This window comes from Parus major, chromosome 2 (assembly GCF_001522545.3).
Source record: "Parus major isolate Abel chromosome 2, Parus_major1.1, whole genome shotgun sequence".
In the NCBI taxonomy this organism is placed as follows: Eukaryota; Metazoa; Chordata; class Aves; order Passeriformes; family Paridae; genus Parus; species Parus major.
The window spans coordinates 4,447,873-4,518,434 of NC_031769.1; the positions used below are offsets into that span (position 1 = coordinate 4,447,873).

The 70,562-nt window shown below is 47.4% G+C and overlaps 2 protein-coding genes across 5 annotated transcripts in view; both read right to left on the bottom strand.

Moving 5' to 3' along the window:
* The window catches only part of LOC107214455 (solute carrier family 22 member 13-like), a 9,285-nt gene extending 6,519 nt beyond the window's left edge, over positions 1 to 2,766 (bottom strand). Inside the window, exon 1 of one of the 2 annotated variants that reach the window (XM_015649899.1) lies at positions 1 to 2,766. This exon is cut by the window's left edge and continues 332 nt beyond it. In XM_015649899.1, coding sequence (XP_015505385.1) covers positions 1 to 40 — 40 coding nt within the window. In that variant the 5' untranslated portion in view covers positions 41 to 2,766. The other variant, XM_015649908.2, reaches the window with a different exon arrangement.
* Positions 2,767 to 12,944: 10,178 nt separating this feature from the next.
* Positions 12,945 to 46,024, bottom strand: XIRP1 (xin actin binding repeat containing 1). 3 transcript variants are annotated; one of them, XM_015619655.3, is made up of 8 exons: positions 45,893 to 46,024; positions 44,359 to 44,495; positions 43,086 to 43,140; positions 41,792 to 42,208; positions 40,246 to 40,327; positions 24,496 to 24,650; positions 23,193 to 23,246; positions 12,945 to 21,614 (listed from the first exon to the last, which is right to left on the bottom strand). In XM_015619655.3, the coding sequence occupies exons 2-8, from the start codon at positions 44,484 to 44,486 to the stop codon at positions 13,920 to 13,922; spliced, it is 8,586 nt and encodes a 2,861-aa protein (XP_015475141.1). In that variant the 5' UTR covers positions 44,487 to 44,495; positions 45,893 to 46,024; the 3' UTR covers positions 12,945 to 13,919. The 3 variants fall into 3 exon arrangements, with proteins under 3 accessions (XP_015475141.1, XP_015475140.1, XP_015475142.1); XM_015619654.3 differs by having other exon boundaries at positions 44,359 to 44,498; XM_015619656.1 differs by lacking the exons at positions 23,193 to 23,246; positions 24,496 to 24,650; positions 40,246 to 40,327; ... (2 more) ...; positions 44,359 to 44,495; positions 45,893 to 46,024 and adding an exon at positions 21,739 to 23,183.
* Between the last annotated feature and the right edge of the window lie 24,538 nt (positions 46,025 to 70,562).

Genomic DNA, 70,562 nt, shown 5'->3' on the forward strand with positions numbered 1-70,562 from the left:
ACTCCCCCAGAGCACATAAAAGATCTCCAAACTCAGCCATGGTGAGCACTTCTGTGAGCAGGATGAGCTGGTGCCTGTGGCTTAAATAGGCAAATATTAATGTTTAAACTGTGTGAGCACTAAAGCCCTAATCCAGTGTGATAAAATGAGCACCTGTACTGGCACAGCAGTCCATTATGATGATACAGTGCAGCCCTCCAGCATGCACTTTGTCACCAGCCATTCCCTCCCTGCTCTTGGGAATAGAACAAAGGTGCCAGAGCACTGCCACTCTTGGAGACACTATAGTGACATCTTGTCCTTTTCCAGCCTGAGATGTGTAACAAGGCCACCTGAAGGCAACTCTGCTGCAACACAAGGTTTTTGTCTGAGGCATGAATTTGGGATTCTACAAATGAAGGTTAATTTTACTGGGTGTGCGGATGCAAACAGAGTAAATTTGCTGCTCCCTTTAATGGTTTAATGACTATATAATGCATCCTGAAGACTATATGTGAGAAGCAGAAGAACACTTCTCTGGATCAGGAAATATGGCTGGTAGTCCAAGTAGACTTGGTCTTGACAGCTGTGTCCCAAGCTCTCTGTTTTCATTTGTAGAAACCTTTGTTAGTCATAAAACTAGATCTAAACTGCAGTTTCTTGGGGATAATCCTAAAAAAGACCTGGCTTAGAGAGTACCCTAGGGGAAAGCAGCACGTTACACACACTGACATTCAGAACACACAGGATTTGGGAAATGACACCAGCTTGGCTTGGCCTAAGGTTCTGATGTCACTTGAAAAGCAGATTAACCTGATTTCTGCTGAATATCTGAGCTGCTTCCTGGGTAGAATCCCTGAGTGGTTTGTATCTTTATTCCTGGTAAACTGGGTAGCTGCATTGCCCTCAGTGTGTGAAATTTTGTGTGTAATTTGGCAAAGGTTGGTTTTACCAGACCTCCTGGCTGCTTTTACCAGAGATAAGAAGACATCACTAATCTGCTCTTTCAAATCTCCTCTCAATGCCCATAGCATATCTGAGCCTCCAACAAAAGTCACTCCTGGGTCACACAAGCCTGGACTGGTGTTTCATGAGTAGGAATAGCTCTGTTGTGCTTATGAAAATCAGTAAAGGAGAAGAATATTGGATTTTAAAGCATCAGCCCCTAAGCTGGAGAGGGAGAGTGAGATCATACTGGCTAGTGCTGTTCAGGGTAAAGGAAAAGAGGAGTAAATGTTACTTAGAGTTGTGTAAATTCACACCAGTGCTGTGCATTTATCATCACACACCACACAGCCAAACATCACTCAGCTCTGCATCCACATCCTTGTGTGAGAGGACTTGCTGTTATTCAGAGACATTCCCTGAGCAGGAGGCTGAGCTACATGACTTCCAGAGATTCCTTTTACCCTAAATCCATGTCTGGCCTTTTGGTGGGATGACTTGGCTGAGGAGATCTGCTCTGGCAGAGACATTGTGTCCCTGTCCTTCCTTCCCTATCAGTGTGCAACAAGCTCAAGTCTTCAGGCTCACCCTGTTGTGTGTGGCTCATGGTATTCCCTCCCATTCCTCAACCCCCAGCGTTTTCTGTGGCAGTGGTCCAATTTACGACTATAAAATCTCCCTGGGGGTGACTCAGGTCTGAGTTCCATGTACTAATACAGATGTGACTCCTTCCTTAAAGCTGTTCTTCCAGCCATGACCAGACAGGCTCTTCTGAAGCCCTGGGGAAGCTTCAGTCCTTTGTCACCCTCAAATGACATTTCTCATGGAAAGGTGTTTTCAGAACTGTCTCCATCATTTGAGTGGGTCAGTCCTACATGGTGGAGATCTCTCAGGGAGAAAGACTGTTTCCTGGAGCCCCACTTGTAGGGATCCTGGGCTTATTTCTCACTGTCCAGCAGCTCTGCTCAGGCAGGTTACTGAGGCTTGCAAAGCCTCTTAAAAATGGAGAAGCCTCTGTCAAGGGGCATCAGAAACCAGCAGGTCCCAGGGAAGGCCTGGGATGGACAGCTGGAAACCTGTACATCCTTGTCAAGGACAAGGGAGGTGGAGCACCCTAGAAAAGTTCAGAAGGAGAAACCACTGTCTGGGAATGAGACCTCATGCAGAAAATAGAGCATTGACACATTAATTCATGGACTTGGCTTTTCTCTGTACATCAGGAGTGACAGTGGCTGGAGACCCCTTTGGACACCTCTGTGCTGGGGTGAATTGTGGGGAAATGGATTCATACCCACTGACTGTGGTGCTCCTGCCTTCTCCCTCTTCCTCTCAGAGATGGCAGGGAGAGATCAGGTTTATGGGTGTTATCTGCTGGGGGCAACTCATCTGGGGCATCACTCTGAGCACCTCTTGCCCAGCTGACAGGACCACTTCCCACTGCTCCAGTGAGAGGTGTTTGATCTCTGCAAGCCTCCTCTCCACCTCCAAACACAGCCTGGCCAGGTTTCAGACACAGCTCTGAGACAGCAGCTGCTTTACACTGGGCCCCTTGGCCCACCCCAAGCTGAGACTGACTTCAGCATTTGATGAGTCATATAAATTTCGAGGATATCCCTTTTTTCCCTGATTTATGCTGATTGAGCAGTTTCCCTGCACAGAGCACTGACACTGTTTTGCAGCAGATGCAGTCATTAAGCAGCTTTATTCCTCCAGCAGATCTGACAGAGCCAGGGTTATTTTGGCACAGGTGAGGCAGGGAGATAGTTGGGGTATTTTATATTTTATTTTATTTTATTTTATTTTATTTTATTTTATTTTATTTTATTTTATTTTATTTTATTTTATTTTATTTTATTTNTATTTTATTTTATTTTATTTTATTTTATTTTATTTTATTTTATTTTATTTTATTTTATTTTATTTTATTTTATTTTGTTTTTCTTAATTTAATTTAATTTTATTTTGTTCTATTTTAAAAATATTTTTTAAAAATAATCATTTTAATACCTTTATTTTTATTTGTTTTTTACAGACAGCAGATTAAAACATGTGTATTGATATGCTCTATGACCCATTTCATAGTGCACATGTTTATGCTTTGACCCTCTGGGGTTTTTCTTGATCTCGTTTATCATTAGTATAATTGTTAACTTCTATAACATTTATGTTATGCAATATTTATGCAAAGGGCAGTCAAGGAGAAGCAGAGTGCAATGGCACAGGGAAATCAGATTTAGCAATGTCCCCACACCCCAAGACTTCAAGACACCGGGGTTCATGTTCCTCCTCTGCCCTTCTGACCTTTGCAAGGTAATTTCACTTTTCTTTGCTTATCATTGTACAGCTGATTTCAAGAATCACTTTTGGTCCCCTTTCAGCTAAGTTGTGCTGCAGGGGAGGCTGTGTGGTCTTTTTAACCTATTTTTTTTTTTCTACCTATATAAAGAACTCCTTTTCTGAAAGGTCATACTTTAACATCTCCAAGTCTTCAGAAGACAGACTGTCATAATCTTCTTTGCTTCCTGATGTTTTTCTGCTCCTGTTCATTTTTTCAGAAGCCTCCTGGCCCACTTTGGTTGAATCAACATCAAAATGATCAAAGACACCTTGATTAGAGGTTTCAGCAGCACAGGTGCTGAACATGTATGTTAAGGGAAAATTGTCATCCTGTGTAGGGAGATATTTTTTTGTGGAGCCTTCAGCACTGACACCCGTTCCAAACATTTCTTCTGCTGCCTTTGGAGCCTGGCGCTGTGGATCCACCTGCAGCAGGAGTTCACAGCTCTGAATCCCTTCCAGGTCTCCAATATTAATCTCATCCTGCCCATCAAGAAGTGAGAGGCTGGAGGTGTCCCAGAGCTCTAGTGAAGCATTTGTTTCTGATGAGATTTCCTGGAATAAATCTGAAGCATCTGGATCAAAGTAAGGTGGAGTTTCTGCCTCTGAGTTTTGCAAATCTGAATTTGGAGTTTTATTTGCTATACTGGGGAAATCTTGTTCTCTAGAAAAGAAAAAGTTACTGCTCCCCAGAAAATCCATGCTGCCAAACTGAAGCTCAGCATCCTTGGAAAACTTTTCTGAATTGCCTGGTGAAAAAAATATCCCATCCTGTTCCACTGTGTCCTGAACATCCAAACTCCATCCCAGGTTCTGGGATCCTGGCAGGTGAGCATCATGATGATTCCCTTCTCTGGTGAGATTTTTGCTGTTGTCAGCTGCAGGCACAAGCTCTGGAGGAAGCTGTAGAGGGTTTGTTCCATGATTTGAGATTCCTGCAGATTCTTTCTGAATTTTCTGTTCTGGCATGAGAGGGGGCTGACAGCTGTCCTGTTGCTGCCAAACCTGACTATCTAGAGACACTTGATCATGAATGTCAAGTTCAGCTCTCTCACATTTGTCCTCATGTGACATGGCTGTGCTGGGAGCTGACAACAGGACATCAGTCTCCCTCCCCTCAGTAGAACCAGAGAATCCTCCAGAGCTCTCCTGGATATGTTTAGGGAACACCTCTGTCTTTCCAGGCTGTGGCAGCTGATCATTCTTGGAGGCATTTTGCTTGGCTTGGCTGGAGGAGCTGAGGAGGCCCTGGGCCTTTTCTGTCCTGCCATCAGTATTTGCTTCTTCTGAGGATCCTGCAGGTTTTTCTCGTGGACTCTGCTTCTTCTCTGAGGAGTGACCAAACAAAGTGGCAAGGGCTGATTGGGGTTTTGTGGGTTTCCTCTGGATTGTTTCTTTCCTGGGAGTTCTGCCTTTGTCTTCAGAGCCAAAAAGGGTAATGAAGGGGTTTTTCCCAAGCCTGAAACCTTTACCTGATGTCTCTCTACAGCCTTGGCTGCTTCTGGCCTCCTTGCTGTGGGGACCAGACTGTGACACACTGCTTTCACCTGGAAGTTTCAGATCCACTTTTTCTTCACCTACTGGATGGCCTCTGGATTTATCCAAGGATGTATTTGGTTTGGAATATTCTGATGTCTTGGCTGGTTGCTCAGAAATGTGCAAGGTGTTTTCACTAAGAACTTCCCTGGAATCCTCTGATTTGGGGTTGTTGACTTCATCTTGTGAGGGGCAAGTGGCACAATTTCCTTGCAGAGTTGTGTCTATTGATACTAGAAAATCCCTGCCAAATGATTTAGTATCATGTCTCCAAATACCCTCATTGGTGTTACTTTTCAGTGGGCCACATGTGTCCTGAGGTTCTGTTTCTTGTAAAGAAGACATATTGTGATCATCTGTCCTGTATGGACAACCAGGTGAAGAGGCTCTGCTCTTCTCAGCTTCATTTTCCTGAGGTGTATGCTCAGGACTGGGCTCTTCCAGAGACTCTGACATAGTTACTGGTTTCTCTTCCTTTGTCATCTCAAATTCTGCCCCTTTGCTGTCAGTTCCAGGCATTTCACTTCTGCTGGATGGCTGCACAGCTCCCCCCAGAGTTAATGGCATCTGTTTCCCAGGGAATTCTCTGGTGTTTGCCTTTGATTTCTCATTCAATATTTCAGTGATCTCAGGTGACACACCCAGCCCTTCTGCTTCCCGGGAACCAGAAGATACAGAAGAGGTCTTCAACATACCAGAGGGGGAATGGGCTTGTTCTGATGCATTTTCAGGGGGATCTACATCCTCAGCTATATATTTTAGCTCTTTATTTGTGGTGTTTCTGGTTTTGGGCTCTCCTGGCACGTGAATGGTCTGTGTGCTGTTCACTCCCTCTCCGAGGTGATGTTTGGTCCCTGCAGTATCTGGGGTGGCTACAATCAGTTCAGGCTTGTCATCTGTGATTGTGCCTCCCTCTCTGGGTGTGCTCAGTGACCCACAGACCTTGTTTTGTGTCCCTGGGGCCTCTGTGGCAGTGAGAGTGCAGCCCCCTGTACTCCCCAGGTACATCCTCGGGGTGGGTTTAGTGTTTTGGTGTGTGGGGTGGGGAGCAGGTGAGACACGAGGCAGGGGTTTCACAGGCTCCAGGACAGGAGGGAGGGAGGCACAGGCAGGTCCTCTCTTCAGCTGGCCCTGCTGGATTGCAGCCACTCGCTGGGACACCTTCCCACCCCACTTCCCTTCAGTCACACCCCCACCCCCAAGCTCCTCATGGGCTCTCTGCTCTCTGTTCTTGGGCCAGGAACACACCTGCTCTCTTTCCTTGGTGTAGGTGATTCCAGGTAAGAATCTCCCCTTCTCCACTGCTCCCTCCTGACCCCTCAGCACCATCCTGCCTGCCCTGCTGCCTGCAGCCTGGTAGGTTGGCAGGCTCAGTGCAGGCTTTTTCCAGGAACACAGTCCATTTCCACCTTTCCCATTGACAGCCAAGGCTGCTTCTGAAGGTGGCCAGACTGTTCTGAGCTTGTTCCCTAAGAGGGCAGCCCTGCTGTTCCTGTGCTCAGCCAGCTGCAGATCACACTGTGCATTGAAGAATGAGCCTTTCTCTCTTGTTTCAGCCTTTTTGTCCCTGTTACACCAGTCCTGGGGCTGTGGTCCATGCTGAATGTGGAGGTGCTCCAGCCTTTCCATCTCACTTCTGCTTCCAGCCCCAGCCATCAGCTTGTAGTGGACTTGGCAGTAAAACACCCCGTGGAGGGCAGCATAGTTCTGCAAGCTGGAAACACATTGGCACAGCTGTCAGTGTCTGTGTGGGAGGAGAGCTGCAGCACTGATGGACAGGCTTTCAGCAAAATCATTTTTCAGTAGGGAAGGGGGGAGGGGGTTGAAGAATGAAACCTTTCAAAAGTAGTCTTGGCTTTCTCAGAAAATATTTGATTTTTCTTTCAAACACCAAAACAACATGAAAAATTAAACATTTCCTTGCAATACCTCTGGGGGCTGCAGCCCAGGGTATGTGCAATCCCTTTCTCATTTACAGGCCAGGCTACATACCAGTGCTTCATCTCTGCCCCTGTATGCACAGCATGGACCTTGTGGGTAAAAGTGCCCAGGGCTCCCAGGATACAGCAACTGCAGGATGGGAGGAAGTGTCTGCAGAGCTGGGGACAGCATTGCAAGCAGCTTCACAGGGGGTGGCTGTGTCAGCCACTGACAAGTGAAAAACAAGTTAGCATTGTGCCCTGGTGACAGGGCAGCCAACTACAGGCTGAGCTGCATGGCCAAGAGAAGTGAACTTTTCTCTGTATTGGATTTCTGTAGGATTCCATGTGGAGTACTTTGTCCAGTTTTGGGCTCTTCACAGCAAACAAAAAAAAAACTCCATTGCTGTCCTGGAAGGAATCCAGCAAAAAGCCACTAAAGTGGGGAGGGACCTGTGTCATCTGAGGAGAGGCTGAGGGCTGGCTTAGCCAGGACCTGCCAGGAGAAGGCTGGGAGGAAGAAACTCATGGCTGTGTGTGTCTGTTCTATGGGATGTTATAGAGAAGACAGGGCTGGAGTGCTCCTGGAGAGGGGCAGTGACAGGATGAGAGGCAGTGAGAACAAGTTGTAACACAGAGAATTATGATGAGATGCAAGAAGAACCATTTCCACTGGTGGTCAGATGTTCAGAGGGCCCCAGCTGAGACTGTGTTACCTCCACAATGGTCATTCACACCTCTCCTGGGCTTTTCCTGAACTCCTGCCCTCCTTGGGCCTGAGAAGGCTGAGTGGAGGTTTCCAGAGGTGCCTTCCAACATACCTGGCTTGATGTGATGCTTGGGAACATGATTTGGTGGTGGACAGAGTGGGGTAAATGGTTGGACTCAATGATCTTAGAGGCCTTTTCCAACCTTAATGATTCTGTGAACATAGGAGGCACCCAAATGACTCCTCCAACTACATCTCCTATCAGTATTCCCAAACTGTAAATGTTTATTGTAGCTCACCCTCCCACCACCATCCATGCAGACTCCTGATCCAGAGGCATCTGCAGACTTGAGGCAGGCAGTTTTCATCCTCCAGTGATGGAGAGACAGATGGGATCAAATTGCCTGCCCTTTTTCTCATTTCCTGAGTCCTGCTCTGTCAGAATTACCTTTGGACAAATTTGGTGGAAACTACTTGGGCATTCCTTAAAAATAAATACACCAGGGTCCAACGACTCACCTCAGCTTCCTCCCACAGACCTGGCAGCAGAAACACGAGTGGTGCACACACACCTTGTCAGTGACCACACGCTCCATGGGGTAGACTGGCTTCAGGCAGGAGGCACACATTTCTTTCAACATGGGCTGAAGAAGGAGAGACTGAGGTTAAATAACTGAATCATCATCACCTGGAAGTGCATGTGCAAGGAGATTTACTGAATCTCCTGCTTGTGTTGTGTTTTCTTGTTGTTCTCTTGCAGATCTATTGTGAGAGCTCAGATTCCTGTCTGACTCAGTCTTGGATGGGTCGGTGTTAATTTTTAATCAGAACAGAGAGACAGAGCACCCTTGGATGTCTGATGAGAAAAAATACGTTCATTTGATTGAGAGTAAATGATTCATTCAGTTGAATAATTTAAAAACCTTGAGTGAGGTGAGAAATGTTGCTTTGACTCAAAAACTCTGTGCAACTCCTGGAATCACTGGTATCTTATGGCTACTCACACAGACATAGTTCAAACCCTGCAAAGGCAGCTGATATCAGCATACAGCTTCCACAGCTCCATGGACCTGGTGGTTTACTCCACTGTGTTTACTCTCTGGATTGTGTTGTGTGCCGTGACCTGATTCCCCAGACACCTCTTTATGTGAAAAGCCCAGAGAATCTCTCTGGGATGCATTGCCAGCACCAGCCACATTAGTGGAGAGGGAGAGGGGAAAAAGAATCTTGGCTATCAGCCCAGCTGTAGAGAGAGCTCCAGGTATTCTGCATGGTCAAGTGACCCCGAGGATGCAGGTGGCAGTGAGGATGTCTGTGCACTCCTCACTGTGGTGCAAAAGCAGAGGCTCAGCTTAGCTGGTGAGTTAATCTGAAAACGCAGGGCTTTCCAAAGGCCCAGAAGGAGCAGAGCTGGGCTCAGCCTAACTCTGGCAGGTCAGTGTTCTGACACTCCTTCATATCAGGGTTACTGCCTCTTTGGCAACCACCTCTTTGGTCCTTTCCAACCCAAAACATTCTCTGACTCTGTGTTTCAAGGAAACAGGAAAGATGTTTCTGTCTCTCAAGAGATGAGTTGACACGAAGAAGCATGGGAACAAAACCTTGTCTTTTTACTTTCCAAAGATGCCTGGGGAACCAATTTTTAAGTTTTTAACTTTTAACTTCCATTTGTCTGAACATTAAGGTCAAGTCATCTTTGCTTCCCTGTGACAACACTTTCAAGAAGATAAGTTTAACATCTTGAGGTTTCTTTCTTCCTTCTAGAGGGAAGCATGCAAACAAAATCCCTGCATTTCCTTCAGTCTGAAATGACCCCAGCACCCCTCTGCTCTTCCAGTCCTCTGCGGAGACCACACCATAGGTCTGTAAGTGAATTCAGAAGTAATGGGTGTCTAAGCTCCCATTATTCTCAGTGGAGGTCCAGCTGAGGGAATCTAAATATTCTGAAGAATCTGAAACATCTACCCTGAAGCAGGCCCATGTACTTGTACAAAATTTGATCTGCTTGCAAGGTGAATTTCACCAACATGACTGCAGAGCTTCCTCTGATGGTGATGAGCTCTCACCCAGCACAAGGGTCTGGGTCCTGGCAGAGAAGAGAGTAACTCAACATCTGTGTTATATAAGAAAAAAAATGCTTTCCTTTAATCATGAGCAAAGAAGGAAGCAGAGCTGTTTAGCAAACAAACAGGATCTCTCTCCTCTGAACTGGGAATGAATGTCTGAATGCCTGGAGTGTGTTTCCAAGGTGGGATAATCTTTTATAGGGGATACTGGTCTTTTTCACAGGGGGATTTATTTTTAATGCTCCTTGTCTGACACATGACAAGCACTCCTGCTCTTCAGGGGTGTATTTGTCAGCCCAGGAATAAGTCTTCCTAATGGTCTGGAAGATAGAGAGGTGATTAGAAGCAATTGAATGGCACTATGGACAAGGAAATTATCCTAAGGCTTCTGTGAAATGCAGTTACAGGGTGTTCCTGGAAGGCTTTTCCAGCACACTGCTGATTACTGCAGTGCTGAACGTTGCAGCTGGATTATGGCTTATCAGTTGTTGCCTTTTTTTCCTTGTGTGAATTAAAACCTTTATATAGCAGTAGAGGTCATCCTGAAAACGCCTGTGTTATTGATAAGCAGAGAAGCTTATCAATAGGGGAAGGGTCTGGAATACAGGGCTTGTGAGGAGCAGCTGAGGGAACTGGGGAGGCTCAAGGGGCACCTTCTCACTCTCTACAACTCCCTGATAGGAGGGTAGTTGTGGGAGCCTGGTGTGGGTTGTCTCTTCTCCCAAGTAGAAAGTGATAGGACCAAAGGAAATGGGCTCAGGTTGTGCCAGGGGAGGTTTAGATCAGGTGTTAGATAATATTTCTTCACAGAAAGGCTTGTCAGGCATTGGAGCAGGCTGCCCAGGGCAGTGGTGGAGTCACCATGCCTGAAGGAATTTAAAAGACATATAGATGTGGCACTTGGGGACAGGATTTAGTGGCGTGTTGGTAGCGCTGGGTTAATGGCTGGACTCAATGGTCTTAGACAGCTTTCCCAACCTTAACGATTCTGTGATTCCATGGTGAGCACAAATCTTTCAGACTGAAGACTGAGTGTGCCCAGGGAGGCCAGTGACTGACAGAGCTGGGAAGGGCAGCACTTTTTGTGGGCACTTCACATGAAGCCTATTTCCTGTCCTCTGCTGCAAAAGAACTAAACCTGGAGCTGAACTTGTCCTTTGGCCCCTCAAGGAGATACAGTTCTGACATTACCAATTGTCCTCTGTCTCCTGGTCCAGATAACTCTCCCATCCTGCTCACTTTTGAAAATATCTACTGTGTGAGAAAGCAGAGCCACCAGGGCAAGGAACAGTGAACAATATCATGTCTTGTACCCCAAAATCACAGAAAATCTGTGACAACTCATTTGGGATCTGAAAGTTGGTATGTGCTCTGATGGTTTATTATTGCAAAGTCTGAAGTGCAGTGAATGTGAACTGATCCTTCAGCTTGTGTTTGGGTTTCAAATCTGCATTTGTTTTTTCTCTCCAGCTCTTTCAGTGTCTCAAGGAGCCATGTATGGTGCTGAAATAATGCAGGATCTGTCTCCTCATCATATTTCAGTTCCTAGCTGATGGAAATCCATGAAAGAAACACATCTTAAATGATCTTAGCCTCATAAATGGCTCTTTGAGACATTTAGAAATCCTGTAAAACCAGAAACACAAACAATAAGATTGGTATTTTTAAGCAGTGGCAGTGCAGGATATTTGGGTTTATTTGAGTTTATGTGGAGTAATTTTCATTGCCCAAATAACCTGTTTGCAGCTTACTAAATTTGCTCCACAGCTGTCCTTCAAGAGAAATGAAACAAATGTGTGATGGAAGCTGAGATGGAAACAAAGAGGGAGAAGAAAGGAGTGTTGAAAAAATTTTGAAGATGATCTCCAGATAGCCAACTCTCCCTTATTTTTGCAACTGGTCCTACTAAAGGAATTGGGAAGGTCTAAGCAGTAATTTTTTTCTGATTGTCTGTAAAGAGATTTGCTCAGTTTATTATGATCTACTCTTCCAGCTCAGCCTTCAGTGTGGAGCTAAAAATTATGTCCCTATTCTTCTTTTGGCATGTCTTTCAAATTCACAGGGTTCTAGATGTAAATCAATGCATTCTGGTTATGTACCTCCTTTCTGGAGAAGAAGCAGAACTCTCACGTGGTCTAGAACACCTCAAACAAAGTATTCAAAATGCAAGATGACAACTGCTGTTTAAAACCTAACTATGGGCTTAGGGATATGGAGTGTTAGGTTCTGAGCTGTCCCTTCCTCTCCAGAGTCCTGCTCCTAATTCATTAGTGTTGGCTCTTTTTCCTCAGAGGAAAAAAGGCAAACATTAACTGTACCAACTTATTTTTTTTTACTGAAGTTCCCATTCCCAGACAAACTGAGTGATGAGGTGTCTTGCCTGTAGAACAATCAGAAGAGCTACAGTCAGACCCAGAGATTGGCAGTCTAAGTCTGAGGCAGGCTGCAGGACACAGCTCCACAGCCTCACCTCAAGTCCTGTGCACAGTTTTGGTCACCACAATACAAGAAGGACATTAAACTATTAGAGTGTCCAAGAGAGGGTAACAAAGATGGTGAAGGGCCATGAGGAGAAGCCATGTGAGGCACAGCTGAGGACACTCAGTCTGTTCAGTCTGGAGGAGAGTGAAGGGGAGACCTCACTGCAGTTCCAACTTCCTCGTGAGGAGGTGGGGCAGACACTGATCTCCTCTCTGTGTGACCAGTGGCAGGAACTGGGGGAATGGCCTGAAATTGTGTTAGGGGAGGTTGGATGTCAGGAAAATGTTCTTTCCCCAGAGAGTGGCTGGGCACTGAAACAGGTGCCCAGAGAAGTGGTCACAGCTCCAGCCTGAGCTCAAGAAGTGTTTGGACAGTGCTGTCAGCAACATGGTGGGATTTTTGGGGATTTCTTGTGCAGGGCCTGGACCTGGACTCAATGGTCCTTGAGGATCCCCTCCAGCTCAGGATATGCTGTGATTCTTTGAGAAACCATCTGGTCCCTCTGTGGGCTCCTCACATTCCCCCACACCTGGAGAGAACTCCTTCCCACCCAGCCAGCCCTGAGCTCAGGGTGAGGTAGGTTGAGGCACAGCAGTGAGTAAGGGCTGGGTCATCAGCTGCTCCTCCTTGTAAGGCTTGTGGCAGCCCAGCACCTCAGCTGCTTTCTCCCATGGAGGAAAGGGATACACACAGGTGTCCAGACCTTTCCTGGTGTACCCATCTTACCCAGGCTCCACACACCTTCACAGAGTCCTGGACTGGGGGGTCTGTGTCACCCTGGACTCATTTTTCAGATAAGACTATGAACACTCTTTGCTGCAGGGCTGATGATCCACCCACACCACAAAGCAGATGTAGACCAAATCCCTCAGAGTGCTCTCAATGTGTGATTCAACCAGTACATCAAGAGATGATTTCTAGGTATTTTCAGAGGAAAAAGGCACTGAACAAAATAAACTCAACCAGACCAAAGTATTTTCAGAGGTAAAGTTTACCGTCAGAACGCAGCAATAGAAGTTAAAATAAAAAAAAAAAAAGCCACAAAATATCTAAAATCTTGAGGTGAGAATGTACAAAACAAAGTCATAATAATAAGAAAAAATGCTTTACAAAGTTTCAAAATGAATTTAAACAGTAAACATGTAGGAAAGCATGGAAAATCTAAAATAAGGGGTTTGTGTATACTGAATAATAAATTACAATTCTAGAAATAAAGAAAAGAAAGCAGTAACCATTCTGACTCAAGAATCTTTCACAGCATCTTTCTTTGGGGGAATGGCATTGATTGTAGCTGTAGGTCTTGGCTTTAAAATTTCCAGTATCATCAAACACTTTCCAGGAACTGAAAAACAAACTGATAAATAACTCCCCCAAGTCCAAGAGTGACAAAAACTCAAGATATTTTTTTTTTCCTTTTCTTTTCTTAAAGGCTAAGAGAAAACTTATCCAACCCACCCATCAATATGAGCTTGTGTATATATATGTGTGTGTGTGTAGGATGCCCTTCTTAGAAAAAGAAGGTACCATAAAGGTGTTTGTTTGCCAGTGACGACATTGATCGGTTCTTTAATTGATCCTACCTATCCTTCCTTCTGTAGTAGTTCAGAGAAGCCTGATCCAACACCTCCAACCACTCCCACCAAACATTCTAGGGGGAAGTAACCTAAGGTGCCCATGGATGGATTTTTCCCTTGTGCTTCTAACAGTGCCAGGACTCTGGGTTGTGGTGCAGCACCAATTCTGTTGGGTTGGCCAGCTGAGGGCTGTTCTCCACTGTCAAGGCAGGCTGCACTTGTCCTGTCTGTGTGCAAACACCAAAATGATGACCCTGAGAAGTCCTTATGGCATAGGTAAATCCCTGTGTGTAATGTGGATAAAACAGGAGAAATGTTTATCGTGGCCTTTCTCTTTTGTCTTACACAGTCCTTTCTTGTTCTCCAGAATCTCTTATTTCTTTGGCTTGGAGTTGCCAAAGGTGACAAAGACCACTCCTGGCTCCTGAAAACTCCCATTGGTGTGGAAGTCTTCACCTGGGCTCTTCAAGTACCTCCGAAACACAGGTGAGGCAGATACCTCATACTGGGGATGAGAAACCACATCGCACGTGGAAGATGTTTGTGTCTCGGATTGCTTGGTGACTGTGGTGGACGAAGTGATGATTTTGTTTCCAAACTGGTCCATTTCCTCATACTGCTCCATGACAGTCCGGGTGGCTCCATAAAGCTTGGACCCGTCAGGCCCTGTCTGCAGCTCCAAGATGCTTTTCTGCCTCCGTGGATTTTGTGGGCTGGGGACATTCAGGGAGCGGTATTCTGAAAAGCTGCCTTTCATCCCACAGGGGCAGCTGTCTTTGGAGGCATCCAGAGAACATTTGTCTTTGTCACTTGTTGGATGGTTGGCATTGCCAAGTGTGTGCTGTTTCATAGAGCTCAGCCCAGCTTTTGTTTGGACCGGGTCTGGCCTCTTCTCTAAGGGTTTTGTGTCGTGCCCAGCAGTCCCTGCTGAGGGGTGGTTATAGGAGCTAAAGCTGTTCTGAGCAAAAGCATCCCTCTTTCCTGGAGAGTCAAGACAGTCTGGTGAAGGGCCATCCTGGGGGGAATGTGCTGTCCTGGGTGATTCTGTTGGTTTCCTGGCAGCAGACTCAATGGAGATGTAGGAAGGTGAGGAGGGAGAGCTGACACGGGACTGAATGAGGCGGGGGACCTCTAGCTCTGCCTTGGCTGCCTCCATCTTTTCTGCCACCTTTGCGCTTTCCACAGATGCTGCTTCTCCTGCCTCCAGCATGACTTCCTCTTGCCTGGCTTTGCTTGAAACAATGCTGATTTTGCGGATGTTGCTACTGCTGACAGAGCTCTGAGCGCTCCCCAGAGACTCCTTGAACAGCCCTGAGAGCCCAGCAATGTCTGACTCAGACTTGAGATTAGAAACAGAATAAATAGCTTTCTTGATGGCCTCCTCGATGTCCTGGATGCGGGCAAGTGTCTGCTCCTTCAGGTGAAGAATCTCAGCACTTGCTCTCTCCAGGTCCTCAAAAGCCAGGTCCACTGAGGAGAGACTTTCAGCGTCCTCCTTTGCCTCAGCCTTGTCCTGTTGCTTGGCCTTCTGGCGCACAACCCACTCAGGGACCTTCTCAAAGAAGCTCTTGAGAGCTTTCACATCCACTTTGCTTGTCTCCTCCTCAAACTCCCTCACTCTGGTCAAGATCTCTTGCAGCTGCTCCTGTCTCCTGAGGTTCTCAAAGATCTCCATAGTCTCCTTGACATTGCCTTTCATGATCTCCTCTTTGTGTACCGACAACCTCTTCCGACGCTCATCTTCCGTTTCTCTCTTTTTTTTCTCTCTCATAACAACCGCTGGCTTCTCCTGGGCAGGTGTCTCTGCCTCCCTCTCAGGACATTTCAGTTGCCTGCTGTTTCCCTGCTGGTGCTCCTCAAAGGAGTTCACTGACTGCTGATGGAAGGACATTGACTGAGACATTTGCCTCCTCTCATGCACCTGCTGCACAACTCTCTGACTATCCCACAGTCCATAAGAATTGGATGCACTTTCCCTTTCCACCTTGGATGAGGCATTTTGTGCCATGCCATCTCCTCTTTTTGGAGGGCTGTTGTGACCCACAGGGGAGGTGCTTGGCTCAGTATGTCCTGGCACATCTTGTGTCTGTGCTCTGCCAGGACAGGCTGGAGGTGACAATAAAGAGCACCCATTCTCCTCTCGGCACAGCTCTATCTGCCTTTGAGCCACCTCTCCTGGGCATCTCCTTGGAGCAGCTGCTTTATCACTCATCATTCCCTGCTTGACTTCAAAACCAACCACTCCATTTTTCACTGGCTTTGAGGTCTTAGCACTGTCTGGTTCTACCTTTCCTTGTCCTCCTTTGCTGGCCTTGTACCTTTCTTCTGCTATTTGAAGAGGGGTTTTGGCAGTGTATTTTGGCAGCTTTCTCTCAGGGTTTATACCCTGAACTGTGACAGACTTCTTCACAGATGTCTCTAAATTGCAACATTTTGCTTGAACCTCCTCATAGCCTGATTGTTCATGAACTTCCATGCAGCTTAATCCTGGCTCTAAGGGAGAAGACCTTGTCTTGCTGAACTCCCTCAGCCCTGAAGGTTTAGGGGGAAGGGGTGGAGGGATGGGTTTTGTCAATCTGTTTGTGCTGTAATTTGCAGAGGCAGAATGTGCCTCGTGTAAGAGGCGCTCAGGTTTTGGAGGGGGAACAGGTTTTTTCCTGGGTGGGGCAGTAGTGTCTGGTTTTGGAGGAGTCCTGGGCTTCTCTGCAGGGCTCTGGTCACTGGGTTTGCAGGACAGAGAAGAGAGAGCAGGAAGAGGGGTCTGGAGTAGTGCAGAACATCCTGGGACTTCATCTTTGCTGGCTGGTAATGGAAGGGCACCTTCTCTTGCTGCTTTAGTTGAGGGTGGGCAATGCTCTGCTTTCATCACAGCAACTGAAGGAGGAGGAGGAGGAAAGTCATTATCAGCCTGTGACCCTGAAGCCACTACAGCAGCCTCGTTACTAGCGAGTTGAGTCTCATTTTTCTTTTTACACACAGAATAGGACTGCCCTGCATTTCTGTATATCATAGCAGCTTTAAAATCCCCTCTGGAGACATTAACGTTAGACTTTTCCAGCGACTGAAGTGTGGCTTTTAAATTACCTCGGACAACGTCCTCCTTTTCTACCAGGCGCTGTTCTGTGGCGGCACTTTGCAGTGCTCTGATAGCTGTCTGCACATCCCCTCTGACACCAACATCTCTTTCTTCTTGCACTGATTGCTCTTTGTAATCAGACTCAACACAAGGGTTTATATAGGTTTTCACGGGTGTGGCAGTATAAAGGCCATCCTTAATGCTAAAATCTCTACTGGGCACAACTTGGATTTCCTGGCTCAATAGTTGTCCTCCCTGTACTTCCTCAGAAGCACTGACCTTTTTGTGTGACGCTATGCTCTTCTGAGACATGCTTGCATGGGTCTTGGATGCCTCCTGGACTCTAGTGGTGGTGGTCCTGGTGGCAGTGCTGGTGCTCTCCTGCTTGGTGGATGAAGAGTCCTGTTGGTGTACAGTCGATTGAAGGGTCATGGTCCCCTGTGAGCTGACTGTCTGCTGCCTGCAGGCTGTGTGGACCTCCTCCCTGTTCCTCTGGAACTTGCTCTGAACATGGTGTTGAATGTTTTTTGCTTCTGCTGTTGCCAGCCTCAGGCTTTGCATTGCAGCCTGAAGATCAGTCCCCAGGGCCTTTTCTTCTGTCTGAGCCTGGCTGGCTTCCCCAGGCACCACACTCTGCTGTTTCCCATCCACTTCTGCCCTCTGAGCTGGGTTGGCTCTCACTTGGGTTGGAAATGGGTCTTGTATCATAGTTTTTGGTTCCCTCAAATGGGCAGTGCTGGCTTCTTCTTGCTCTGCCTTCTTGCTGGCATCTGCAACCCTTTGGATTGACTTTGTAGTCACCTTAAGCCCTCCAGACAGAACTTCTTCCTTTCCCATTGCTGTGGGCAGGGGCTTCCCAAGACATTGCACAGTGGTGCCTGTCACACCTGCTGCATGCACAGCCTCTCTCTCTAACACACCCTCTCTGCCCCTGCTTTCACATACAAATCCCTTTTTGTCTCCCTCCATAGCCCCTGGCTCACTTCCTGCAATTACTTTCTCTATTTGTTCCTTATTTGGCAAGACATGTATGTTAGCCCCGGGCACAACCCGTGGGCCGCTCTCATCTGCCCCCTCCTCCTCTGCTTGGGAAGAGATGAGGGATTGTATCTCTGACTCCTGCTGGAGATTCTTCAGATAGCTGAGGTCTCCCTTCTCAATGCAGCTCGCAAAAAGTTGGACATTTCCCTTCTCATTATCTTCACGCTTGATGGTGGCTGCTGCTTTCTGCTCCTGAGAAGAAGCCAACAAGTTCCCAATCGTTGACTTCACATCCCCCTTGACAACTTTCTGCTGAACAGAATGGAAAAGGAGGGAGTAGAGAGTCATCTTCACTGATCCTGACTTTGTCTCTTGTAGGACCATCCCCTTTTTGATGGAAGCATCTTGACTGAGGAGACCCTGTAAGGCCTTGGCTACATCTCCACTCAAGTCCTCTTTGCCTTTAATGGCTTCACTCTGGTCCAGCAGCTGCAATGGGCTTACTTTGATCTTGCCCTCTCTGTCTTCCTCCACCAGCACGCTCTGAGCTTCCACATTGGTCCTGTGCAGGAGCTGCAGCATAATCCTCTGCAAGTGGCCTCCTACAATCTCCTCTTTCAGGATCTCTGGAGCTCCTGGGCTGCTGAGCTGGTACTTCACCATCTTCACACTCTCCGTATCATTAGCTTCAATGAGGATCCCATCATGCTGGATAGCCTGGCAAGTGCAGAGAGTCTCTAAGGTCTCCTTCATGGTTCTTTCTTTCAGTTCTATTTCTATGCTACCTTCAGAAGCACTAAATTTATCCAGGGGCGTGCTCTCAAAGAGCCACGTTGTGCTTTTCACATCTGCGTGAGGAATCTCTTCTTGGGCCCCAGCGCTGGCCGTCACCTCTGTGTCCTTTAGGGTGTCCATGGGCTGGGTTTCAAACAACCAGGTGCAGCGTTTTACGTCCCCTTTCTGGCTGTCCTCTCTCTGCACTGTGCTCATGGATGAGCTTCTCTCTGCGTCCCCATACAGGGAGTCCACAGGATGGTTCTCAAAGAGCCAAGTGGATGTCCTCACGTCACCCCGCTGCACGTCACTGACACTGACCATCCTCACATACTTCTTCTGGCCCACTTGCTGGGACTCAAAGAGCTGCTTGTTGGACTGAACATCACCCTTCTGCACATCATCCACTGTTCTGGGCACAGACAACTTTCCTCCTGGGAAGGAGTCAAGAGGCTCTGTCTCAAACCTCCACCGAGCAGTCTGAACATCTCCTTTCTTGATGTCTTCTTGGGTGACAGCCCTAATCACAAACACCTCTTCTTCCTTCTTGATCTGATCCAGGGGCTTCGTTTCAAACAACCACCGGGCACCTTTCATGTCACCTTTCATGATCTCTTCTTTCTGCACTGAGGTGACCTCATGGTATCGGCCCTCTTTGTCCTGGATAGCGTATAAGGGCTGGCTTTCAAAGAGCATTGTGCAGGACTTGACATTAGCTTTGCTCATGGTGTCTTTCTGGATCTTCTGGAGTTCTGTCTCATCCACTTTGTCATGGATTTGATCAAGGGAATAGGTCTCAAATACAAACCTTTTCCCTCCAACATCTTCCCCCTTGACATTCTTTTCAGGAGGTATTTCCTGGATGCCCTCAGAGCTGTCCTTCAGGGTGTCCATAGGGTAGTTCTCAAAGAGCCATGTGAACTTGTGCACAGACCCAGCTTCAATTGTTCCAGCATCCTTCTGGGATTTTGGCTTGGTGGTTGTGTCCAAGGGTTTGGCTTCAAAGAACTCTTTCACCCTGGACACTTCCCCAGACTGGAACTCCACACGACTGGAATACCGCATGGTTTTTTTCCGGTCAGCTTCACTGACAGTGCTGCTGCCCAAGGGTTCAGTCTCAAACAGGTGCCGGACAGTTTTGACGTCCACTCCCTGTAATTCCTCCTGACTGTAGGCCTTACTGACTTGCAAATACTGCTCCTCCTGGCCTTTCAGGGAGTCCAGGGGCTGAGTCTCAAACATCCATGTGTAGGACTTCACATCAGCTTGGGGCACGCTGCCATCCTCCTCCTGCTTCTTCTCAGCCTTCTCGTACAGGGTGTGCATGGGCTGGGTCTCAAACAGCCACCGGCAGGTCTTCACATCCCCCTTCTGGGAGATCTCCCGCTTCACTGAGGGATGCTTCTCCCCTTCCATGGCTTGGAGATGAATGACATCCATGGGCTGTGTTTCAAAGAGCCACTTGGCTGTCCTGACATCACCAGCCACCACCTCTTGTTTTGTGATCCCCCGTATTATATCCACTTTCTTGATGCTTTCATCAAACTGGTCCAAAGGCCTGGTTTCAAACATCCACTTGTAGTTCTTGACATCACCACTGATGATCTGCTCTCTGCTTACAGAGGTGACTTCATGGAAATTGCCAAAGCTATCCTTGATGGCATACAGGGGTGTTGTCTCAAACAGGATTTGGTTGGCTTTGACATTGCCAGCTGGAATCTTCTCCTCCTCTTTGGCCGCAGGCTCAGCATCAGCCTGCTTAATGCTGTCTAAGGGGAGAGTCTCAAACAGGGTCTTGAAAGATTTCACATCCCCTTTCACTACCTCTTCCATGCTGGTGGCTGGAATTTCTTCCTCAAATACCTTGGAGATACTGCCAAGAGGACAGGTCTCAAAGACATGCTTTCTTTGTTTCACATCTCCCTTCTCCTCTGCTGAAAGCTCTACTTTCTTCAAACGTCCCACCTCAAAATTGTCTTTCAGGGTTTCCATTGGCTGCGTTTCAAAGAGCCAGAGGGTAGATTTCACATCACCTCCAATGACTTGTTCTTTGGCTACAACACTTTCTGAAGCTTCTCCTTTCAGGGAGTCAAGAGTTTGGGTCTCAAAGAGCAATCTTTGTTTAGTGACATCTGCCCCTGTGACAAAATCTGTGGAAGCCTTGAAGTCCTGTTCTTCAACTGTGATTTCTCTGATGGCATCCAGAGGCTGAGTTTCAAATATCCACCTCGCTCCACTGACATCTGGCCTTCCAATTTCTTCCAGTGAAATCCCACGGATTATTTGCACTTTGGAAGTGTCCTTATTGATGGTATCCAAGGGCTGAGTCTCAAAGAGCCAGCGAGCCGTCCTGACTGCATTGGTCTGAATTTCTTCTCGGCAGACAGACTTGATTTCATGGATAGTCCCACTTTTGTCTCTGATGGCACAGAGTGGCTCAGTTTGGAAGAGCCTGACAGTCTTCTTAACATCACCTTTAAGCTCCTGGATTTCTGACTTGAGTTGTAGGATGCTCTTCTCCTCCACTGAGGAGCAGCGTCCTATGGCATCCAAAGACTGTGCTTCAAAGAGCTGTGTGGCCCCTTTCACATCACCTCCCTGGACAGGCTCCTTGAGAACTGCCTCCTGCACCTCAGTTTCATCCGAATACAGTTTGTTTAGTGTGTCCAGTGGTTGGGTTTCAAAGAGCCACCGGGCAGTGCGAACATCCCCTCTGGCAAGGTCTGTTTCTGACACCTTGGCTGATGTTGACAGATTGTATCCATTTATGGACTGGCTTTCAAACCTCAGAGAAGTGCTTTTCACATCCCCACTGGGAATTATCTCTTCTTCTGTCAGCTTCTTTGTGGCTTGATGGTCCCCAATGGAGTCAAGTGCCCAATTCTCAAAAATCCAGCGCATGGACTGAACCTCTCCTGGGAGAACTTTATCCAGGTTCACAGAAGCCTGTGCATTGGGATCCTCGGTGTTAAGCATTTCTGCCAGGTCCTCAGTCACAGCTTCTTCCAGATTTTTCCTGAGCTCGGGGTGCATGTGCCTGTAGAGCCTCTTCAGCTCGTTCACCTGGCGCTGCTGGTAGAACTTGGAGAAGGCTTGCTTTGGAGGAGGCACCGGGAGTGCATTGAGATCCTGACCCCCTGGAGCGATGACCTGGACTGAGCCCATGGCTGGAGGAGGTGGCAAGTCCTCTTCCATTTTCTTCATGGCAACTTTAGATGTTTTCTGAGCTTCTGACATCTTTGGGGAAACAGTTTTAAACGTCAGCATCACCTTTCACCCCCCATCCCCTTGGCCGTTAGTGGAGTGAACGGCAAAGGGAAAAGCCAGCAGGGGAAATCCATGCACCCAGTAAGCTCCATACCTTTGGTTCAGTAGCACACAGCACTCCAAAACATCACACCACAGCACATGCTCCAGGCTTGGTGTTAGCCCTGGTTCCACAGCAAAGTGAGGTCTCTAATCCAGGTGAGATGGTTAGTCTAAAATTCCCAGGATTCTGTCCAGCAAGAGCACAACAGAGGTGCCCGATTTGGACTATGTGACTGAGAGAGAGAGAGAGACCCCAAGAGGGATATGGCTGACTTAGAAAAGTCAGCAGAAAGTTAGAAAGTGTCCAGACCTCTTGTGTCCCCAACTGAGGACCTGCAGAGAGTCTGGGAACAAAAGATCTGGGTGCAGGAGAAAGCCAATGAGCTATTTGTGAAGTGGTCTTGAGAAGAAAATGGGGAGAAGGAATTAAGTGTCAAACTGAGATGGTGAGGCTGACTGGTGAGGTAACATGATGAGATTTTGGTAGGGTGCCCACTCACTGCCCAGGAGGGAGGGCTTGGGGAAGGATGTTGATCTGATTAATGATTTCTTCTGTTGCACTCAGAAGTGTGCCCCATGTCACCCCTTGCACAAGAATAGTTGCACATTTACACTGTTGGAGACTTAAATAAAGCTCTTCTGACTTGCAAACTTGTACAGGCACGAGGCTAGATAAGGTTTGCAAACTGCTGGAATCAGCAGCCTGATGATCTGCGCTGCTTGAGGAGGAAAAGCAAGGCTGAGGGACTAGAGGTTGGGGTAACACCTATAGGTGGAGGCCAGGAAAGTTAGACCTGTTTATACTCAGTCAGACTGAGCTCATCTCAGATTCATAGCAGTGTTGGTATAGAAGTGAACAGGGTGGGCTGTGGTTGTCCAGTCTCTCTCTGAGCCTCTATTTCTGCAATTTTCTCCTCAGTTTGTGCATCCTGGGCACCAAACATTGAACTGAATACCTGCAACCTGCACTGCCTGGGCATTTATCCACAGGAAAGGTAGCTGAAGCCTTTAATCATTGTTTAAAAGAGACCACAATCCTGGTGGCTTTCCTTTCAGTGAGCAGATCTGCTGACCCTTGGCATGCTTGTGCAGTTACGTCTGCAGAGTTATGCCTGGAATATTATTAGTTGTTGCTCAAAGCAGTGGTGCACGGTGTTATTTCACTCTGTTACACACAGATTGTTCTGGCTAAAAATAAGTTTTGAACATTAGTAAAAGAAACCCACACTCAGAACACCAAAATCAGCATATTTTGCAGCGAGTGAAAAATGCGAATCTTTTGCATGAGCCAATGTACTTGGAATGCACTTTTTAAAATAAAGGGCTTGTTTGGTTGGTTTTTTTTAATCTTTGAAGAACTTCTGAATGTGGGGAAGGGCAGCTGAGCAGCTGATAGCTATATTCAGTATGTAAGTGCTCCTGGCTGCCTTGTGTGGGTATTTAGATCACACTCACAGGCTACAAATATTTGGTTAGATAACGGTGCTTATCTTAAACATTTCCTACCTTGCTTTTTTTCTCTCTGTGGGAAGAGTGAATGGAGTTGTCCTTCACAGTACTCTGGAAAAGATATGAGGAGAAATGCCATGAAACTGCACAGCAAGACATATTCTCTGCATATATATTTTTATATACTTATGTGTACTAATGTGTATATCAATTACAGAGGACTGAAATCCATGCAGGTGTAATCTTCTCTTTTGGTTCAGTTCTGTACAGCTGAAAAAGCAGTCTTATTCCAGGTTGATCAGATATTTGTTTCCTAATGTCTCAGTCAACTAACAAAACCCCAAACATATTTCTTTAAAGGTTGAGGAAAAACAAAACTAGCACTCATCTCTCCAAAGTTTCATTTAGCCTATATTGTTCCTTATACTTCAATATTTAAAGAAATGAAACTGATCTACATTTGTAATTGCATTATGAATGGTGTAATTTATTGCTTTGTAATTTTAAAAAAATAATTTCTTGGTTCTCTAACCAGCTGTAATTTTCCAAATTCAGTCTCCACTTATTTATTTTCAACTGTAACTGCTTCATCTGGACCTCTCCCTGATAAACATGCGAGAGACTGCATCTCTGAACAGGGGCTCCATAAAAGGTTGAGAGTGTGGGGAAAAATGAATGTGCCTGCAGGAAGGGTCCTGGTATGAAATCCCATCCCATATCACTCCTGGATCCCCAGTAGAACTGGGGAAATGGGAAAAATATGCCTCATAACCCTTATAACCTGTATTATCCTGTGACCTGATGATCAGCCTGGAGTGGGGGATTAAATCCCTGGATCCGAGACTCAGGGATGTAAACAGAGAAGCACAGGGAGGGAGGTGGCTTTGCAAAGTTACGCTTGAATGTGGCGAATATTTATCTATCTATCTATCTATCTATCTATCTATCTATCTATCTATCTATCTATCTATCTATCTATATCCTGTGTGTGTAGGAATGGGGATGGCATGGAGACATATGTGTTGCTCTGTACTAATTATTTCCTCCATGGATGTATGTGAATATAAATGTGAAAATAAAGAGGAATTCTTATTATGAGTAAACCATATAGACTAGTGGATGTAGGAGTGTGTGTGTTTGCATGTGTGAATTTAATAACTATGTGGTATACGCTGTTTGCACACATTTATCTTACATTTGCAAGCAGTGAGCAGAAAATGGTCACTTTTGGGAAAACAAAGGGTTTGTCCAGATTTACAAAACCAGACAGGTTCTCTCTCACCCTCTCATGGCCACTCACTGGATGGGACATTGCTGGGATGCCGCTGGTGGCTGGGGAGGGGGAGGACGCGGTCCTTACCGGCTGTGCGGGGCTGGCGTCAGCAGCAGCAGCTGTCTGCGAGAGATACAGAGCTGACAGCTCCTTCACGGAGGGCACAGAGCACCTCCCTCGTCCTTGCTGAAGTGTGTGGCTGGTGCTGCCTGATGGGTCTAAAAATGACCGTGCGCGATCATCTGAAAGAGGGACAGACGTGTGTGGTGAGCCACGAGCCACAGGCAGGAGGGCAGGGCCAGCATCGCCTTCCATGGGCTCTGCCAGGCCTCTGGCACTGCACATCGAGTCCCCTCACATCCCCTGCCCTGCTCCCCAAAACTCAACATCACACTCTTCTACTCAGGGAAAAAACACGGACATTCCCATCTCCTTCATGGCTGAGGGGGACAGTAGAGCCTGGATGAAAGTGACACTTTGGCAGTGACCTGATGGCCCTGTTCCTGCTTCTCTGGGCAAGGCCATCACCAAACATGAGCATGTCAAAGGACATGGAAGAACTACACATATCAAACTTGAGCCAATTCCTACTATTTTTGCTCAGTGGCCACAGCACTCTCCTGTGAGTGTCTCTCACAAACAGTTACATCCTCTTATCTTTGCCTCTCCCTGGAAGCTCATTTTAGGAGAGGTGAAAAGTGTGAGACCTGCCAAAGGATGCAGCAGGGAGCACTTGGCAGAGCCTTCAAACCCTGCTCTGAATTTAGAGATCTGATATTTTGATCTGCACCAGCTCCCATGGGGTCCCCACTGGAGCTTCAGTGTTCAATGAAAGAAGCAACTCCAAAATGTAGCCAAGAACTTTCTTTTTGTATTAATCTGCCAGGTGTGAGGACAGTTCTCTCCACCTCACACCACAGACATCCACAGGATATAGAGCTTTACACCTACAGGGTGCATCTCAGCCCTCCAGGTCAGTCAGGGCTGTGATTTCTCTGTTCCCACTGTAAAAACACGAGAAGGTTCTCCCGCTCTCTGCAGGGCTTGTGCTGCCACATTCGGATTTAGTGAGGTATTTGCAATGCTTTTTGTTTGAACAATGGGCTCTGTCTCCACAAATCCAGCTACTGCACAGCCAGGAAAGGGCTGATGTACTTTTTAATATGTGCACACTAGAAGCATTGCAGCCATTCCAGCATTCTTTGCCCTCAAACCTCAACCCCCAAATCACGAGAATTAGAAAACAACAAACCAAATTGCTCTTCATCTTTGTGTTCTGCATTTTAAGTGTAGATTTTCAAGTTTTTCTCTAAAATCCTGAAAAATATTTCGGTTTTGTTTTAAATTGGCAAGAAGTAACTCCATTCACTAAAAATGTGCTTCAAATGAAATACCAGTTCCTATAGGCACAAACATGCACCAAAAAGCCATGATGATAAGAGCAGAGAGACCTCAGTGAGTTGCTGCTGGAAGGGTCCAAACCTCAAGATTTCTGTTGTCCTTTAATCCAGCTGCTCCTGCAGGTATTTTGATGCAGAACCAAGGCTGGATACTTGGGGAAGCAGTGGGGTGCAATACAGACTTAACTGCCCAGTTCTGCTGGAGATCACCAGGACACCAGAGGAGGAAACAGAAGGTATTTCCTTAATGCTACGTTGCTTTTTTTTTGCTAAATCTCCATCTAAATATGGCACCTCTCTCCCTGATTTCTGCTATCCACAGCTTAAACACTGAGCCAAGGGGAATTATCTGTCTACAGCCACTGCAGCCAATGACAAGGCTGGGGCAGACCTGGTGCATCCTCAGATAGGCTGTGAGGTTGCAACCATCCTCTAGTTGCGTCATTTTCCCCCACTCTGCTCAAGACACCCCAAACTTCGACTAGATCCTGGATTTTTGTTATGAACAGCACTCAGGAAATCATAGAATGGTTTGTGTTGGAAGGAACTTTGGAGAACATCTCGTTCCAGCCCCCCTGCCATGGGCAGAGATGCCACTCACTAAATCAGGTTGTTCTGAGTCCTGTCCAGTGTGGCCTTGAGCACTTCCAGGAATGGGACATTCATAGCTTCTTTGGGCAATCAGTTCTCACTACCCTCACAGTAAAGAACATTTTCCCTGATATCTAATATCAGTCTCTCCTCTTTTAGTTTAGAAGCTTTTCTCTAAAATACTGAAAGAATTCACTAGAAGTGTTTCTCTTTGTCCTAGGGACGTCAGGAGAGTCCTTGCAGTGTGTGCTGAACTAAGTACAGAAACCTTTGGGGAATCTAAAAACATTCCTTTTTGAGGAATTTGAAAAATCTTGTCTGGAAATATCTTTCTTTCATCCTACATTGCTGAATTACCTACTGGAAAGGCATAAAGGAGTCCAATCTGGCAAACAGCAAGTTTTTTCTTTGCATGATAATGAGATTTGGCTAAGTCCCCCACCAAGAGCAATGGGGAGAACTGGGCATAGTGAGCCTTACTAGCTTCAAGGTAGAAAGGAAACCAAGCACACATTTTCAGCCTTTCTGGCTGGAAAAATGAACACAAGCCCTTGGCTGCCTTGAAAACCACATCTAGAGGAGGGAGCACCTCATGGCAAGGCAGGGACCCTGCTTAGGCTGACACAAGTTCTCTTGTGCTTGACCATTTTGGTGAGAAATGCTTAGCAAAAGCATCCCTGTGTCCATGAGCTGGGCTGGTGATGTTTAATGGTCTCCTCCCACCCCAGGCTATGGGCATTGCAGTGGGATTATATTATTTGCATTGACCTATAGGCCTGTAGATTCATATATTTCACAAAGGAAAGTAACGTGACCCTCCAGCCTCAAACAAATAGTGCAGCTGAAGGAAGATTTTCGGTTCAGGCAGTGGGAAATAGCACAGTGCCAGTGTTGCCCGTTCCTTACCCTTTAGCTTGGATGGATGAAAGGCCACAGGCTTGTTTTAATGACAGATATAATTAGATACAAGGCTTTTGTTGAAGGCATCCCCTTATCACTGCCTTTTTTTTCTTTTCTTCTTCCCTTCTCATTTTAGACTTCTTTTTTTGTTTGTTTTTGTGTTTTTTTGTTGTTTTTTTTTGGTTTTTTGTGCAATGCACAGGCTGTGCACAGCCCTGTGTTCGCTTCTCATTTCTCACAAAACCTCCTGCCTTGGAGGAGGGCTGCTCCATCCCTCTGTGCTGGCTCTGCCCTTCCACAAAATCTGGTCTCTGCCTGACGAAACAGGCTGGTGCCTCCCTCTAAATCGCTAATTATAGCTAAGAGCCGAAGAACAGCAGCTCGTTCTGCTAACGAGGAGGCTCAGCTGTCCTGTGTGCGACATCCGGGCGGCGCCGAGGACATCGCAAGGTGCGGCATCACAGCATCCCCTGGGAGGGAGCGCCGAGCTTCCCAGCTGAAACACGGCTAAAGGTCGCTCTGCACACCAGGCTTAGGGTGATATTTGTTGTGTATGAGGTGGAAGCCCAGCCTGAAATCTGCCCCGGGCTCTGCATTTCTGTCTCGCCGAGCGAAAGGGCTCTGCTGGCGCGCCCGGCATCCGCTCCAGCGCTGAGTGATGCATCCCGCGCCGCGCTGATTGACTGCACGACTGCGGCCCCAGGGGTGTTAAACACGATACTTCAGGCATTAAAGCATCGCCTGTGAGCTAAAATAGGAGGCAAAAATCTCCTGAAACCCCCCTCCTCCCATCCCACCCCGTGGCTGGCACCGCGGCCGGCGGCGCTGCTGTCCGAATGAAGGGCACGGGGAACGCTCCTCCCTGCTGGCATTTGTCGGCAAAATGTCCTTCGTGTCAGTGTCTGGCGGCGGATGAATCTGCACATTTTGTGTGAGGGGCTGCGGTGTTTGGACTGCCCATAAGGAGCAGCTGTCGGGCTTGGCTTGAGCTCTGCCCATGCCCCATGAATGTGCAGGTCGGGCTTGGTTTGCAGCCTCTCTGTCCCGAACGTCACACCCCAGGGAGGGCTGTGAGACATGGAAACTTGCAACAGGGGAAAAGAATTCCTCGTATTCCTTTGTCCTCACTGATCTTTCTAAACACAGGGGGAGAAGGCAAGGCAATGGGGGGAAAAGACTCTTAAATATTCGTCGGAAGGTTCACTCACTTCCTCTCCAATTATTGCCCATAAATCACTCAACTGCTCTGTCTCCTGCCGGAGATAATATTGCAGGTCTCTTAAACCAGAATCATCTTACACCTGGCAGCAAAGCTCCTAACAAGTGGAAAACAAATCACCAACAAAACCTCTGCCCCCTCCCTCCCCTGAGAAAACCCCATCTCACCAGTAACAGGGCAGCTCTGTTTCACTCTACTTTCTATTTAAACCACTTTATCCTATGAACAAACAACGCTACCCACCTGTTGGTGTCCACCACCTCTCTGCTGGCACTCCTTCACAGCCCGGCTCCCACCACCAACCCCAGTGAGCTACCGAGCGCCTGAGTCACCTATTAAAAAAGGAAGCTGCAAGCTCAGCACCAGTGTCCCGGGTCGCCTGGCCAACCACATGTCATCAGCTGTGCTCCCAAAATCAGCCGCCCTGAGCAAACACAGCTGCTAAGCAAAGCCCTTTGTGTCGCCGCTGCGCCCCTCTGGGAGCTGGGGGTTGTGTAACGGGGCCTGGGATGGGATGGGATGGGGGCTTGAACAGGGCTTGCAGAAGTCAGAGGGAAAGGGATGGCCCTGTGGGGCAAGTTCTGCCAGGGTTCTGTCCCTTTCCATCGCTCACTGATGGGAGCAGTGCTGCAGAGAGCATCTCCTCCTGAATCCGCATCCTCCATCCCCTGCTCAGTGTCTGCTTGACTTTGCTGCCCTGAGGTCACTTCTGGGTTTGCCATGTTGGCTGCTGGGCCTGGCCTGGCCTGTGCCATGGAGCACATGGGCATGTTGTGGTCTTGTGTCACATGTTGTGGTCTTGTGCCACATGTTGTGGTCTTGTGCCTTGGCTGTGCCAGGACTCCAGTACCACGAGACATTTGGTGCATGCCATGGTGCAAGTCCCAAACCCAATTCTCAGAGATCAGCAGGAGCAAAGAGAAGACTCATGTCCTAGAGCTCCTTAGCACCGGGGAAATCACGGCAGGAAAAGAAATTATTTCTTCAGATTACGAAAGCAACTTTCTGTTCCAAGGGGATGGAGGTGAACTGACAAGGAAATGCTGCTTTGTGCCTCTCTGGGCTGGCTGTTTCCTGGGAATTTGGGGCTGGTATTCCCCCCTGCCTGTGATCAGCCATGGGTTACCCCCATCAGACAGTCACTGCCAGTTCAGACTCCTGACCCAGGAGTGTGTGACACCCCTGTGTGACTGGACATGTCCCCAGTACCACCTGCTTGTCCCTGTTCATCCCATTAGTATCTCACTGACCTGTCCCAAAGCTGGAAGCACATCCCTGCAGGTGTGGACCACATTTCTAAGTGCCTCTGCCCTTGCATGTGGCAGCTGCATGTGCAGAATCACCTCTGTCCCATCCTCCTCCCAGTTTTTCTCCCTAGAGAATCAGTTCCCTGACAAAAGTGACTCCTAAATACCGGCACAGCTCCACGGCTGGGCTGGGGGAATTTGCACGGATGGGTGAGCGCCCATAAAAGCTGGCTGGGAAACCGGTGCTGCTGCTTAATCCAGGAGCCAGGCAGCCCATTTGTGGTGCTCAGTCAGCGGGGAAAGGTTTAAATCTCTGCCCTAACCCCTCTGCCAGTGGCCCTGGTCCACAGGGAAGCTCTGCCAGAGGGGACACATTCTGAGGGAGGTGTGGGAAGCAGGGCAGGCTCCCTGCTGCCCCAGTTTGGAGGCTGCTGAAAAGGTGAGTGGCTCTGGCATGCTTCAGTGATGGGTGGGCAGTGAAGGGTAGTCCTGGGAAGATGAGGATTTGGGCAGGAGAGAATCTCTATCTGCTCCTCATTGCCTTCATGACCCATTCTCTAAAGAATGCTAAAATACCATCTGTTTTTTTTCAGAAGGAAGGGGAAAAAGAGGTGGGACAAAGATGCAACAGGGAGAATCTATGGGATTTTAGAATTTAGCAAAGCCTGAGGGCCAGTCATGCTCTAAAACACTCTGCTCACCCTCATGGGTGCTCCCTCCTGATGGCTGGATCACACTTTGTTCTCTTTTCAAACCACAGTACTTTCTCTCATTTTCAGTCTTACAAAGGACTGTGAGTGTTTGAAATTCAAGCTTTTTCTTTCTGCCACGGATCAGCCCATTGTGTGCCAGAGTGGTAATTGTAAACATTTTCATTATACACAGAATTCATGTGTTTTTTTACTGTTTTGGTCCAAGAGAATCTGTTATAACTATACAACCTTTAAAAGTAAGTACTGAGGTTTTCTCATGCTCACCTACCAACTCAGATACAAGAACAGCACTGATTACAGTTGGATGATTAATGAAAATCATACAACTTCACAAGGCTTTTTTTTTTTTTTGATTTCAAACTTTCATGAGTACACGTTGTCCTTGCAAAAAAATTTGTCCAGCATCACATATAATAGATCCCTGATTTGAAGGTGGGGAGCCCTGCTGGTATAGAACCTAAATGTAATGATTAACACATAGCAAATAAATAGAAATAGTTCTCTTTTGAAAGGGTTTAAGAGAGATTTTTCCCTGTCTGCAAGCCATTTCCTGCAAAGATTAAATGAGCTCTGGTACACAGAGTTAATAGGTGATTTCTGGGGTCGGAAATGGGCTGAAAATAAAAGCACTAGAAACAGAGGAAGGTGCTAGACAAAGAAATAAAATAAAATAATGTAACTAAAGACCAGCTGTGTTGAAAAGGAAATAAGATTTAATCATGCAGTAAGATTTTTCTACTAATTATAGTAAGATAATTAACGTTTTGCACACGTATAAAGTTGCATTTGCAGATCTGAGAGGGTGGGAGGTGGTGAAAGGAAAAAAAAAAGTGTCTTGTTTCCTGCCTTTGATTTTCAAAATCAGATCACTTTGCAATTTCCAGTATATCCAAACTGAAGGTTCATGATCTTTGGTCACTTCTGCAACTGTTTTTGGCTCTTCGGTATCAGCTGGAATATCCCTTGCAGGAGGAGCATCATGACCCCCCACCAGGTAATTTAAAGAGCTTCTGAGAAGTGTTGGGAAAATTTAGCCTCAGGCAGAGCTGAGTATCTGCCCCAAGGCAGCTCGGGGCTATTTCTGAGCTTTGCAAAAATCCAGGAATGTGGAGGACTCTATTCTAGGCACCAAAAAAATGCCAAGAAGCTCCGCTGAGAGACAGCTGCGGGTGGCATTGCTGTTTGGGGACATGGCCTTCCCGCGTGGGCCAACTGCTGTGGCCTTATCCTTCCTTAGGGAGGGCTCCAGCATCCCCCCATCACCCCACGCTTCGGGTACCAAGGGCCTGGGGAGGTGGGTGCAGCCCTGACTGTGCCCTCGGCGTTGCCTCGTTCTCTGTGCCCCTCTGCTAGGTTAATGAAGGGTTAATAAAGGCCGAGTGGATGTTTAGTGGCTGTCCCTGGCTGTGTGTCACTGGGGGTGTCCAGCACTGCCCTGACACATGGTGGGTCACGCCCTGCTCACGCTGGCGCTGTTCTCGTACCCTCCAGTGACTCTACCTGCTATTCACAGAGGGGTTTTTCATGGAATGGTGATAAACACCCCTGCTTGACATCCCTTCCCCTGTTTCTCCATCTCCCCAATCCCACCACCAGCACTATTTTATCCCTAACCCCTCTCCCAGGATCTTTTCCCTCCTGCAGCGCAGCATCGCAGCCTTTACAGCCCGGAGTTCAGGACAGCAGCTTCCCTCCCTCTAAAAACCCCTTCCCCAGGGAAAGCAACGCCCTGCTCCCCACTGGAACAGCCTCAGCCTGGGGAGAGGGCTTCTTGGCATGCCACAAATACCAGACCTTTTAAGGGAAGCCCTCTCTGACCCTCTGAAAAGATACCTTGGGAATGTGTGTGCAGGCACGAGCCCCGTGAGCATCCCCAGCCTGACATCCTGCCTGGGATACAGGGCCCAGCTGGGATCAGGGCTGTGGAGTGCATCTCTCAGCATTTCTGTGCCATGCCATGGTGTTTACGTGGGGGCATTGCAGGGATGCCACGAGCCCTGAGGAGCTGCAAGGCCCTGCCTTGGCTTTCTATTCTTGTCCTGGTGTTTCCATGCTGCCGTTGGCTCTTTATTGCCGGCAGCCAAGAAAACTTAAAACTGTTTTGGACGAAAGAATCACACCCCAAACCAAATTAGCAGTATCCTTTAAAGACAAAACCCCAAACCCACTTGTAGCTACTGAAATTCTTGGGAATTTCCATTTGTTTCTGAGTAAGGCAGATTGCCAGCGAGAATATGGGTGAGGAGAGAAAGGGTTGGCTTGAAAGTGTAAGAGACCAGTAAGGTATAGTACTTCAAGGAAATATTACTACTGCTCTGCTCAGACCCAGTCCTGGGACTTTCACAGTGCTAGAGAAGGATTTTCTTCCTTTTAGTAACAGGTTCAGGGCATCCTTGCCTTGTTTCTCCCCAAAAGGAAGCTTTTGTGCCCTGTAAAATACTGAGTCTGTTCAAGGGCTGAAAACAGCCTTTGCAAGATGTTCCTACAAATTTCCACTCATGCTGAATCCTCAAATTGCCACGAGTGAATCATCTGCTGCTTTGCCTGAAGAAGAGTATGGATTTTTATATTTTGCCACTTCTCACAGTGGTATCTGTACCTGAGGCATATGGAAAGGAAGACAACTTCACATTTCTTTCCCTAAATCCCTGTTTTCTAACAAAAATCTGAAGCTACTTCACTTTTTTTTTTTTTATACAAAGATTTAGGTGAAAACTAGAGACCTGGAGGGAACTGGGACAAGCTACAGAATTTCTGTTATTTTCACAGCCATCAGCTGGATGTGAATCTCGGAGGGAAATATTGGCCAACAAGTCAATGTTCAACAAATGCATAAGCTGAAAAAAACCTGCTTTCAGCTCAGGCCAGGCCATTCACACAGTGACTGAGGGGCATCCCCAGGGCTGGACCTGATGTCCTGGCCAGAAGTCAGCCCCTAGGGCCAAAAGACAGGTGAATAATCAGGTGTGAGACACAGGGGCACATTTCTGCTCCCTCTTAGAGTGACACAGGTTTTTGGAGTGTCCTTTCACACATGTGAGCACAAACAGTGAGTGGGGTATGGTCATATTAATGCTGCTGACTCCACAGGCTCCTGAAGCCCTTTGTTTGGCTCAGGGTCACAAACAAATTTTTCAACCCTCTCTGGAGACAGGGATTAAAGAGAGAGGGAAAGAAATTCCCTCCTTAACTAATCCTTCCCTGACTCCTGTTCCTGTTCCTGTTCCCTAGGGATGTAAGATGAAGCAAAGCTCATTTCCTTCTGAGCAGTCCACGTTTTGCTGCCTACTCATTGCCAGTCTGAACAGGGTTTGGGTCTGGAAGGTGTCCCCTCCACCCCCAGCATCCCTCTGGCTCAACTGGGTCCCATACAGATTCCTTCCCCTATTGGTGCTCAAAGTGATCAGAATCATCATAAATAACAGCATTTTGACACTCTCTCTGATCTAACAGAGATCTGGATCTAAGATCTGTCCCCATGAATTTGACCTTCAAAGCTGGGATTTTCAGTACTTTAGGACAGAAGAAAAGCACACAGTTACAATTCTCTGTTTCTGTCTAGAACACGCTGAGGTGCCCTAAACCATGGTCTTGAAGCAAACCAAAGCCACTGTACATTGAACATACCTGCAGCACAGAGCAGGATTTACCAGGATTTATCTGCTGGGCCAGCAGAATAAAATCCATGGCTTTCCATGAGCTGCAACACCGCTTTCATAGCCTGAAACACCAAGCATCCTCCTTTGCCCTGCATTTTAGGATCAGTCTGAGGTTCATACTCATGCAACACTTCACCCCATTCTAATCTACCCCAAAATTACTTACAGGGAGGTCTCTGCAGTCCCAACAGGTGAGTCGTGTCTCAGACAGCCCCAGTGGAAAATCTGTGAGGAACCCAGGGCCAGGCAGCCCTTTGTGTATCCCAAAAGGAGCCCTGCTCCACACCCCACACCCTCAGTCCTGTTCACTGCCTCCCAGTGGTCTCTGGCAGCGGGTTTTATCTCACAGTGCTGGGCTATGTTGAGAGGATGAACCACTTGGTCTATTTTTAGGGAACAGTGAAATTGCTCTTCCACCAGGCTGAGTCAATCATGAGTCCCAGCAACCCCGCACAGGGGTTGGGAAAGGCTGTGGCCCTGGCTTATTTTCAGAGTTTATTCATTCAAAATACCCCTGGTGTAACCTGGTATGGGACAGGGATGCATCCAGACTGTGGTGCAATGGGGAAGAGGCATTTCCCTGACTCACTCTCATGTCCTCAGGCTGTGATCCTCACAGCCAGGCCCCTCTGTCACCTCTGGCCACAGCCAAAGTGTTAAGAGAAAAGCTGGGAAGGTGAGAGGTATTACTTACATTTCCTGGTTCCCTATTTCCTCATCAGTTCCAGCATTTTAGAAGCAAGAATGAAAAAACTTACTTTGGGAAAGTGACTAAAGAAGGACAACCACTTGACCTGCTTTATGTTAAACTGGGAATTGTTCCTGTCATTGCAGCAATGTGGTGTCACAGGTAGCTGCTCTGGGAAGTGTTTGAAGAGGGAGAATAATAAAGCACTCAAACCTGGAGAACTCTTGACACCCTCAAAGTTCAGCTGGGCAAAGGATACTATTTTTAGCATGTTAATGGTGTGTAAACCTGTGTGCCAGTGTTGGTGATCCTGCCTGGCCAAGCTAATTTGCAAATACAAACATAACCAAAGGCTCTGGGGGTGCTTTTCAGAGTCCAGCTTTAGCAGACTGATGTACCCAGTAATATTGAACCAGGCCCAGCAGTTCTCTCTTTGGTTTGCTTTTCTGACACCTTTGGAGGATGTATGTTTGAGAACATCACCCCATGGCAATGGAAGATGTGGGTTGGTGTCCCTATCACCTGAGATAAAACACTCTTTGTGCTCTTTGTTGCAGAGGGCGAAACAACTGATGCTGATTTTCCAGTTTCACAGGATCCCAGAGTGATTTGGGTTGGAAGGGACATTAAAAATCATCCAGTTCCCAACCCCCTGCCATGGACAGGGACACTTCCACTAGACCTCCATCCAATCTGGCCATGAGCACTTTCAGGGATGGGGCATCTACAACTTCTCTGGGCAACCCATTTCAGTGCCTCACTACCCTCTGAGTACCCTCACTACTCTTTCTTCCTAAGATCTAATCTAAATATCTCCCCTTTTAGCTTTAAATAATTCCCCCTTGTCCTCTTACTATGTGCCCACATAAAAGGCTCCTTTGCCCCTTTTTTGTAAGCCCCCTTTAAGTACTGAGATGCTTAATTTCTTTCATGCACTTCTCCTGAACAGTTTTTCTGGACTTTTACAGGGTTGTTTGGTTGTCTCTTTTCCCTGTGGGTGTGCAGGTGTCAGGAGAGGATGCCACACATCACCCAGGCTGCAGTTCAGCATGAGGTGAGGTTCCCTTGCCAGCATCGCGTGGCATCACATCCCATCACAACATGTCCAGCTGCAGATGAACATCTGTTTTCACTGGGGCTCCTGGAAGGGCCCAGCTCCTCTCCACCTTAGCCCAGTTTCTTTAACCATCCTGCAGGGCTGTGAGTTATTATTTTATATATTGTGAGTGTTATTCCCCTACTGTCTGTGTTGAGCCCAGTGCCTCTGGAAACCATCACTCCTCCCTCTGATGTGTTCTTTGTTGCTTCTTTCCATAAATGAGGATCAGGAAAAGCTGTCAGGAGGGTGATAGGCAGGTCCCTGCTGACCAGCCAGGTGGTGGGGCAGAGGCTGGGGCTGGCAGGGGCTCTCAGCAGACACACACCCACTCACATAGCACCAAGTGGGTGGCAGCGGTGTCTGCAAACACAGCAGCACACTGGGAGCTGAGATACCTTATTTATTCCATGTGGATGGAGGGACATAAATGCAGGAGGTGAAGGGCAGAGCAAACCAGCTCAGTCAGCAGCTGGCAGTGGGTGTTTGTGTGTCGTGGCCTGCCTGTGCCTGGCGGGGGCACACAGGGTGTGTATTTGTGTGAAATTCTGTTTTCATCCGCAATATCTTTGTGTTCTGTCTGCACACATGGCTGGCTGGTCACACCCCTGCTGTCCCTCTCCATCCCCAGGTGAAGGACCTGCTCTGCTGGGGGCAGTGGCTTCCACGTGTGTGCCCATCAGTGCCTCTGCAAACTGCAGCCCTGAGAGCTCTGCACAGCTCCTGGGGAAAGGGTTTTGTCCTCCTGTCTGAGAGACAGCAGCTAATTAGAGGGCAGGAAATGAGAAAAAATAAATCACGGAGGCACTGGGGTTTTCTGAGAGGCACTGGGTGTGTGAGGGGAGAGGTCAGCAGGCCCTGGAGCAGAGGGCAGCCCCGAGCCCTTGACTGAGATGGGCTGGCTCTTGCTGGGAGCCCAGTGAAGAGGGCAGGGGGGTTTTAGCAAGGGAAAGGCTCTTTAGGTTAGACTGAGTGAAAGCAGAGGCTGGGGCTTGCAGGAAAAGCCAATTAGGAGGGACAAGCTTGTCTGCTTTGATTGTTGGCAGATCCCAGCCAGGCTGATCAGCAGATGCTGATCCCTCCCCTGCCCTCCAAGCATCCCTGGGAACTACTGTGCTCTCCCATGGCAGCGTCCCCCAAAAATGCCTGTGACCTCAGCTTCCCTAATCGGTCACAGGGGCTGGGAATGATGACAGGGGATGGGTGGCACGTCCTGCTGCCCCTTCTTTCTGTGATGAGAGGTGTTTGAGTCAGGGGACGAGATGGATCGTGTGCTTAAACACCCCAAGTTTGCCTCCTGCCCGAGCTGCAGAGGCACAAAGCAGTGAGAGCTGGCACTTACAGGAGTCCTGCCATACACCTCCTGCTTGTCATGCCCATGGAAAGCCACTGCTGAAGGGGAAGTGACTTTTAAGGATTATTTTGACTGCAGGAGCCTCTATCATGGCAAGTGCCGGAGCTTCCTTGAACTCGGAGCCGCCTCTGGCACAAGCCCAGCCTTTTATCTTAAATCAGCATTTCCCCTCCCTCCTTTCAGACCTTTCCAGTTCACTAGCGATGTTCTGCCGAGCCCGAGTGCTCAGCAGGGTGATGCAGACGGCAGAATGGTGCCTGCAAAGCCCCGGCTCACGGAGAGAGGGAGGGTGGCAGCCCCGGCCAGCGCTGGGGCTGGGATGCAGCGTCCGGAGCATCCTTGCGGAGCCCGATTTTGGGAACGGAACTCAGTTCTGCTGTCGCTAGATGGCACCGCACCCCCCGCAGCAGGACGGGCAGGGGATGAATCCTCTCCTTGAACCAAACCCGGCTCTCCCTGCGTGCAGGGTGGGGGGCTCCACTGTTTCCTGCCCTCTCCTTCGCCTCTTCTCCTTGCTTGGAAAATTCCCCTTGTGTAGAGGTCGAAATGAACGTAGACTAGAATGGAAAGGGGGAGGAGGGGTTTGCAGGTGGGTTTGAGGCTGCCTGGATGCTCTGTAATTTGCAGTCACCTCAGGCTCCTGTTTCATCTTTGCTCTGCACCGAGGTGACATCCCCGTGTGCCCTTCAGCTGGGAGCCTGCATGATGGAGCAGCGTTATACACACAGGCACAAACCTGTGTGCACGTCCCTCTTCCCTCTTCCTGGGCCACAATTCCCTCTCTCTGATTGCCAAAATTAATCTAGAAGTTGTTGATTTTTAAAGCCAGGGTACTCAGAAGACTCTACCTGCAATAAATTAACTGGTGCCTTCTCCTTTTGAATATTAAAGGACTCAAGCTTTCAATTGTTTCCCTTTGGGAAAAATGGTTCCTTGATCTGCCATCTTCTTTCCTAGGAAGAATTTTGTTCTGCTGTGTAAGTCTTCCAGGGCTCAGTTTAATCTCATTACTGCAGACTACAGCCACTTGGACCTCTTTAATTAGTGTCTTGGTGACATCTTTGGTGGCAGCTTCCTCCGGACCATCTGATGTTGCCAGCGTGACCAGGGGCACAGCCCAGCTGGTTTGGCTGCCCGGGAATGTACTTTTCTCAGGGGTGTAAATCATCCCCTTTGAGCAATGCTCAGGCCTGCAGCAGAGTCTCAGGTGTGACTGTGCCTGGAAAGAGATGCAGCCACTGACGCTTTGACTTTCTGTGCAGCTATTCAGCTCCAAACTGACGTGTTTGCTGATAAACCCAGCTCCAGCCAGCAGAGCTCTCTTGAGCACTGCCAAGCTGCTGCCCTCCATATCAGACATCCCAGCCCCTGAGAACCGTGGTCTGTGCTTAACTTGTGTTATTGTGAGGCTTCAAACAGCTCGATGCTGCTTTCCCCATGCCAAGTCTGGGATGTCCCCTCCTCACCCCTCAGGAAGGGCAGTGGGGCTGTCCCTGTGGGGTGGTGAGGAGGTTCCCACTGAAGATCTGCCCTGGTCACTGCTGGGGCTCACAGAACACCAGCATCTCTTTCTCCCCCATGGGAATGACAGAACACAGCACAGGTACAGCCGTGGATGTGTCTGGTCCCTGAGAGATTTGGGACAGCTGGCTCTTGGACTTTTTTGGGAATCATTACAACTCCTGTCTCTGAGCAAATCCAGCACCTACCCCAGTGGTAGCTGTCGTATTCCCAGCTCCCTGGATGGAATTGCCTCCCCAGAAGGACCTCACATGAAGCCCTTCCAACAAAGCACGACCACATGAAGCCATGGCTATTACAAGGCCTTTGAGTCAGGGGCTGGGGAGTGGTGTAAGGATCTAAGATAGGCCATGATTCACCCCTGGCCAGCCAGAGGAAAAGACGTTCCTGGCACTGGAAAAAGCACAGAAAACTGTGACAGCATTGAGCTAGATAGTGTGGTGACATCATCTGCTCTGATACTAAAAAAAAATATCCCAGCAATGCTGTGGAAACCTCAGCTCCATCACTTGTGTGCTCGTGTGAGAGACTTTACCCATGCAGTTGGGTAATTAAATACAGGGTCTCAAATCCAGGCAGTGTGTGATCCTTTTTCTCCCTCTTGTGTGAAAGACAAGAAAGAAATGGAAAGAAAAAAACCCAAATCCTAAGTAAATGGTTTAAGGGGACCCTGGATTCCTGATCCAGGGCTAAAAATTGTGGGATGGTCCAGTGGTCTCTAATCCAGCCATTGTGGGATTTTTGGAGATCTGTTTTTTTCTGTCCCAATTCAAACAGTGAAGTCCAGCAAAATCTTTCCCATGAAAAGCTTGGATTTCTCACTCTTGACAGATGCCTCTTGCCTTGAAATATCCCTGACCTGCTTTAGTCCCAGTGATATCATAACATTAGGGATCACTTACATGCCCTATCTTAAGCCAAGGATGACTCTCTCTGATACACCACTGCTGCCAAATTCAAAAAGGAGCCCAGCCAAGGCTCCTTAGTTAGGTACAAAGGAACCTCTCCCTCTTCCTCTCCTCAAGGCTGAGGTGCAGGGAGATATTACTCATCCCAAACTAAACATGGATGTATTTCTGCCTTGGTATTTAATAGCAGCTATTTTTAACTGCTGGGATAACAGCACAGGGAGAGCCAGCATGGCTCTGTGGACTCATCACTGGCCCAGATCCCGGCTCTGCTGGGATTTGCCAGCTCTGTGCAGTGGGACTGATCAGGGCTGCAGTCAAGACTGCTCTCTGTGCTCCCTATCCTTGGCCACATTCCTGAATGTCCAGTCCTGGCAGGACCCACGTGTCCCCAGCCAGCATCGCCTGCTCAGTGTCTGCTGTGGGGTTCTGTGGGAAACACAGCTCCGTGTAAGGAGCAAGCAAACCCTTCCCAGCTGCATCCATAGAGGTGGAAACAGGCTAGCAGTGATGCCTGGAAACCAAAATAAATCCAACTCACAGCTTCTGCCCGTGGCTGAGTCATCAGCTGTATCTGGCACCGAGGAGATGATCCCCTGCCTGTCCCGGGACTGCTTCCCTTCCTGTGTGGGAACAACAGCAGGGAAACAGGTAAGTGCCCACAAATAGAGGAGAGGAACTGCACAAAGACATGGTGTGGGAAAGGTGACAGCACCAGAGGCTTTACAGAGCCAAAGGTGGCTTTTTGTTTCTTGCAGGACCCAGCCTTGGCCTTGCTCTGTTCTCTCCTTTGATGCTCCACCTCATTTACCTAAGTGGTATTTTCCCTACCTGACTTTGATTTTGAGGCCAGCTTTCAGAGACAGGATTATCCATTTCCTTTACCAACTCCCAGAATGATTTTTGTGTCTCAAACCCTGTAGAGAAGGGTGCTGCCCTTTGCTGCCCTCCCAGTGAAGACCCAGTCCCTTACAGGGGCAGATATCACACAGCAAAGAGAGGAACAAGATGATTTCTGATAGGATCTCATCTGTATTTAATATTCCAGATTATATCAACTTCATGTCAATATCATCTCCCATGTTTCTTTAATGTAGGTCTCTCTCCAATCTGAGCTGTTCATTCCTACCAAATCCTTCCCTCCAGGAAGAGGATCATCACAAGTGTAAGAATCCAGAAATGGAGAAACATTTCTCCATTTGTCCTGTTCTCCAAAAAGGTATTAATCTTGTCTGTCACTGACAGAAAGGCTTCCAAATATCCCTGGGTAAACCAAGATTTATAAAAAAATTAAGTAGAAAGTAGTATAATGTTTAGTATGTCACTGAAGTAAAAAAAATATAAATTTTAGAGTGTTTAATACATGGAGTAAAGATAGAAGATAAATGGTGTGGTTCTTAGCTCTCCTTCTTCCTACTTCTCCATGAATCTGCAATTTTTAGGAACACAAAGAGTGATTGGTTGAAAGTTAGTCACAGTTTTAGTTACCTAAGTAGCTATAGAAAGCTTATTTGTAAATATATAAAAACAATACACATGTCTATTGCTAATTAGGTAAAAATAGATATAAAGATTAAACAGCCACGAGGTTTGAGGCCATTTTGTACCTTCAGAGCCAAGGTGAACCAGGTTATGGTGAATTGAACTTGTGCAGAAAGTCTGGAGGGACCTGCCAAGTTTTTTGATAACATCCTAATAAACACAAGAAACAAGATCCTAACGAACTTTTTTAAGATCCTAATGAAGTTTTCTTCCTGACCAGGAAAACTGAGATAAACAGAGCTCCCTGTGAAGGAGAATCCCAAAAGAGCTTGGCTCAGAAGGGACAGAGAAATCTGTTTCGAGAGGTGCAGCACCAAACAGCAAAAAAGTTTCAACAAGAAATAGTTTGTTGAACATCTGACCTCTGTCTGGTGGCATCAAATCACCCAGAGCTGGGTGTCACTAGACATAAACATCCACAGGGAAACCCATCCCCTGTGCCTAGGGATTGACATCAGTGGGTGATGAATCACCACCACAAAGCCCAGGAATTTATAAGGATAAAATGTATTTCCAGGGCCTTTTGAGGAAGAGCACCTACTGACCTTTGCAGCAGACTCCTTCCCTGGGGTGGTGGCAGGGCTCCATCGTGCCTTCCTCTGGATGCTCTGGAGAGGGGCGAGGAAGGCTGGGTCCCTGTGGGCTTTGCTCTCCATGCTCAGGGGCTGGATTGTTGTCAGGATGTTGGTGTGATCAGCCTCTCTCCTCCTCAAAGGGCCTTTGGCACTTGGTGCCTCCCGTGGGGCACAGGGTGAGCTCTGACAGTGTGGGACAGTGACTTTAGGGGTGTCAGAGCTGGCCAGGAGCCCTCTGGAATTCCTTGCTGGAGCACCAGTCTTAGGGATGGGAACATCCTCCACGGGCTTGCTTGAGCACATGTCACAGGGATGACTGCGAGGTAAGGCACGGGTTTTCCCCACTGGAATGGCATTGTTCTGTGATGGATATCTTGCTTCCATGAGCTAAAAAAACAAACAAAAACCCCACAAAACATCAAAATAGATTCTTATATAATTTCAATAATAAATCATGTGACATTTTGATTTCCTGCTCTTCTACTTCAAGCATCACATCTGTTGATTTTCTAGCTCTGTGGAATGAAAGAGTATCCTACCACTTTCTGTGCTCTCTGAAATAAATGTTAAGGACACAACATCTTCTTTTTGAAGTGTTGAAGTTTCTGTCATGCCTGTTTCCAGTGAATCCTCCTGACTTGTCCATGAACATGCAAGAAATCCTTGGAGTAAGAAAAATATGGCCAGTGGTTGTCTCCTCTCTTGGATCATTGCCTTATTCCCATCTCCATCCTCCTACTCTATGAAAATGTGTTTCCAAACAGTCAGGAAAAAACAGATCTTCAGTAAAAAACACCAAGAAAATTCTAGAATGGCAGAGAAGAATGGCAGAAATGACACAAGCCCCTAATTTGAGACACACAGGGCAACATCAAAACACCTCCAGATGACGGTGCAGGTGCCCCAGTGTCATCCCTGCCAGCCCAGTGTGGTGCCTCAATGACTTTCAAGCCACTACTAAATCCTCTGCCAGGTCCTTCACTTCTTGATTGTCTTCTGTTAGTGTCTACCTCCACAATTTTTTTTTAACTCCACAGTAACCTGAATATTATCCATGAAATTTCCATCCTGGAGTATCCTCTGTATGCCAGTCCATCTGTACACACTATGAGGCAATTGGTTTTCACCTGTCCTGGGCTGCCCTCAGAACAGAACCAGTTATTGCAGAAAATGCTGGGTTTTTGTTTGTCTCTCATTGCCAAGAACTGGAGCTTTATGTTGTGAGGACAGCCCATACCAACAGCTCTGAGTCTTTGGCTCTCACCTTGAGATGTTCTTGCTTGGCTGTGTTTTTTTCACCGTTCAGGATGCTCTGGTACCTGCAGGGAAGACAGGAGATGGCACCTGAGTCCCTTTTCAGCCTGAATATATTTTTGTGTATTGTGGGCAGGCTCGTTCTGCCTTCCCCTACCCTCTGGAAAATAACAGAGCCAATAGAATCCAAAGGCAAGCTTGAAGAGTGACAGAGATGTGAGATATCTCCCAAAGAGGACTGGTTTTAGCTCAGGGCAGTGCTGCCAGAGGCATTGTGAGCCCTTGTCTCCTAAGCTCTGTGCAGAAGGGTCTCTGGAGCATCTCTGTCCCCACTGGTGGGGGATGTGCTGGGGGTTTGCAGTGCCTGAACGAGGTGTTTTATTGCACTCTGCTGATTTATAGCTTGGAGCTGAAGTCAGGCTTTCCAGAAGGTCAATTCATTCAGCTTTAACCTAATGTAAAGGGATTTATCAAGTCAGTACCTGGCCTAACATAAACACCAGTGATGAGTGAGACCTTTGCAGAAGAAACCACCTTTCTTCACTTCTGTGCTCTGGGTGCACTCTCAGCTTTCTCCAAAGACCCTGCCAGAGAGATGGCTATTTATAATGGAAACTAACCAATTGTGGGATATTTGGAACTAAAGTGTCCCACGGGGAAGCTCAAGAGACAGACTTGACAGCTGCTCTGTCACTCTTACATGGAGAGAGATGTACTTCAGGTTCTGTTCCTAATCTTTTTCGTCTCATGCTTGGCAGCGTTTTGGTCTGATCTCAGTTGTGGGTTGTAACAAGAAGAGAAATCAGCCCTTAAGAGGCTTGGGCTGAAATGTGACTCTCCCTGGAGCTTTTTGGTAAGAGATAGTTGAGAGAAACCAGGAGGGGATGCAGTGCCCATACCCCTCTTCCCCATCAGCTCATCTCTCCAGCATTTGCTCTTTCCCTTGTGGCTACCAAGATTAAAACCTTTAATTGTCCACCTGGGAATGGTCTAGTCCTTGGGGTCAAGGGCAAATTCCTCTGTGTCATTCAGTTGAGTGGGGATTGTTGAGTGTGTCTGGATTTCAAATCAGGACTTGTCTTCCAAGACATAATAATTCACTGGAAATGTAGAACAGACAGGAGCACTCGTGACAGAAAACTTGAGACCTGCAATTTGGGATGCTGTGCTTGAGAAAGGTCTTCTCTGAGTGAGATCTGTTTGTGACAGAGGTGGGAGAGGGAGAATCCTCCCTGGAACCCCTCAGATCTGAGGTGAACTGAAACCACAGATTAAACACTCACCTGGCAACCAGTTCTGAGACAGACACAGCTTTCCTCAGAAGAACTGTCCTGAGCTCTGGGTTGCTCCTTGGAGGGTGGCACAGAGAAGGGAAGGACTGAGCTGGCTGCAGCTTCTCAGCTTTTCCCATATTTTCTGTCTGCTGGCATTGAAACAAGAGAGCAAAGGTTATGGTGCAGGGAAAAGAGACCAAAATCAGAGTGTCCATCTCCACTCAGGGGACCAGGGCATCAGTAATGGGCTGTGGAACAAATGTTGTTGTCACGGGTACATCTGCAAACCTCACCACTGAAATTCACTTTTGAAAAACAAAATGGGGTTAAAGCAGACACAAGTTGAATTAAATCACACTTAATGCAGAGAATTTGTCTTTTCTACTCTGTCTACCACTTATCTCATTCTCTTAGATCCCCAAGTTCATCTCTATGACAGTGAGAGACGTGAAGAAAAGATGTGAAGAAAATTAGCTTTAAATAATTTAAAAGTTATTTAATGTAATTTGCATATGCATCATTATTTAAAATTTTCTGATGTTTCCAGTGTCACATAGACCTGAACCAGCTCTGGATTCACACAGTTACTGGAGATTTAAATACCCCTTGGCCTCTTCTGCCAAAAATGTTCTTGTTTTCCAGACTTCAGCAATGTGCAGCAGAAGTCTCAGGAATTGTATTTTCAGTGACTGATCTGACACTTGGAAGTACATTAGGTCATCTGGGGTTCATTTTCTGCATGTAGACAGAGCTCTGGGGACCTACAAGTTATATGTAATTGCTTTTTAATTACTGACACAGACATTTGAACTACGTGATTATTAAGTACTTGTATTTACATTTTGAAAGTATTTGTTTTAAAAGCCACTTTTCTTGTAAAAAAAGTGTTTCATCAGCAGTTTCTGTGGCTCTGGCCTGAATATTATTCAGTGTCCAGTCATTCTCCACCCATGTTTGGGTGTCCACTTCCAGCTGCACTCAAAAGGGACAGATTTTCAGGGGGATAAGAATGTTGTTCAGCAAATTGTGAATATCTGCTTCCCCTCTAATGCCTGTTAAGACATCTGAAATAAGGACCAGAGGAAGGGGAATACATTTCGAATTAATTGCTTAAAAAAATTTCCTTTTTTTTTGTTTTGTTTTTGTTTTGTTTTTGTTTTGTTTTGTTTTGTTTTGTTTTTCAGGTCATTTCCCATGGTGTTAGGGAAGAGACAGATCTGTCAGATCTCAGGCTCCCACCTCCCACAATTAAGAGATTGTTTCCCATTTTTCTGGTGGTGTCTAACATTAAACAGTTCCAGGTTAAGGGCCCTCCAAGGATTTACTTTGTGGCAAAATGAGCCTGTTAGGAGAGCAGTATTCCCTATCCCTCCTTTCCCTTAAATACAGGCAGTGGAGGAAAATACCCTTCCCAGCCCACCCTGAACGGTTCCCACAGCCAGCACAGCATCCCCCCAGTTGCTAAGGGTTTACAGGATTTTTCTGATATTAATTCATTCCAACTCCTGTGATCTGGGAGGGGGTTTTGTGTAAAATCACTTACATGCTAGAGCGCTTCCCTCTGCCTGAGATCTGCCATTTGATAGTCTCCTTGGGACTCTCCAGCACCACACTGCTGGCTCCTTCCTCTCCCTCTCCTGTGCAAGAGAGGAGGCAAAGTCCCTTGGCAGAGCTGCAATTAAATATTAAAAGCTGATGTGCAAATGGGGATGGTGTTGAATTGGAGAGCTGGCAATGAAGAGCGGAGGAGATGAAGCTTCCTCCCTTCTCCTTTTTAGCCAATTATTGAGGTCTCATTCCTCCCTATAAAATCACCAGATAAGTCCAGATCCTGGCTGGGGCACCCACAGCCATCTAGTCCCAAAGCTGGAGTCAGATTTAGGTGGGAAGCTGCTGGAATCCATGTCCCCACCTTGTCTCAGAATGAGGTCCACTGTAATCAGGGGATTTTTAAATGGGTGCTTCTGGCACAGGTCATACACCCATACTCCAAACCAGAGAATGTTTTCAGTTCAGTCTGTCCCCTGGGCTTGTGGCTTTGCTGGGGAGGTTCTGCAGGAGCTGCAGGAGAGGGCTTCTCTCTGGGGTGTCAAAGCTCCAGGGAGCACACTGCTCCTCCTGGCAAAAAATGAAAGGCAGGCCAGGGTCCAGATGGAATTAATTGAAATAATTCACCATTAAGGGAAACAGAGGGCAGGACCATCTGAGGAGATTTGCTTTAGCCAAAATCTAAGTTGGATTTAAGTAAAAGTCTGACAAAAGTAGCCTCCACAATCTCTCAAAATGCACCATGGCCACAAAAAGAGCTGCTTTTTACCTTAACAATAACTGGGTTACTGTGAAGCTTTCCCTGGGATTTATTCCACACTGGAAAGTTGACCAAGCAGCAGAACCAGTGCACAAATAAGAGCAGATCTCTGTGCTGGTTTATAATGAACAAGAAAAGCTACATTTGACATGAAGAGTTGGAAAATAATTTACCCAGAAATGACTAAGCTAAGCAAGAAACCTTTGAGATGAGAAGCCAGTGAGTCAGGGCAAGGCAGAGATCTGGATATACAAATGGATTGTCCGTGTCATTGCTGTAGGAAATAATAACTTGCACTTCTCCATCTGTTTTGATTCAGCTCTTGGTAGAACTAACCTCCTTCCTGAGCTTTTGTTTCAGCATCTAAAACAACTGAGAAGCCCTATTGGTTTTAATTCTCTGTCCTGTGGATAGACACAAGTTTGGTTCCACATGGTGGACCCAGGTCATGGTGTCAGCTGTGTTCCTTTCAGCAGTGCCTAAGACCAGCCTGGAGCTGAGCCCTGGCTTTGTATGTGTTCAGGTTTGTGCCAAACACTCTCCCAGGGTGTTCCTGAACTGAGGGACAATTCAGCTCTTGGAGGACTGTGCAGGATGCCCTGCATGGCAATGGGAAAATTCCAGTGACTGCAGCAGCTGCTGGATTATCAAGAGACAAACCTGATGGAGGATAGAAGGAGCTGAATTTTGTGGGCAACCCAAAGCTCTGAAGCTGGGATGCATCCTTGATAGTTATTTATTTTAGTGGAGGAGGATTTGGCTGCCAGAATGAAACAATGAGAGCTGCAGTCCTTCCAATAGTGAGTAATAGAGGCTGCTAAAAGCCTGGTGAATTATTTTAGGGACTACTGCTCTCCAGCTCCTCTCTCCATAAAAGGGCTGCATGAAACAATTCCCTGCACAGCTCTGAGGCACCCTCACTAGATAAAGTGTGTTTTGAAACAGTTTTTGCCAGGATTACAGAGCCTTAGGCTGATTCCTCAGCTACTGTCTCTGCTGGGGGCCTTGCTCATCTCACAGTGATTTCAGCCTTTGCCATTAGCGGTGCTCAGGGTTTGCTCTGCTGGCAAGGATCTGTGGGAAGATGGGAAGGAATTCTTCATGCTGAGATGTCACCAGGAAGAGGGGCCTGAATCACATTGATTTGCCTCCAGGTAGCAAATCAAGGCAGTGGGGGACTGGTAGAGGATGGAGGGACTGGATGTACCAGTCCCCAAAACAACTTTTCTTCCAGCAACCAAGGAAGGGAAATAATCACTCTTAAAGACTCCTGGGGTTTGTGTCTTGATTTGTGAGAACTTGGAAGAGATGCCTTGAAAAAACTGGAAGCTTTGCTGGGATGTAATTTTTGAGCTTCAGCTCTTCCCCAGGTGAAGGACAATGGGTAAGGAGGTGCTGTGAGGATCATCCAGCATCTCTGTGGTCCCCAGAGGCTCTTCCCAGCAACCCTTGACAAATTTGGGACATGGATTGTGTTCTGGCTGCTCTGCTCCTGTTCTCCAAGGGAATCAAACAGTTCAGCACTGACTGTACCTCTGGAAGGGCCTTTCCAGATGTTCTTAACTCAAATTAAAAACTGATTGCTGAGATAGAAAGAGCAGCCAGCCTCAAATACCTCCTCTGTTTCCTGCAGAAAGGTGGGAACAACCACATTCCTTATGTGTGTCCCTGTCCTGATGGCACCTGGCCAGAAAAGGCAGCTGAGAGGTTTTAAAAATCCAAGCTTCCTTTTCTCTCCTCTGGTGACAAGCAGCCAAATCACACCCTTTTCCCTCAGACAGAGGGGGTTTCCCTGCAGAATACGAGCAGGGCGGTAGAAAGTCCTCCAGATGCTTCCACAGGCAGCAGATGATGCCACTTCCATGCTTCTCCTTTGGGTCACACCTCTACCTGTTAGGACCACCCACCCTTCCTTGTCCTGTGATTACACCCCAGGACATTTCCAGGTAGGGGCTGGAGTTTTATTCCAGGCACTCTGAGGCCTCACTGCCTGCCCAGGACATCTCCTGACCACTGCACTAAGAGCAATAAGCTCTGATTTTTGGTTTTGTTTGCTGTAGCCAGACACTCTGTGGGGAGTATCCAGGCTGGAGGCTGAGGTTTGGTGCCTCATTCCCTGCTGAAGTGCTGAGATCTCCAACACAGACACAGACAGGGGTGGGCAATGCTGCCTGCATCCTTCCTGAGGCAGACATAGGGAATACTGGCAGGGAACAGAGGCAGCTCACAGGGAACTTTGAACTGGGAACTACTAATGGTTAACACAGACAATTATTTCTAGCTGTGTCAAACAGACTGACCTAAGCCCACAGGAGATTTGTGCTGACCAGACAGGGACAGCAGTTTACATAATCACCTCTACTTTTCTTTTTTTAAATAAAACTTTTATTCCCCCCAATTATATAACGTTATTTTGATAGCTGTATTCTCACTAAAAACCTGTATGTTCCTCTTTCTTGCCTCCCCATGTGCCCAGCTTTGCTGCACACAGATTTGGACTCTGCATTGTCAGAGGAGTGTGAGAGGGGATGGTGGGGTGTGAGCAAGCATGAGAGAATAAATCAGTTTGGGTGTGTGAATAGAGATCTGCTATTTGTTATAAACAGATTGATGCATAAATGGTTTTCTGAAAAATACTGATTGTGATGTTTGTTTCCTCCAGATTTGATCCCCAACCATGGAATTCACAGCAAACTAGCTACAAGCAGTTGAGGGAAGAACCAGATTTTGCACTCTTTCCAGCACATTCTCCACATTTTTTGGGGATGAGAAGAGCCATTTGCCTGTGTGGCCCCAGGGCTGGGTATGTGACTGCACAGCCAGATTTTAATCCTGCAGCTGAAGGCCCAGTGCAGCTCCAGGGAGGTGAAGCTCCCAGAGCCAATTCCTTTCCTTTGGTCTGCTGAGTGAGCAGGGATCAGCACGAGCAGTTTGCTAAGGATGGGTGCATTAAGAGACGAAAAAATCCCTGCAAAGTCTGGTATTGTTTGCTCTTCCTCTCTCTGCCTTCTTCCTCTGGAGACTGTCTGGATCCTCACACTCATTTCTATAATTATTGGTTTCACGTTATGTAACACGCCGAAAAAAAATAATAATTATCTATTAAATGCACATGTGGAGCTAATGTGGATTATTTGAAAAGACCTGTCTTTGCATTTGCAGCTGGAACATTCCTTGGTCCATTTTAATGAGCTTCCACAGCCCTGGCACGTGCTGGGGACGGACCCCACGTGTGCTCACCCCGTGCCCCCTGGGACTGTGGGCTCCAGTTTCACCCCAACATGTAGGAACACAAATGCCTGCTCTGTGGGAAGAATGGGAAAACTTCTGCAAGAGCCTCCATGAATGCACATTCCCTTTGAGTATCTCCTGATTGCCACGTTTTTCTTCTGATTTTCTTTCATGCAGGGTGAAAAGCTTGGAATTTTTTTGGGGAAACTTAGTAGTTGCTGGGTTTTGTGGTGGCAGTTTCCACTTTGAGAAGCCCCTGGCTTCCCCAGGGAAATGAAAAGATACAAATTTTGAATTTTTTTTGGACCCTGTGCCCTCAAGTTCGGGTGGTGTTTGAGTTGCAGAGATGGCCAAGGATGTAGGGCTCAGGGTATGGGGACATCCCAGGCCAACTCCAGCTCCTCTTTGGCCTCAGGAAGTGGAATGCAGAAAATCTTGGACTTAGTGGAACCAAGAGGTGGCTCTTGGGACATCAGTGTTGCCACAGATTCACCCACCACCACAGGGTGTGTGAAATGAAGCTCATTCTGGACTGTAAGAAATGAAACACTGGTCTCCTGAAAAGGAGAGAAGGCTTCTAGTGCTCTTAGTTTAGAGTTTTAGGGTCTGACTTTGAGAACAGCACTGGTGCAGCCTGTAGGACCTGGCAGGGTTTGTGAGTAGATGACACCCTGAAATGCTGCCCAAATTTGAGTGTCTCATGGTGCACAGGACCAAGCTGAGGGACAGCAGCAGGTCTGTTTGGTGTTGGATGGTTTTTGGTGTTTGATAGTGTGGGGTTGCACTCAGACACAGCCTCCACCCCCCTGAGGACCAGAGCTGGCCTTGAGCAGTACCTGATGTTGTCTCCCCTTGCCACACCAGAGCATTGCATGAAAGAGAATTAGAGAATTATAGAATTATTTAGGTTAGAAAAGACTTTTGAGAGCATCAGACCCAGTCATTACCCCCAGACTGCCAGTTCCACCACTAAAACGTGTCCCCAAGTGCCACATCTACCCAGCTTTTAAATCCCTCCAGTGCTGGTGACCCCACCACTTCCCAGGGCAGCCTGTTTCAGTGCCTGATAATCCATTTGGTGAAGAAACTGTTCCAACCACAGCCTCCCCTAGTGCAACTTGAGGCTATTTCCTCATCCTATCCCTGTTACCTGGAGAAGGAACCAACCCCTTCCTCTCTACTGCTCCTTCCAGGCTGTTGCAGGTCAGTCATCTCCACCATGGGCGGATGCTGCACCTTGATGGGCTCCTCTCAATGCTCACAACCTCTCATGGTGCAGCTTAATTCCAGGGGTGTGAGCTCCTCTTCTTAGAACATGACTCATCTCCCCAGAATGTTGCTGCTTAAACTCTGCTTTGCCCTGCTGCCAGGTGCATTCTGTGCCCACCCCCACAGCTGGCTCCATCTGGGGGAATCCTGATCCACCCCTCCTGGATCCACGGACTGACACTGCTGCAACCATGTCTGTGGATCAACACCCCAGACCTTCCTGGGCTGCTCTCAAAGTCAAGTGACCATCCCCTTAATTTCTCCCATACCTTTCCACTGGTGTTGGTCACATCCCCTAAGTCTTCACCCACTCATCACAGCAGGGAAATTGCCTGTTTATGTGGAAGCAAAGAAGAAAAAAAGGAAGAAAAGAAGGAAAGAAAGGAAGAACTAGAGCTACCTTTAATTCTGAATACAATAAGCCCATGCAGCTAAAAGCTGGGCGACTCTCCTTATGCTGAGTGCTCTGCTCATCCCAGGCACTGCTTTTTCTCAAGGGAAAACCTCATCTTTTCAATCTTTAGTGTATATAAACCATCATCTTCTGACTGTATGAGGCTGCAGTGTCCCTTCAGGCTGATCATGTTTTTATTTCACAGGCTTTTCCCCGTGAGAAGGGGTGATTGCCTGTGATGGTTTTATGAAAGTGTTTGGAGGTGGATGTTCCTTCCACCCTCTTTCCACCCAGCAAAACGCGAAACCGCAGATTGTTCAGGCTTCAGTTTCTCATTGAAAAGTATCTTTTTTTATTTCCCCCCTGGGAAGCTCTGAAAATTAAAACCAGCAAAAATACATTTCTTGTGAGGAGGAAATATTTCCTGGCTGCCTCTAAGACACCATGGGGGCTCTGTGTGTGTGTGTGTGTCTGCAAGCTGCACACTGTGCATACCCTGTGCTTTTTTACTCTTTGGGCAGATATGGGGCAAAAGCCACACAATATAAGGCTTATCCCTGTTTTGTTTAAGGCCTGGAGCATATACCCTTCCCTGATTGATGCTAAAGGAAGGGGAAAGGCAGCTGCAGCCTCTCAGCATCCCTGGTAAACACGCCCTTGGGCACAGTTTGCAGGGTATTTTTGGGTTGTTTGAAAAGAGTGTAAAGGTTTGGTGACCACGACTGTGGTTTTGGTTTTTTTTTTCCCCTTTGCACTAGAAACTCTTGGCAGCACAAACTCTTGTACCTGAAAATGCAGACTGAGAGGAAAGGGAGCAACTCTGGGAGAGCTGGCTGAACAGCAGCTGCCTGCCAGCCCTGACCACGAGCCTTGCAGCAAAGAGGTGAGGAATCTGTTAAGATCTGCCTGGGGAATGTGAGCAGGGGTGTATCTGGGTGAGAGGGAGCTGCTCCCCACTCCAGGCTGGGCAGAGTGGGCTGGGAGCCAAGGAACAGCTCCAGTCCTGCATCACTACACTGCTGCTGAAACCCCGGCAGCACACCCGGCTCCCCTTGTCTCACGGGGAGGAAAACGTGTCTGCTCCATCGCTCTCAGCTGAGCTCTGGCCCTGAGCACATCTGGGGCACAAGGATCGGGATCCAGGATGCTGGGAAGGGCTGGGGCACCTCCCCAGAGCCCAGCTCACACAGCCCTGCTCCATCCTCAGCCTCTCTCCAGCTGTCACTGCCTCCCTCCTCTTGATCCTCAGGTTCACTTCCCTCCTGGTACGTGGTTAGGGGCAGGGAAAGGGCTTTGGGCCAGGGGATGGGGAATGGGGCAGAATTGGATCAGTATCCATGTGCCAGGACTCCAAACTGCTCATGTTAGCCTGAAAAACAGCTTTTTTTTTTTTTTTCTTCCATCAAGCCTAATTTGACCTTCAAGATCAGACAACGCATGGAACTGTAAGGTTGAAAGGTGCAGATGTTTATTTTTTTTTTTGCAGTGGGCTTGTAGACTACAGATGAACTATCTGGGTATCAGTTTTATTTCATTTTTACACCTACAAGTCCTCACTGAAGAGCTGTATTCCTGAATCCTATATAATTTTCTTGAAGGTCTTCACATCCTAACCTTATGCAACCATTAAGGAATAGATCTGGTTTCATATCTGCATGCATCTTTGGAAAGATGCAAATAAGGAGGAAGCATTTGCATACCAAAGTAGGCTCCAAGTGAGATTTATTCAGCATTATTATTATTGTTATTATTAACAGTGGCGTGCTTCTGCCAGTCTCTGGAAGGCAGAAAAGGTAAGAGATTGCTTCCAGCTCTTTTCTTTTTTTCTGTAAACAGATTTGTGAAGCCTGAAACCACCCAACCCGTGGTGCCACCATTAACTCAAAATACAGAAAATGCTCTCTGGCCACAGGAAATGGTGCATTGAGGGATTCAGGGGCTGCCTGTGTGCATCCCACAGCTGCCAAACACACGGATGTTCCCACCAGGAGAGAGTCTGTCTGCAGCCACACGGGGACATACAGAGCAGAGTGTCGGCAGCCGTGTGCAGCGTGTGCCCTCAGGAGCTTGTTGTGCCTCTGACAAGACAAAACCCCTCTGGGATATGTGGGCTGCTGTTGGAGAGGAGTCAGCAAGCCCAGAAAACACAAAGCAGGGAGAAGGTTGTGTTTTCTTTCTGCTCAACCAGATACTTCTGCTGTCAGAACTCAGGGTTACACACGGGTAAACCCCCAGCTGCAGAGGCTCAAAGCCCCCATTCTCCCTTCTCCTTGCTTGTGGCCTCTTTGCATTTCTGAGCTTTGTTTACAGCCCTGTTCCCTGTCTTGTCTTCATGCCTGTGGAATAGCTAAGGGTACCCCAAAGTGCATTTGGGAAGTTTGTCCGTTCAAAGAGACAGACAATTGAAAATGGTAGGTTTTTGGGGGCTATCAAATTGTTGTTTACAGATAGGTCTTTTCCAAATAGACTTTTTACCATGGGGGTTGTCCTGAACCACCTGCCCAGTTTGCTTCTGCCTTTACATGGAGACCTGCACCCACCTGGTCCCCCTGATGCATCTCAGCTGAGTGAGCACAGGGGCCAGAGCCCAGGACATGGTTCCTCTACTGATCCTCAAGGGTTCTGCTTGCAAAGGCATCCAGAGACAAGGCAGAGCCTTGGTCAGGGCCTTTTCCATGGGTGCAAGCCATCAGTGTTACACACCTCCCTGCTCTCCCTGTACCTAAAGAAGCATCATGGCAAGCAGAGGGTGGGGAGTGGGATGTACTAGAGCAGCTTAATTGGTTCATGGCATAAAAGCTTCCTTGGCAGATGCCCTGAGCCAGCCTCCCAACCACATCCCACTCTGGAAAGGATTTAGAAGGCAAAAATACTCTGAAAACATAATTGTAGTTTATTTTAATTTTCTGTGCAGTTTATTTTCCCAAACCCCCTCACTGCTGTCCCCCATCTGGCGTTTTCCTGCCCACTGTTCTCTGCCTGAGTGTGGTGGGCTCCTTGCTGGGTGTCTTGATGTTGTGACAGAACCCGTTTCCATTCTACCTCTGCACGGGCTTTTCCACTGCGTTTACAGTAAGAGATGGAGCACTCCCTGTCCTTCACCTTCAGTCCTTTAGGTGTTTCCTACCCCTGCAAAACGATCTGCAGAGAGCGTGCACCCACAAATTTTTGGATACCGATCCCACACGGCCTCCTCCAAGAACACAAGAGGGCGCTTCCACCTCATTTTTTGGGAACATTTCTTTAGAAGGATTTTCTCTCGTCTTCACCCTGTGGAAGGTTGGGTGAAGGTCCTTGGAGCAGGGAACTTGTCTCTGAATGTGTTTGCAAGGCCCTCGGCTGAGGGGAGCTCCATCCTTGCAGCATCCCCAGAGCCTCACACAGAGCAAATGAAATCATATTTATGTGTATGAAACAGGGATTTTTCCACTTCAGGATCTGGTGGATTTTCAGAGGATGTCTCAGAGGATCTTAGCACTGAGCTGTGTCATTGGTTTTGATTATTCACTGTGAGAAACACAGACATGTCAAGGCATCATTTCTGGCATCCTCTCTGACTGTAACAGAATTGACAGATACAGGGGAAATTTGGTTTAAAAACAAGAGTTGGGAGCCTTTGAAAGGAGAGGGAATGGATTTTGTACTCACTGCCCCACTGGGTGTGGCAGCAGAGGGTGTGCAATGAGCTCATCACACATCTGACATCACCCCACCAAGGAGGAGGCAGAACAGGTAAGCAAACTGCCAGAAGTTGGGGAACCTATCTGAATCCACTTAATCCAGGCCATTTCCTCCCTGGTGTTCTTTTCCTGAGGAGGTTGTTACCTGCTGGTGGCTGCATCCCAGCCATACTCTGGAGATGGAGATCAGAGAACCCCCTAGGCTGACCTGCAGTGCACACACACATCATGACACTGGCAGTGAAAGGAACTTTTCATTCTCTGCTGTACCCAAGTGCTGTGAGTCTGAACAACTGAGCATCCAGGCTGTACAGCAGGGCAGGGATATGGGCAGTCTCAGAATTCCCTTCCAGTGCTAGCTCACTCCTGGGACTTGGGGTCTGTTTTCTCTCCTCCATCATCCTTTGAGGCTGTTCCTAGAGAATCACGGAGTCAAGGGACAGTAGGGACATGTCCCTCATTGCAGCTACACCTAATGACCTGCTCATAAATGAAGCCTAATTAGCACAACTTTTTTCTGCATCCTTGTCCTATCACCTCTGTCCCAACACTGGGAAAACAGTTTTACCTCCAGGTCTTTGGACTGGGATGTTTTTGCTGCAGAGCTGGCAGAAAGGGACAAATTGTTTACAGCCAGAGCAGGGCTGACCTGGAGAAGGCACAGAGTGTGCTGCCAGACACATCTCCTCATTGAACCTGCAGCAGAAAATCATAGTGCTGGGGTATTTTCATCACAACAGTAGGGCTTCAGGTTTTCCTGGGGCTGCATCTTCTCCAGGATGTGGAGGTGGAGAGCTTTTGTGCTGGGTGACACTGGATGGGTTACTGCCTGGTACTAGGGTTTTTATTTTAAAGAATATTGAATCCAGATACTTAAAAGATGTCTGTCTTTCAAAAACTGCTCTATGGGAGGAAAGGTCTTTCCTGCAAATCAGACCATTTTCTGATGTGTAAAGCTGTGTTCTGAACAGGATGTTCCCCAGACACTGGTTACATGTTAAAGGGTTTTTTCAAGTGTTCTACTTTTAAAAAAGCAATAAAGGCCATTAGGAGAAAAAGAAACTAAAAGTGCTTGGCACTTTTGAAAATCAGAGTGCCTCTGTTTAGTTTTTCAAATATGGAACTTGACACAGATGGGCTCTGATTTCCAGAGCACCCATAGATCCTTGGGGGAGAGGTGGTGAGGGGCCCCAGGAGCAGCATCGTTGGGTTCTGAAATGGAGTGTGTCTCTTTCAGCCAACAAGTGACCTAAAGAGAAGATTCCTCTCTGCTGTCCCAGATCAAATCAAATGTTCATCAGAAGAAAGAAATCTGGGGTAGTCAAGATGAGGTTGTGTCTGCCTCCTCCTCCAACACCAGATAAACTCGGGTAACCTCTGGCCTCATCCAGTCTTTGAGCCTGGGACATTCTCTGGTAGGACTGGACGTGGGAGGCAGGACAGAAAGTCCAGGTGTCTTTGAGCCCACCTTGTTGCCCTGGTGCTTCTCTGCACTCTTACCTTGGGGAATTTTGGCTGCAGAGCCAAGGCCAAGGTAGCAGGAGGGCAGAGCAGGATATGGTGCCATGGAAAGACCCTTTTTTGGGACCAGCAGGTCACAGCTAGGCTCATTTCCATCAGCAGCACACAGCTGGCACTGCTCTGGCCTGGGACAGAGTCCAGTTTGGATGTGGCCACACTGCTCTGGGTTTCACTGTATGGATGCCATATGTGCCATGTGTTCAGGACTATAGGCTGACTTTTTATTAGCCCAGAGGACTCTCTAACTCCTGGGCTGCACTTAAAAACATGCTTATGTCTCTTTAATGTGCATACAAAGGTCTTGCAAAACCTAAACCATTCTACTGAATAGCTGATCCTTTCTGAAGGAAGGTTGGACATCTGGGATTGAGAAATCAATGTGGTCAAGAGCTTTGTCAATAATTAGGCAAAAGCTGCCTGGGCAACCCTTCAGATGCGTCTTGTGCATGAGGTATTGGTATTTAAAACTCCAAAATTCTCCGTCAGCAGAGAAATGTGGTGATGTCTCTATATATTCCTAATGCTATCTGTAGGAAGGATCTCCCCAAAAGTCTTGTCCATTTTTCCCTGTAGAACTTGTCTGAACCCTCCTTCTTCCTCCTAAGCCTCCACAATTTCAAACCTTGACCTTCATAACAGACAAGAAGATGTTGAAGGATTTCATTAGGGGAACCTGCACCTATTTGTTTTAGTAAGGACGAATTTCCTTTTGGGTCCTTTGAGGACCTACGTGCCCCATTTTAGTGACTTCTCCAGGAGCTGGCTCTGCAGTGTTCTCTTGTTGTTTCCACATTTGCAAGGCACCTTTTCCCACTGGGCTCCAGACTTGCAGGGGAAAACATCCCAGACCAGATACCACAGACCCATGGAGCAGCGTTACATAACGTGACCCATTTTGCAGTGTTTCCACCCGTGTCTGTTCATCCCCCTTTTCACAGCAGGGTGGAGGCATTTTGCTCCACAGCTCTTGGCAGTTCCGACCTCTGCATTCCCAAGGAAGCTCTGCCAGGCTCAGCTGAGCACAGATGTGAGAATGTACTGCAGATATTCCCCACTTCTTCTTCACCATATAAGGGAACGTTGTCCTTCCTAATCCTGGTTAACAGGGATAGTATGAATAGCTTTCAGGATTAAAGATGAAATTGGGAGTCTTTCTCCTCTTCTGCTCACGGGCTTGTGGGCTGGAAAGGATTATTACCAGGCTGGTGAAAGGGGTTAGCTCCTCGCTGCTCAGTTCCTCAGACTTGTTCCTGCAGTCTGTTGGTTGGGCTGAATGGATCTGGAGATCCAGCCTGGATGGAGTCCTCCAAACCAGGTCAGGAGAATACTGAGACAACCTTCACACCAAACAGGGCACTCAGGTCTCCAGGGCTGGAGTCCACCTGGCCCTTCACAGTCACTTATGCAGAGCTTTCAAACACAGCTGCCAGGACACCCTCTTCTGAGCTTTGTATGCTGACAAAGTCCAGACCAAATCTTGCCTGCAAGGGACGTGAGTTCAGTGCCTATAAACCATCCTCAGCAGCTGATCTCAGCTGGGGAAACCTCGTGGATGTAGGAAGAGTGTGGGGAAGGGATCCTGAGGTCCTACCTCTGCCCAAGGAATTTGTGCAAGAGGGATGAGCTGGGAGATAATTTTAACAGCATCTTGGAAGTGAGCAAGGTTCTGACCTCAGAACATGCAGAGCTGTTGCCTTGATGAGAGAGGAACCAGAGGTCTTGGGAGCTGTGTTAGGGCAGTGCTTTGAAAGGTCCTCCAAGGTGTTCCAGAGGGAGCAAAACTCTTTGGCACTGTGTTGGGATTTTTGTTTGAAATAACTTCCAAGGCGTTCCAAAGGGAGCAGAGCTCTTAGGAGCTGTGTTGGGATGACTGGAACAGCCTCCAAGGTGTTCCAAAGGGAGCAGAGCTCTTAGGAGCTGTGCTGGGATGACTGAAACATCTTCCAGGGTGGCTCACAGCACATGAGAGTCTCACCTGTGACTCGAGGGTGCTCCTGCTGCCAGACTTTCAGGAAGGTGAAGGTGCAGCCTGGGGCACCTGAACTCAAACCACCGTGACCCAGATTTACCTCTGAGGTTGGCCACGTGCCTGCTGTGTCCATGCTGCCTGGTGTGGCCAATATTTCCAGTTCCTGGCTGAAGCTGGGCCACCCTCCTCTGGTTGTATTTTGTGTCTGATTACTCTCCAGCCTTCTCTTCTTTGTCCTGTCAGTTCACCCCCACTGGGAGCTGAACCTCTTTCCAAATGCCTGGCTGGTCTCCCAGAAGCAGCACAACACCATTGTAATGTGTAATTAGGCTGGAATTCTCTTCCAACCCCCTTTTTTATTTAAATTACACCAATCCCTGAGTATGCAAGAGGTCATAAACCCAAGGAGAAGAGGGTCCTAACACCTTTTAGTATCCTAAAAAATGTAACCTTTTAGTATTTTACCTGAACTCAGGAAAAATATCATCAGTAATAAAGCCTAACTCTGAAAGAGGACAAATCTTGGAAAGATGGAGTAGGGCAGTGCTCCTCTTGTGAATGAGATGCTGCAAAAGAAGTGTTGAGTGAGTTTACCAAGGCCACCTGGCACAGGAAGATAAGAGGGATAAAAAACGTAGCACTTCCAAGGCCAGTCCTAATCCTTTGTCCCCTGGCCAACACCTAAATGACTCCAACATATGATCAGGGCTGCATCTTTCATGGACACTTATTCAAAGCAGACTGTAGCCAGACATCAAAACAATGCAAAATGCAGAGCAGTAGTGCCAACCTGGATCTTGCCTGTAATGGCCAAAATCCAAGGAAAGCACTGAAGGATTTTCAGATGTTGGTTCAGACAAATCCCTGGACTATTTAAGTTGACCATCTTGGACAATCTCTTCCACCAGCTGGGAAGTGGCAGCTGCATCTGTAAGGCTGGTTACTGCTGTCACCCCTTCTGAAAACAGCAATTGTTTAATTTCATTAGGTGTTTTGACAGATAGACAGATCCCATCAAAGAGCCCAGGACACTTTTTATGCCCCACAGGAACAATTACTCTCCCTCTTTGGTATCCAGTTTGCACAATGTAAATGCTCCACACCAGTCTCTGCCATGACAGGGACTTCAAGCTGCATCTGTGATGGAAACACAGAATCATTGAATGGTTTGAGTTGGAAGGGACTTCAAAGATCATCTATTTCCAATCTCATTCTCTGGGCAGGGACACCTTCCACTCTGCCAGGTTACTCCAAGCCCCATCCAGCCTGGTCTTGGACACTTCCAGGGATGTGGCAGCCACAGCTTCTCTGGGTAACCTGCTCCAGTGCCTCCCCACCCTCACTGTAGATCTTCTCAGTGTAGCTCCATGTACTCCAGTTGACCCTGACTGATGTGACCCTGGAGACAGGGTCTTAAAAGGTAAGAGGTATTTCTAGGAATTTCCCACTAAGGGCATATAAAGGCATGGGAAATATACAGATGTAGGCCAAGATGCCTGGAAATTGTCAGGTCCCCTTTATTCCCATTGCCTTGGGTTGGCCCTGTCCCCCACACTAAACCAAAACCAGCCTCCCTCAGAAATGTGCTGGTTGGTTTAAACATCATCAGAACAGCTCTCCAGCTGTCTGACATGGTTAGACTCCATCATGTTCCTTGTCAGTGTTGATCTAATCTATATTAGCAGCAAGGCAAGTTACTGTGAAGATAAAGCCAAAGTGCTAAAGGGTAACAGCCACATGAGATTTTTTTTTCTTGTGTAGCAGTTTCTGCAGCAGTGACAGATTTTGGATTACAGGTCCAATTCAATGTCTGGCAGAAGGATGTAATTCTTGAGCATCACCTGCTAGGAAGCACAGCTGAGATCCTCCTGAGTGCCTGAGCTGACCCCTGTTTTAGATGTTCATACACCCTCAGCAAGGTGTTCACCAAGGAGGTGGTTCTCACACCAGTGGGGACTATTTGAGGACTTGGTCCCAGCTAACAATTTAACCTTGGTGTCCTCTCTGCCAAGGATGTGAGTCTCTAGTGCTCCCTGTTTTAGGGTCATGCACAAGAAAGCCCAGATCTTCATCCTGATGAAGTCTGTCATCTCTATCAACCCTGAGAAAGTCCCAGTGCTTAGGAAATGTCACCCTTCCCCTCACTTACACCATGTGCTGTCACTGTAGATTGGTACCAAAGCCAGGGAAGGGCACAGTGAGAGTGGAAGGATAAGGGAGGGAAGTACAAGGTCGGTTCAGTCCTCCAAAAAGTTTCTCATCATCCAAAAAAGGAAGAAATAAGAGAGTTTAGGAGGCTTGGTAACTTTTTGTAGCTCCCAGATGCTGCTTAGCAGCTCATGGCACTCAGTGACTTCCAGGCTCTTCAGAATTCCCTCACCTGGGGGTCTGGACATCCCACAACACAGCCTGGATCTCTGCTCCAGTTAATAGAACCTAAAACAGGACCTGAGACATCTTAGTCTGTGGGTTTCTACAAGCATCTCTGGATTTTATTTTATTTTTTGCTTTCTTTGAGAAGACTCTCACTGAAATTAGAGGGATTGCCTTGAAGTGCTGTTTGTGATAGACTTTTCCTGAGTGCAGGTTGTATCTGGACTCTAGCATGTTGTAGTGACTGGCATCTGACTGGATGCCAGACACTCATCAGAGCTTCTCTCTCACTCTCCTTCTCAGCTGCACAAGCTTCTGTGGCTGGGCAAGGCAGAAAGGAGATATGGATGGAAAGGCCTCTGTTGTAATGCACATTTTTTGTCCCTTGGTGTAAACCAGACTGGTTTTCCAGAGTGCTTGAGTTATGCATCACCCACAGCCAGTCACAAAATTACACTGGACCTTTCCCAAGAATAAATGAGGTTTAAACATACTTCTATTTTAGTGAGAAGGGAATGTTTTTGCCTATATACCTGTTCCATCAAGCATATCTGCTGAGCACCGAAGTCTTGAGCTGTAAAATGGGCCTCACTTCTCAGAAATCTTCTTTCCTAGCGTATGAGACAATTCTGTGTTGGATCTGATAATAGCAATGGGGGCATATTGGTGTCATGAATAGATCAGGGCCATGATATTGTTCTTTAGGTGAGAGCTGGCTCTTAGTGGGACCTCTGTGTCCAGGCAGATATCCCCACATGGAAGATTAAAAGTAAGGACATTGAGGCACATGAAGCTAGCAGAGAAAAAAAAGTGAAGGTAGAAGACAGACAAAGTAAACCCCACCCAATATATGCTCCAGCTGGGTGAATTTAGGCACCTGTACTTTATTTTGAGATGCTGTAAGTGGTTTTGAAGTTGAAATGCAATTCTTTAGCCCTGGGATGTCTATGACAACCTCACTTCTTTACATCCCAAATAATTCTTAGGGCTCTTGCCCAGCAGGCAGAGTATCAGAATATCTCAGAGAGTACCACATCTATTGAAATTCCTGGTATCTCCAGGAAAGCAAAGAGAAATGGAAAGCCCTGTTCTGATTATTTTTTTCCAAGCCATATCTGGGACTATTTTCTCTCTTACAGTTCCTGCTATAACATTTATAATCATGTCATAAATGGGGATAAGGATTTATTGCAGGGTGGCTGTACACCCTGATTTGGCTGGAGATTGTTCCATGAGACCAAGGACATTCCCACCATCCTGAAAATAACCCTTGGGGTTCTTGGTATTAATCAGGACATGAACTTTCTCCTGTATCTCTTGAACTCACCCCTGGGAACTTTCCCAGCACAGCAGAGCTCGTCTGTGGTGCTGGCTCCAGTTCTAGGTACATAATCGGATAAAGTGTGAGCCCCATGTCCAGGCACCTGGTGTGGGTGTCATGGTCCATGTATCTCCACTATTTAACACTTTTTCCAATCTGTTATAAACCAATCTAAAGAGATCAAACCATATTGAGGTGCCCATTTTGATTGTCACTGCTTGTTGGCTCTGCTCTGGAGAAACCACCCTTGATAGATGAGGCAATTACCTATTTCTTTTTTATCTACATGGACCATGAAGTGGAGCAGAGAAAAGTACTCCAGATAGGAGCAATACTAATGATTCTGTGTTTGATGGCTTAATGGCAAAGTCAGCTGTCCCTGGCTGGGGGTGACTGGGAGAGAAAATCCACATGTGCTGCTCCTGCTGGGGGGTGTAGGGGGACATCCCAGGGGTGTGTACATCCTCACATGTACCTGCTCGAGTCACAGATGTCCTAAAGCCCTGTCAGCCCCAACAGAGCTCAGTCTGCTCACAGCCACAGAGAATCCATCACCTTGCATGGGGAATTCTGCTGCCATTCATCAAGCAGTATCTCAGCTGTGACTACTTGTCAGAGAAATTTTACTGAGGATGCTTTATCCCCTTACAACCTCCCCTGGACACCTTGATTTACAGCTTCCAGCTCTCAGCCCAGATGGAGCAGGTGATGCAGCCTGAGCAAGCTGGGGAAATGCTGCTGTCACCCGCTCATGGGAAGGCAGCAAGAACCGTCTGCTTTCCTTTGTCCCTGGGACCATGGTGGCTCAGAAGTGCTGGACTGTAGCAGGAGGAAAGAGGATTAGTGCTGGGGACCAGCTCTCTGCCTGCGCCTCATCCAGCAGGCACCTCCTGCACATCCATGTCCTGTACATGGCGTTACAGCAATTTTCCCCTGTGGGCTCTGGAAAAAGGCCCTGCTCCCTTTGCTGACCCCTGTTCACTGTCTTGTTCTTGCTTTGCCCTTTGGCAGAGGGTGAGTGACTCTGGCTCTGACTCCTCCTCCTGCTTGTGGAGGCTCAAGGGCAGAGATGTTCCATCTCTGGAGAGGTTTCCCCTGGGAGGCAGAGGCTGTGTGGATGTGGGCTCTGGCATGCCCGCACATCCATGTGCCAGAGCAATGGGCTGGGAGTGCAGCCCCACCAGAGAACCTCTCTGTGGCTTTGGATATCTGCAAACCTCATCCATCTCTGTCCCCTCTGGCTCTGGCACAGTTATCCCACACGTGCCTGTCACATTTCCTGGTGTATGTTGGACATGCAGGGGCTGGAGCAGGCTGTGGGGATGTGGCTGGCCAGGGCAGGGAGGGAGGAGAACACCACCTGTATTCACTGCTGTCTGGGGCAGGTAGGAAGGAGATGATTGCCAGCTAAAAGGGCAGTAAATATTAATTGCTTGTCCTCCAGCGTGAGTAGCACAGTGTTTGCAATTCTCCAAAACCACAAGGCAGATTCCCTGCTCCCACTGGAGGCACAGGTCAAGCCCTTGTCAGCACCTCTGGGCACAGCTGGCTCTGTGAGTACTCCTGTATGGCTTGTGGTGAGCCAAAAGCCCCACAGAGAGGCAGGATAGGTTAATTCAGCCCCAGGACAGGTATTGGCCACTGTGCTGGCTGTCTTTGCACAGACCTGCTCAGCCCACAGCACAGGCTGCACTGGCTGAGAGCTGTCTGTGAGACACTGTGACCCTCTGCCTGCAGAATCTGGGCTCTGCTGCACTCCTATCACCCCTGAAGAACTCCTGAGAGAGGGGCTAATTCAGAGGGCAGCTGGGGAGGAACTAACATAAATGATCAGATTGTATTGATAATCAGTACAAACCACATCAGGTATGCAGGATATGGAGAGCAGGGCATTGATCATTATGAAAAGTCCCCATTCCTTTATTTCCTTACCCAGGTGCAGGGTGTGAGGAAGGTTTTCTTGGCGTGTGTTTGGGCCATCTCATTATTCAGGAATGACAGAGCAAGGCAAAGGGAGTGAGTTATGTTGGCTTTTGCAGACAAGTGGCAATAAAATAAGTTTATGGTACCGCCTCCTGTACCATCACATATTTATGTCCCATATTTATCTTGCTTTTTTAGCAGCTTGTGCTTGCTTGTCTTCCAAGGCCATCCCACCTCTGTTTCCTGAGACCAGCAAAGGGATGAATTCTGATATTGCATCTTGTGTTGGGCAGCACTGGAGCTCCCTGGAGACATCCAGGCAAAAATTCTTCTGGCATCAGTAAGGGACAAGTGAGCTTTATGCTGCCTTCCTATAGATTCAAGCCAAGCGGCTCTGCAGGCCCTTTCTGGGGCTGAGCCCAAGCTCTCTCAGCAGTTTAGGACAGGACCTGCTCAGCAGCCTGCTGAGATCTTGAACCATAACTTAGTGCAGCCCATGAGTACCTGCTCTGGAAGGAAGGGATGGCTGAATGTTTGAGTATCATCATGTCCCCATGACCAGGGACAGTTTGGTTCCTTGAAGTCTGGCAGTACCAGAATTTCTGCTTCTCGTGGAAGGTCCAACATCCATGTGTCAAATCCTGTCAGAAGGAAAAGCACTGAGGGGAGAGGACACAATTCTGTCATCTTTAAAGCCAACAATGAGATTTTGGCTGTGTCCCCAGCCCGAGGGGTCAAATGCATGGCTTTTATTACAGATCCCAGCTCTGTTTCCCCCCCATTTCTCTGCTCCCTGGCTGGCCCACCATGTGCAGCCACAACACAAAGACATGAAAGCACAGCCCTTTGTGCCATCTGACAGCAGCACACAGCCCCCCATCTGTCCCTGGGGTCCCTCTGCAGCGTGACCCTCCCATTGTGCTCCAGCCCTGTCTGCAGGGCAGCGATTTGGCTTTGCACATATGAATTACCTGTGGAAGGACAGACATCTGTAAGATGCACAGTAAAGGACACTAAATTATGAAAAACAGGGCTTTTGATTTCACTTCATGTGGGTGTAGCAGCGACTCCTCTCCAAGTTGTCTCTGCTTCCCTTTTCTGAGTTATTGACATATATTCCCTTTTGCTGCCAGCTTTGACAGCTGCTGCTAGCTCAGCCAGCACTCATCTCTCAACCCTGAATAATCAAGTGACTGGGACAGCTAACAGAAGGACAGTCTCCCTCTAGGACATGATGGTCCTGACGTACAAATGCGTTCACACACAATGAGTTTGAAAAGGAGAGAACCAGGTGGGCAAAATGTGTACCCTGGTACACCCTGATTTTAAACACATGATAACAAAATTTCTGCTGCAGTATTGATCCTCATGACTGCCTGTTTCAGCCTTGCATGCTCTGTGTGGTTCTGCTCTGTCCAATTCATCTGCATCCCCTCCCCAGCCCTCTGCCCACTGGAGCAGGGCAGAAGCTGCAGGAGAGCCAGGATTATCCTTTCCATGCCCTACATAGTGGTGCTGAGGTGGTAAGACAAACAAAATAGTGGAGTCCCAGTTCCTCAGTGTTCTATCATGAGGGAAATCCCATCCTGCCTGCAAGGATAAACCTCTGGAGAGCAGGGATTCAGTAGCATTTTAGTAGAGACTGCCTCACTCTGTCACACCAACCCATCCTTACTCCTAGATCCTGCTAATTTTTACAAAGAATGCTGAGTGATATCTGGCTAATTGGAGATATTGTGGTATTTCCTTGGTGCTGTTACTGTGGAAAACTCAAGGAGTGCCACCAGATGCTTCTTACAACCTTGTCCCTCCCTCGATGCTGTCTCATACTTGGCACTCCTGAACAGCCAGCTCCAGAAATTCTGCCCTGAAGGACGTCATGGATGTGGCCAGCAGGATTTGCCTACACACAGCAAGTGTTTATGTTCCTGCAGGAGCCAAGATATTCCCTTTCCCACCGAGCCCCCGGAGCATGGGCCGAGGAGGCCGCATCTACCTGGAGCTCTGGAAATTTTTAACATAAAAAAAATGATTTGATTGATTTTGGTGAGGGAGAAAGAAACACAAAAGGCCTTAAGATTTCACTGATTTCTCCTGGGACTCTTTTCTGTACACAAAGTGTTTCCTGCTCTGTTCTTGGAAGCATTACCCTTGGCTGGGCCTGGCCTTTAAAACATTACCAGCTGTATGCAAAATAGAGTGCAAAGTGCCAAAAAGCCCCGCGGGCTATTTACATTTGGCTGGAGCTTGCTGTGTTGGCCGAGCTACAGAGATACTTTGTTCATCGGCCTCGCGAGGAAAAGCAGCTACTTCAAGCTGTTTGGTCCTGTTTATACACAGAGTAACCATGGAAGTCCCCCGGCCCCACAGCTTTGCATACTCACATATCCACCGTGTATTTTTCTGGGACCTGATTTGTGTCCCCTCTCACTTGGCCAGGATCTGGTAGGAAGTTCTGGGATGAGGTGGATGTGGGATGCAAACTGATTTATGGATGTGGTGGAGGATTTCCTGGGTGCTGTGTGGATCCTCTTGTGATGAGCAGGTGGGGCAATGGGATACCTGCTCTGTTAGCAAGAACATTTTTCTAGGGTGAAACTGGGGAAAAGTGGCGCTATCAAAAGAATCTCATCACAAACTCTTGCAGCTGTATGGAAAGAATAACTTATAATTGTATTGGGTTTTATGTTTACAATAAAGAGATACACATTATCTGAAGTGTGATAATCAGCTGAGGGCAACCTGAATTACAATACATAAAGCCAAAGGAGCTCTACATTAATTTCTTCAAGATAGATTGCTGTGCCTTTGTATCAGTGCATCTTAAATTTATTTTAAAAAATATAATTTTTTTAAAAATTAAAAAAATAAATATTATATTGTGGGCTCTCTTATTATGTTCTCATTCATTATATTCTCATTATATTCTAAAAGCTCAATCTAGATGAAACATCTCTCTCATAAAAGTCAGAAGTATGAAGCAAGTGGCAAATCCTGCAACAATGGCCATAAGAATAGCTAGGGGTTTTTTTTAGGCGACTTTAGGGAAAAGATAGCAACCATTGCAATATTTCTGCTTAAGATCATTCGAGTTTTCTTGAATCCTTGGGATACCACCTCAGCTAATAAGGATGTGGATTTCTTGACTTTTCTTTCTGCTATTATTTGTTACTTTAGCCATTTTATTAAAAAGACTTCTCACAGCTGAACACTTGTCATTAATCACCTCTTGCCAACACGTTGCAGGCAGACTGACTAATGGCATAGCTGGATATGATCCAGGACATCCACTCCTGGCTGGCTCTAGGTACCCAGGTTAGGGAATTTTACATCTCTGCCCTGGCTGGGGAAGACTAAAATGTTGCTTCCTTGGTCTCATACCAAGGCCCAGGAGTATCTTGTGTGCTTGATGGAGTGGTTTGAATATGTCCTTCTGTTCTGCAAGGAACTGAGCTCTCAGCAGGCATTCAGGAGGAGTGGGGGCACATGAACCTCACAAGCTAATGGTAAAAATTCCACTCCTCCCTGTGTCTGAGATCTGATCTCAGAGCTGAGTGAGGCCAGTGGGGACTTTTCCCACTCGTTTTTGCAGGGCAAGGGAGTTATAAATGTGTGGAAGGCGACCAAGGCTGAGCACTGCAGGCTGGCCAAAGTTTCCAAACCCCGCTGGCTGAAGTGGAGCCTGGACAACAACACAGCTACACCTGTGAAATGAAGGTTCTCCTTCTGCTTTGGCTTTCAGACATCCTCACTCAGGAGCAGAAATGCTTGGGAAGAAAACCAGCAATGTGCCTGTTGTCTGTGTACTTGCTCTCTACCAAAGAGGGAGTCAGCCAAGCCTGGAGTTCATTCTGTCTTGGCCAATAGTTAATAATAACTCTGCAATAGCTTATTCTTGGGACTTTTTTTTTTATTTATTTTTTTTATTTATTTTTTTTTTTTCAAATTAAGGGTGGATGAATGGCCTGGATAAAATTAGAAATCTCTCCTGAAAGGCTGAGCTGAGTTTACAGAGTTATAGCTCCACAGATATCCCATTGCAGCTGGGGAATCCAGCTGCTCTCTGAAGGGTGAATAGCTGATAACAAAGTGCAAATGTGTGCTCTGGGTCAGAGGGTCTCCCCCTGTGTGGTGCTGGCTTCCCATCACAGCAGCTCTGAGGAGGTGGATGCTGTGATTCCGGATTTCACCTTCCTTTACTGCCAGGACAGGCAGTAGCTGTAGCAGGGCAGTGCCCTGTGAGGTGTTAAGAGCTGGGGGCTGGTGGGTTTGGATGTTGGATGTGCATTGGGTGGGCTGGATCACAGGAGAGGAAAGGAACTCTGGCTTGGGAAGGAATTTGAGTTCCTTTGAACGTAATGCCCAGACACCTGCTGGATAGGGAACTTTCTACATGTGAATAACCAGGCAGAAAATTGGGAGGCTGTCCCTCATCCCATCTGCTAAGTACCGTGACTCCTCCCAGGTCCTTCTGTGTGATTTTGATCCACTCTGGCCATTAATCCTTGAGGCTGCATGTTTTGAGTGACCCTGGCCCTGACAGTCTTTATAAAAAACTGTTTTTTTCATAACTGTAAGACCCAGAGCTCTCAAAAGTCTCACCCATGAGAGAGGTTACCAGCAAAAGACTCTTTGTGGCAAACCCCACCTTTATTTATGTCTTTTTTGAGTGAGGGGTGTTAAGTGACAGCTGGATACGACTGAGCTGCTGTAACAGACCAGGTGTCCCCTTCAGCCAGGTGCTCCCACATCATTCTCACCACTGAGGCTGAACATGTGAGCTCAAACCAGCCTGACTCAAGGTAGACAACAGCTGGAAGTTCCTGCTTAAACCATTGTAATTCCCATCTGATGGTGCCACCACTGCTCTGGTGAACATGGGCTCTGAGCCCGTGATTTACATGAATTATTTGGACTTTGCTGGTGTCTAAAATGACCCACTGAGGTCAGTGGAGATGATGTACACCAGCTCAGTATCAACACTTCCTGCATAGTATTAACATTTATATCCTCTTTGGAGAGGATGGAGAAAGGACAGGTTACCTTCAGAATGAGGTATTAATAAAAAATTCCCCAAGTTCTAACAAACAAAACAATAAATGTTTGATACCTGGAAGGTCTGTTGGTTTCAAAAGTCATTTTGAACCCTTATATAACAGTCCAATTAGCTGATACTATAAACTTGTTATGTACCTGCTGGAACACAACAGCTCCTTTGAAGCAATTCAGATCTATTTTGTAATTATAGAATTAGGCCACATGCCATACTTGGGAGACTCTGCAAAGGGGGAAACTTTCCATTTCAAAGTGACTGAGAGCTTCAGTGGCTACAGGCATTGTTTTTTTTTTTTTTTTCCAGCTGGCCATCAATTAAAAAATATAGAACTCTTCAATATATCACTCTTTGGCTGAGTTAAGCACCACAGGAATCTCCAAGGGGGTCTGCAATGTACTGACAATAAAGAAATTTCCTGGGACAGTGCAGAACTTGCTCTGCACACCATCAAATGTGATGGGATCCAGCACCTCCAGCTGCAATGGAAGGAAAGCAGAAAAAAAGCTGGTTAAGAATGTCTTAAATAATCCAATTACATCGGTTTCAGGCTTTTTTTGCAGGCACTCCAGAATTATCACAGCTGGATTTTCCTCCTTCCTCACACTTTTATGTGTCTGCCTCTTTAGGAGGATGGAATGGTCCTGCCTAGGATGTGACACTGGTTATGACATCTCAGCACTTGGGGTGTCTGGTGGCAGCTCAGTGCTTTCAATGTGCAGGATCATGAAGAGGAATTGCTGGGATGCAAAGCGAGTTTGGTGGGCCCCAGCTGTGGTGGAACACAAGAAGGGAATGAGCTGGTTCTTGGTTTTGGTGGGGAATTTAGAAAGGCCTCCAAAATGGGACAAGGACCTCCAGAGCTCAGAGCCTGAGGTGGGATATGCAGGCATTGTCACCTTTGGGGTAGGTACAACATGTGCATTGGATTTGGTGTCCTCAGCCCTTTTTATGTGAAAGTCCATCCCAGAGTGTGACTCTTCTATCTAAAATGGGCACCAAAGCAGAAGAAAGTGGGGAGGTATTAGTAGGGAATCAGTTTTTCCCCATTGTCTCTAGTGGGAGTTCCTTGTGAGGTGTTCAGAAAGAAAACATCAGCCCAGATGTGTTTCACTGGGTGACACCTGTCCCACCCTGCTTTCCAACTCATCAGCTGTAGGAGCCCCAGCCC

What these genes read in the sequence shown, in the direction of transcription:
- XIRP1 (XM_015619655.3), bottom strand. Translation starts at nt 44,486, where the DNA reads ATGGGAAAAGCTGAGAAGCTGCAGCCAGCTCAGTCCTTCCCTTCTCTG. An exon ending in GTCTCAGAACTGGTTGCCAG is followed by an intron (nt 43,141 to 44,358) that starts GTGAGTGTTTAA and finishes TCTTCCCTGCAG; the next exon opens with GTACCAGAGCATCCTGAACG. An exon ending in CTCAGCCACGGGCAGAAGCT is followed by an intron (nt 24,651 to 40,245) that starts GTGAGTTGGATT and finishes TCCCTCTTTCAG; the next exon opens with ATGATCGCGCACGGTCATTT.